General features: G+C 47.6%; 1 protein-coding gene across 2 annotated transcripts; it reads right to left on the reverse strand.

Moving 5' to 3' along the window:
• Positions 1-9,344: 9,344 nt before the first annotated feature.
• On the reverse strand, positions 9,345-47,569 carry LOC119371790 (uncharacterized). Of its 2 annotated transcripts, none has more exons than XM_049419745.1 (5): positions 47,487-47,569; positions 22,423-22,527; positions 17,425-17,551; positions 12,768-12,933; positions 9,345-9,653 (listed from the first exon to the last, which is right to left on the reverse strand). In XM_049419745.1, the coding sequence occupies exons 1-5, from the start codon at positions 47,565-47,567 to the stop codon at positions 9,560-9,562; spliced, it is 573 nt and encodes a 190-aa protein (XP_049275702.1). In that variant the 5' UTR covers positions 47,568-47,569; the 3' UTR covers positions 9,345-9,559. The 2 variants fall into 2 exon arrangements, with proteins under 2 accessions (XP_049275702.1, XP_037498177.2); XM_037642249.2 differs by lacking the exon at positions 22,423-22,527 and adding an exon at positions 30,942-31,046.
• Positions 47,570-54,324: the final 6,755 nt, after the last annotated feature.

Below are 54,324 nucleotides of genomic sequence, written 5' to 3' on the forward strand. Positions count from 1 at the left end.
ACAGCGTGTATTGCTGTAGCTCTAGTTCTGATTTTCCGGCCACAAGTTCGGCCAAATAAACAGTTTCATCCTGCAAACGCCGACTGCTGTCTTCGTCAACGTCACGACCACGTGACATCTGGTGGAGGTGCTGCTTCTTCAATGATCCGGACGCCCCCGCCAAGCGCTGACCCAAGCCCAAGCCGCGAAGAGGACGGCAGCAAAGAAAACCCGGATCGTCGAACAAGCCGCAGGCAGAAGGGACTTCAGCCAGAGCACGGACTCCTTCCCGAACAAACCAGGCAGCCCCAGGTCACAACACCCACCGCAGCGACAATGACCGACCCCGTGCAGCCTGCGCCGATCCTGCTCCGGCAGCCCAAGGAGCCGCCAACCTTCCGCGGGTCGTCATTCGAAGACCCGGACACCTGGCTCGAGACTTTCGAAAGGGTCTCAACATTCAACAACTGGGACTCCGAGGACAAGCTGCGTCACGTTTACTTTTACCTTGAAGACGCAGCAAGGACCTGGTTCGAGAATCGGGAGTCCACTCTTCAAACTTGGGACGCCTTTCGAAGCGCTTTCCTGCAGACGTTTGCAAGCGTCGTTCGAAAGGAAAGGGCAGCAACCTTGCTGGAGACACGGGTTCAGCTCCCGAACGAAAGCGTGACCATCTTCGCGGAAGAAATGACACGGCTGTTCCGCCACGCTGACCCCAATATGCCTGAAGAGAAGAAGGTTCGTTTCCTCATGCGAGGAGTAAAGGAACAGCTCTTCGCTGGACTTATGAGGAATCCACCGAATACCATCCAGGAATTCGTCTCAGAAGCCACGACCATCGAGAAGACGCTCGAAATGCGCACCCGCCAATATAATCGCCGATAAATCCAAGACAGCCCCGCTGTTCATGCGCTCGGCTCCGACGACCTGCGCGAAACAATCCGAGCGATCGTGCGAGAGGAACTGCGCAAGCTGTTGCCCTCACCCCAGCCTCAAGTGGACTCCATCGCAGACGTCGTTCGAGAAGAAATCCAGCAATCGCTGGGCACCCTTGAACCGCCACAGCCTCAGCCGCAAGCCTTGAGCTACGCCGCTGCCGCCCGACGCTACGCTCCCCCGCCGCGTCCGCGTCAAGACACCGCATCGACGCAGTTCCGTCGCCAGACACCGCCGCAATCATCGACGCCCTACCGCCCACCTGGCGGCCAGCACTACACCCCGAGGAAGAGCGACGTTTGGCGCGCCCCTGACAACCGCCCGCTCTGCTACCACTGCGGGGAGGCCGGCCACACGTACCGCCGCTGCCAGTACCGACAGATGGGACTACGCGGATTCGCTATCAACGCGCCGCGCCCGTAGCCAGGCGAACGGCCGCGCGACATCAACGACTACCTCACCGGAACACAGTGGCAAGAACGACGACCTTCCCGCTCGCCGTCGCCCGGCCGCTACATGCCACCGCACCGCCGGCAGTACACTGGCCCAAACCGGGGTCGGTCGCCTAGCCCGTATCCGGAAAACTAAGGGCAGCAACCGATGGAGGTGCGGTTGCTGAACGACGAAACGTTGAAGATCCTCCGCCGTCGACGACGACGCCGCGACGAAGTTCCGAGCCCTCGCCGCACGCCGAACGACGTCCTGACGACGAAACTTTGCGACCCGTGGAAGCAGACCTGACGACGCAACGCCGAAGCAGCGGTGCAAACCGACGTAGCCGTGACCCGACGCCGCGACGTACACGCAACGCAAGACGGCGGACTAGCGACCTCGACGTACTATTCGACGGACACAACGTTACCGCTCTCGTCGACACTGGGGCCGACTATTCCGTCGTCAGTGGGTCATTCGCCGCGAAGTTGAAGAAAGTTAGGACTGCTTGGGAAGGTCCTGAAATCCGCACCGCTGGAGGCCATTTGATAACGCCGGCTGGAGTCTGCACAGCAAGAGTCAGCATCAGTGACCGAACCTATCCTGCGAGCTTTCTTATCCTGCAGCACTGTTCCAGGGACGTGATACTTGGGATGGACTTCCTAAGTGAACACGGTGCCGTAATAGACCTGAGATCTGAGTCAATAACACTAACCTCAGAAAAAGCGCTGCCGCCACACACGACGCCAGGAAAGCCCGTATTGAATGTGATAGAAGAGCACGTCACCATTCCGCCTCTCTCCAGCGTCATTATTTCCGTCGGCACCGAAGAACACGCAGACCTTGAAGGTGTCATCGAGGGCGATCAGCACCTACTTCTCAACCGTCAGATTTGCGTCGCAAGAGGCATAGCCGAGCTGCGTGATGGCAAAGCAAAGGTAGTGCTGACAAATTTCAGCCACGAATATAGGCACCTCAACATTGGTACGACGGTCGCCTACATCCACCGCCTGCTTCGACGAATCGACGAAACCAACCAGATTTCGACGTCAACCCGAGCCTCCCGAAGCACGAGCAAGACCAGCTAAAAACCCTGCTCCTGCAATTCAAGGACTGCTTCTCGTCGTCGTCAAGACATCGACAGACCCCAGTCGCGAAACATCGCATCATAACAGAAGAAAGTGCCCGACCAATCCGTCAGAGCCCGTACCGAGTTTCGACGCGAGAACGCGAGGCCGTCAAGAAACAGGTCGACGAAATGCTACGCGACGACATCATCCAGCCGTCCAAGAGTCCGTGGGCGTCACCTGTGGTGTTAGTGAGGAAGAAGGATGGAACCCTACGTTTTTGCGTCGACTATCGTCGCCTGAACAAGGTCACGAAGAAGGACGTGTACCCTCTCCCACGAATAGACGACGCCCTAGATCGACTCCACAACGCCAAGTACTTTTCGTCGATGGACCTCAAGACCGGCTACTGGCAAATCGAAGTCGACGAGAGAGACCGAGAAAAGACTGCCTTCATAACACCAGACGGCCTGTTCGAGTTCAAGGTCATGCCCTTTGGTCTTTGCTCGGCGCCCGCGACTTTCCAACGCGTTATGGATACAGTACTGGCCGGCTTGAAGTGGCAGACGTGCCTTGTGTACTTGGACGACGTCGTTGTGTTTTCCTCAAATTTCGACGAACACCTTCGACGCCTTGAAGCTGTACTTCAAGCAATCAAGACCTCCGGACTCACCCTGAAGCCTGAAAAGTGCCGCTTCGCGTACGAGGAGCTCTTGTATTTGGGTCACGTGATCAGCAAGAATGATGTTCGCCCGGACCCGCGGAAAACAGCTGCCATCGCTGCCTTCCCGCCACCCACCGATAAGAAGGCCGTACGCCGTTTTCTCGGCTTGTGCGCCTACTACAGACGCTTCGTCAAGGAATTTCACGAATAGCCCAGCCACTAACGCACCTGACGAAGACCGACGTGCCATTCAAGTGGGAAACGGCGCAAATCGAGGCATTTGAAGAACTTAAACGACGCCTTCAGATGCCTCCAATACTAGCGCATTTCGACGAAGACGCCGATACGGAAATCCACACCGACGCAAGCAGCCTAGGACTCGGCACCGTCCTCGTGCAGAAGACTGACGGGCTGGAGAGGGTCATCAGTTATGCTAGCCGGTCGCTATCAAAGGCAGAAATCAACTATTCCACAACGGAAAAGGAGTGCCTGGCCATCATCTGGGCTACATCGAAGTTTCGCCCCTACCTCTACGGCCGGCCCTCCAAAGTTGTGAGCGACCACCACGCCTTGTGTTGGCTAGCTAACTTGAAGGACCCTTCCGGTCGCCTCGCACGGTGGAGCCTACGACTGCAAGAATTCGACATTCACGTCGTTTACAAGTCCGGAAGAAAACACTCTGACGCCGACTGCCTGTCTCGTGCCCCCGTGGACCCGCCGCCGCAAGACGACCAGGATGATGACTGCTTCTTGGGAACCATAAGTGCCGACGACTTCGCTGAACAACAGCGATCCGACCCGGAACTCAGAGGCCTCATGGAATACCTCGAGGGCAAGAACGCCGTCGTTCCGAAAGTGTTCAAGCGAGCACTGGCGTCGTTTTTCTTACGCAACGGCGTTCTCCAAAAGAAGAACTTCTCGCCACGTCGAGCCAAGTACCTTCTCGTGGTGCCTCAAGAATTGCGACCAGAAGTCCTCGAGGCCCTGCACGACGACCCGACAGCAGGACACCTCGGTGTTTCCCGAACGCTGGCAAGAGTACAGGAAAAGTACTACTGGCCGCGCCTTGCCGCCGACGTCACTCGCTACGTAAGGACATGCCGAGACTGTCAGCGACGCAAGACACCGCCAACAAGACCAGCGGGCTTTCTTCAGCCGATCGAGCCACCTCGGCGACCGTTCCAGCAGATCGGGATGGACCTCCTGGGGCCGTTCCCAACGTCGACTAGCGGTAATAAGTGGATCGTCGTAGCTATCGACTACCTGACCCGCTACGCCGAAACAAGGGCCCTACCTAGAGGCAGTGCTGCCGAGGTAGCGAAGTTCTTTGTTGAAGACATCGTTCTGCGTCATGGCGCCCCAGAGGTCCTCATCACCGACAGAGGTACGGCGTTTACAGCGGAGCTAACTCAGGCGATCTTGAGGTACAGCCAGACAAGCCACCGCCGGACCACTGCCTACCACCCTCAAACCAATGGCCTCACCGAGCGGCTAAATAAGACCATCGCCGACATGCTGGCCATGTACGTTGACGTCGAGCACAAGACGTGGGATGCCATCCTTCCGTACGTGACCTTCGCATACAACACGGCCGTCCAAGAAACGACGCAGATGACGCCGTACAAGTTGGTCTACGGAAGGAGCCCGGCGACGACACTCGACGCCATGCTACCGAACGTCACCGACGAAGAAAACCTCGACGCCGCCGCTTACTTACAACGTGCCGAAGAAGCTCGACAGCTCGCCCGCCTGCGCATCAAGACCCAGCAGCACACCGACAGCCGTCGCTACAATCTTCGACGACGCTTCGTGGAGTACCAGCCCGGCGACCGTGTCTGGGTCTGGACGCCAATACGACGACGTCGACTGAGCGAGAAGCTTCTTCGACGATACTTCGGACCGTACAAGGTACTTCGACGTCTCGGCGCACTCGACTACGAGGTTGTCCCCGACGGCATCACGAACTCACAGAGGCGCCGAGCTCGACCCGAGGTCGTGCATGTGGTGCGCCTTAAACCGTACTATGCTCGTTAACGCACCTAAGGACTCTAATGTTTGTCTGCTTAGTTTTCGTTAAGTATTGCATGTATTCATGTTCTGTTTTTAAGCATCGGGACGATGCTTTTTCAGAGGGGGGCATTGCCACGTACAGCGGTGAGCACTGTTAGGGTGAACACGCGAGCGCGTGGCCGACGGCACTATCAGCGCCGCGTAACAGCCATCGTTGGAAACATTGCACATGCGCAGCATGTGCTTTGCGATACACTCTTTCCACCACGCGCACTGCGTCATAGGTATGCTTGTTGGGGATACGCTTGTGTGCGCGCGGTGGAAAGAGTATTTCGTAGAACGCATGATGCGCATGCGCAATGTTTCCACCGATGACCGTTACGCGGCGCCGACAGTGCCGTCGGCCACGCGCTCGCGTGTTCACCCTAAGAGTGCTCACCGCTGTACGTTTCTGATCACTTTTGCTGCATTCGCCCACAAAGGCTGTCGGCAACGCTCAGCGCAAACCGCGCCTCATTCTTCGAGAAGCTTCACGATTGTTGTAGATGATTTTGTTAAGATTGCGCGCAAGACGCGAACGCTCGAGCTCATTCTAGAGATTGCGCAACCACCAGCGATATCGCTGGAAAGTTCGATAGCGCCTGTATATAAGCCGGCGCGCTTGACCGCTTGTCAGTTGATCGACGGACGACGCCCTGTTCGCCGCTATCATTGTACAGCGTGCACTGCTGTAGTGCTAGTTCTGATTTTCCGGCCACAAGTTCGGCCAAATAAACAGTTTCATCCTGCAAACGCCGACTGCTGTCTTCGTTAACGTCACGACCACGTGACAATATGTAAGCGAACAATTTCAGTGGTGGTCTTCTCCTGATTTGTTTGTTTGTCTACGGCCTTGTGATGACTGAAATGTGTGGTCATCAACGGTGATGCTCCTTCAGATCAGCTGAAAGACGAAAAGAAAATTTAATTATCGTTCATTGATTGCGGTGGCCAAAATGTTCACTAAAGCAATAAAGGGAACCGAGCGTGGTAGGGGGAATTTTTTTCTTTTTTTGAGATTTGAAGGAGATTTCAGTACAGCTAACTATGTGTACTATTTTGTATACTGTTGTGACTGAGGGTCGGTGGCGACGCGGTGACTACGAGAATGGACGGGCGATGCGTTCTCGCACTACTCGAGCACCTGCATTCATCCAACAAACGAACTGCCCGCGACTGGAAGCGCCCCACAAAGGGAAGAGCATCGTACGAGCTCCGTTGGGCAACAGAGATACAATGAACTAACAGAGAGGCGTCAAAGTTGACGACATCATTACAAGGGCCACGTTAACATGGTTTGGTATGCTGCGGTGACGACCAGTCCTGTATGTTTTGTCGAGTCGCCGTAAACCTTTTCCTGCCCTTCTGGGGAGAGGCAGATGAACTTGCCCGAGTACCCTGCTGACCACACAAGCGTGTCGTTGACCGCAGGAACTTTGTTGTTTCAATGAGTGCAACGACCCTTCAGCGACAGTGTTATTGGCTGGTGCCATGGTGGGTGGTGTCGTGCAAGTGATTGGTTAAAATCGAGGAGGAGGAGCCAGCCTGAGGGGTTTTAACGACGGTGCCGAGTGAGTAAAAGGGCTCCGAGTCCTGGGTTAAAGGCTCATCAAGTTCGCTCGTCGCTGAATTCTAACCTTTTTACTATGTAATTAGGTGTACAAAAAGTAACAGTAAACATGTGTGTTTTCGTTTTCTCAACTTGCAAGCATCAGTTCCTCAACCCGGAGACTGTCACGCTACCAAACGGAGTCAGAGTACGACGCAGCCCTAACGTCGCAACAACTGGTTGCAATGGCGGGATGGATTTAAAAACCGGTCGCAACAATACTCTTTGAAGGTGATAAAACACCTCAAGAGTTGACCGCTTCCCAGACTCCGTAGTTACCTCATTACCCTGGAAAAAACAAAAGGTGGTAGTGATCCTCTATAGGGTGAGATAACAACCCTATGATGGACAACACATCACAAACACGTGAAATGCGCACATCAAGGCACTGCATGACTGCGTTAAAGGGGCCACATGACCCGCAGTTTTCGATCACAATCTGTGTTACGGAAGTACTTCCTGTGTTAGGTTGTGGTTCTGTTTTTCACAACTTGCAGGTTGTTTTAGTTTATTTGGAATGTCCGAGGCCTCATCTCAAGACACTGCGCAAAAGGACGAGACCGCTTGCAACCCATATTTATTAACAACACTAAAACGAGCACACGTAACACTAACCATGACAGAAAATCCAGCCCTACAGCTACAGCAGGGCCATTGAGAAAGGCATAAGCGACATGCTTCGTCCCTTAACACTCAGTTCATAGCGGACCGTTGGTCTCGGCGAGAAAGCAAGGATCCGACGAAGATCTCACAAACGTCGAGATTGAGGATGCCTTGGCACATAAGTCGATGATGTTGCCGTTGCCGTCGGAGTGGAGCAGCTCGATGGTCTGCTGTATCGGCGGCCTTCCCAGGCCGCCGATTGACGTTGAAGCCGAAGCGCCAACTCCGGAGATGTGTTCCGGCCGGGCAGCCGTGTCCGAGCTCGAGCCCGAAGCCCGACTGCTTGGACCTGTCCACGAGCACAGGAACGTTCTCCCAGCATCAACAGCAGCAGCAGCACACCAGAGACCCACGGCCAGTAACAGCAGGTACCCAGTAGGTCGCTCAGGTAGACGAAGGTAGACGCCGTGGCTCGGGTCCGAAACCCGACGGCGGAGGCGCGCGGGCCGTCTTCCTCGCTGCTTGTTTGTTTGTAGCCTGGGAAGTTTGGCTCATACCCACTCTGGGGGATTGACCAAGCAGCTTCACTGCTACTGCTGCTTCCCTTCCAGCTCGCTTCGCTCCTCTCTCTCCTCGTGCTTCCGAACCACCGTCGTGGTTTCCTCCAATTCGCGTTTCATTTGTTGGATGCGAAGCAGCTCTTTGACTAGCCTGTTTAACGCTGTCCCTCCGTCCGGACAAACGCGAGGCAATGCGCTTCCCTCGGCGCAGGTGTTGGAGCGGTGCCAAGTAGGTCACGCCGCAGCTGGGCGTTGACGTCACGCTCGCCTCGCTCCAACACCCTCTATTGCTCGCACGCTTCCCTCGCAGGTGCGCGCGTACGTCACTCTCTCCCTCACCCGCCGGAGCGCCCGCAGCTGCCGGCTCCAACGCCTGCTCGCCTCCCGTGTCCGCGTTTCAAACAAACGTTTGCACCAGTAAACGCTACACCGAGTTTCGCTTCAAACAAATCTTCCAGCGCTCACCGCAGCACCCACGTTAGCGCCGTTCAACCCGTGACGCCACCCGTGCGCACTGCTGCTGCTTCGCATCCCATCAGGTTTCCCTTCGGGGAGATGGTCCAATTTTTTTTATTTTTGCTTCTTCATGCCAGTGCCAGTTTCTTCTTTATCTTCCCCAGTCCTTTCACTGCATGCACTTTAAAATCCGCGCACTTCACCACAACCTGTGCGTTGGCAGATAAGCTGGCCAACTTTTGGCGCATTTGGTAGAGCACTCAATTTATAATTTAATATTTCTCTAAACACGCAAGTGGGGTGAGAATTGGGCATCACTGGTGCACTCGCGTAACGAGCATCTGCATTCCGGCGAACGATATTTTTCCGTGCTCAGCTGTGCGTGCAATCAAGCTATTTCAGCTTTCTTTAGCTTGACAATGAAACTTTGGTTGAAGACAATGGCACCGCTCCGTGCAGCACATGACGTCACGCACGCGGTGGCAAAATGGCGGTCGCCGGCAGTGGGAGAGGTTTACAGCCGGCGACATCTAGGGCTTATTTTGCGCTCAAATCTTTTTAGTTCATTATTCAGGCATAACAGGCCTTCTGTTTTTCGGCGAAAACCACCAATTGTTTGACCGTATCATGACCTCTTCAATTTCACTCCACGATAGCCGCCTCAATAAATCTCCAACTCTACATTGTAATAGTGACGTAATACAGACAGTGAAATATCGGCGCTTATTATACTCCCAAGTGAATATCTTTTATAGAAACTATGATCTGCAGATAGAATTATTAGTCTGCTACAGACAAAAATTGTGTCGAAGCCTAAAAAAATATTTCTGGAAAAGCAAACATCTTCAAAAGGAAACGGCGCTAAATAGACGGTAAAGGACACAGATAACGGCGCTGACTAATAATAAAATGTTTTATTTTTTTCACTCAACGGACAAGAATTGTGAAAGAAGAATAGAGGAAAGAGAATAAATTTACAAAAAGAGGAAAAAGTGAAAAAGAGGGGAAAAGGGGAAAAATTGAGAAAAGAGGAAGAAGAGGAACACTGCATGCAAAGCAAAAACATTAGAAAGGCACAGTTCAGTGTGCTACCGCTGGACGGAGAGAAATGCGCCAGGTCTACATTTTCAGCAGTCTTTCGATTGCCCAGAAGACAATCTTCTTGGCGAGGACGACGACATCGTCCAGGCACTCTGCGATGATCTCAGTCGTGGTTTTTTTCTCCTTGGTCTCCTTGTCGATCGTGCTGTGGTGGTGGAAATGCAATGTCACTTTCCGGTGATGGTCGGAGATCTTTGCTGAAAGACGAAAGGAATATTAATATTTATTCATTGATGTGGTGGCAAAACTGTTCACTAAAGCAATAAAGGAAACCGAGCATGGTAGGGGGAATTTTTTTTTCCGATGTGAAGGAGATTTCACTATAGCTAATTATGTGTACTATTTTGTATAATTTCTGAAGGCGATAAAACACCTCCAGAGTGGCACGATTCCCCGACTCCGTAGTTACCTCATTACCCTGGAAAGAACAAAAGTTGGTAGTGATCCTATACAGGGAGAGATGACAGCCCTATGATGGACGACACGTCACAAACGCGTGAAATGCGCACATCAACGCACTGCATAACTTCGTTAAAGGGGACACATGACCTCCAGTATTCGATCATAATCTGTGTTACGGAGGTAATACCTGCGCGTTGGCAAATAAGCTGGCTAGCCTTTAGCACATTTGGTCCCGCACTTAATTTATAATTGAATATTTTTATAAACACGCAAGTGGAGTGAGAATCGGGCAACACTGGTGTACTCGCGTAACGAGCTGCTTCCTGTGCGAGCGTCTGCGTTCCGGCGAGCGATATTATTCCGTGCTCAGCTGTGCGTGCAATCGGGCTATTTCAGCTTTCTTTAGCTCGACAAGCAGCACATGACGTCACGCACGCCGTGGCAAAATAGCGGTCGCCGACGGTGGAAGAAGTTTATAGCCGGGGACATCTAGGGCTTATTTTGCACTGAAATATTCTTTTACAGTTCAATATTAAGGCATAACAGGTCTTCTAGTTTTCGGCGAAAACCGCCAATTGTTTGGCCGTGTCACGGCCTCTTGAATTTCACTACAAGATAGCCGCCACAATAAATCTCCAACTATCATTAAAGTGTAATAGTGACGTAATACACTCAGTAAAATATCGGCGCTTATTATACTCTCAAGCGATCTTTTATGGGAACTATGATCTGCAGATAGTATTACACATCTGTTACACAGAACGGGCTGCAAATTATGTTCAAGAAAAAAAAATAATTCTGGAAAAGCAAATATCTTCCGAAGGAACGAGCGCTAAATAGACGGGAATAAGAAAGAATAGACATCACGGCGCTGACTAAAAAGAGTTTTAATCACTTGGAAAAAAAATTTGGCAGATCCCACGTACCGTGGGAATCGGTGTTATGCGAAGCATGCGCGGAATGGTGACCGTGGCGTAGTTTTTCACATTGAGCGAAGCGTTACGGAATGACGCTAGAGAAATATGGAAGTGGTACACACACTCATACGTTGAAGAGTGGCATATAAATTATATAACCAGTTGTTTACAGTTGCGAAACGATGCCAACAGCAGCATGGGTGTTACCAACACCGGACTCGGTAAGCTGCTATGTAGTGCTTATATTCTTCAATACCGGATAGCGCGAATCCGAACAGCACAAAGAAGAAACACATATGCACAGGACAGGCGTTACTCGCAACGAACCTTCATTCAAGAATGTTCCCCTTGATATAGAGGGTTTCACTGTTTACTAACACAGGCCCTGGACCGCTTCCGGTTTCCTGCGCTGGCGTAGGCTAGCAGGATTGGCGGGGAACAAAAGCCTTGGCGAGTAGCCCGTAGAGTTTCAACACTTTTCTCCCAGTGTCTAGCAAAATATTTGAATTAAATATTCTTCTAAGCTGCACACAACACTAAAATAGATAGTCTTTAACTATAAACGCCTTTCTTTTATGTGAAACTGGAAAAAGAGTGTTCCCTTACTCTAACAAATCTTAAAAAAAACGCTTTACGCTTCGGTGTTGCAGAATAATAAATGAGGTGACCGGAAGTTTCTTGGGGTACACCACGTGCTCCTGCTATCGCAATCTTGAAACCGTCTATACACACAGCCGAGTGGCACGCGCAGGCGCACTGCACGTACGTTACAGTCACAGTTGCAGTTGTTACAGTTGCGTTACAGTTGGTATACTTGTCCGAACGCACGCACGTTTCACGAACCCGTGTGTATGTGTAGAAGGGGCTCTTGACAGTTCTTGAACAAGGTCATCGTCACCGTGATCGGTGAGCACCAGCAGCTGTACCGGACTTGTTAATCGGATCCGTTCGTGATCGCGGCAACGAGGGGTCTAAGTGTAGTGAAGTGCGAGGTATAGCACAGCTGGTGGAAATCCCGGATGCCTCTTATAATGAAATGATCCATGATGACGTCTGTCCTGGACGTGGCAGCGAGGTTTCTTGATGCCCTGTCCACATTCAAGCCGTCTTTCACGCAATATAAAGACCAGGCGTTGTTGAGCCTTGATAAATGAGGAGAGGCCTGGTCCTCTCGGCAGATTTATTGTAGGAAGTAATTTTTAGTAATCAACGCGGTAAACGTTGCGGACCACGTGAACGAATGCATGGTAGTTGAGTGTCTTCCAGGGGTGTTATGTCTTCAGCTTCCTCACTTTCCTTGCGTCCGCCGCGGTGGTGTAGCGGTTACGGTGCTCGGCTGGTGACCTGGAGGTCGTGGGTTCGATCCCGGCCGCGACGGTCGCATTTCGATGGAGGCAGAATGCTAGATGCCCGTGTACTGTGCGATCTCGGTGCATGTTATAGAATACCAGGTGGTAAAAATTTCCGGAGCCACTCACTACGGCGTCTCTCATAATCATATCGTGGTGTTGAGACACAAAACCCCAACAATTATTATTATCACTTTCCTTGCATGTCAATGTGTGTGTTCTCGGTTACTGTGTTGGTTGACAGTTTGTATCACCTGTGGCACATACCCGCATAACATGAACTCTGGTAGGCGGGTATGTGCCACACGTAACTGAGAGAAAGGGTTTCACGACGTACGCGACAGGTATTTTGCGTTATTCATGTCATGACCAGTGAATCGTGTTCGTCATACACTGTTCCCCTGCTGTGCCAATTTTCGTATATTACAAGTTATGGAGACAACAAGGAGAGCGCCCAGACGTAGGCGGCTAGATTAGATTAGATAGATAGATAGATAGATAGATAGATAGATAGATAGACAGATAGACAGATAGATAGATAGATAGATAGATAGATAGATAGAAACGCCCAAAGTGCCTGAGGTTCGCTAAGAAATGCTTCGCATTTAAAATGATCATGCCGGACATGATGGTGCTTCCTTACAACAGCTTGTCCACCAGCCAGATGACTGCCTTCCTGGCAATCTCGAGAATGTCTTCAAGGCATTCCACCACCACCTCGGTGGTGGTCTTGGTGGTCTTGTCGTCGTTGACCGTCGTATGATGCTTGAAGTGTAAATGTATCTTCCTGTGGTGCTCGCTCACTTTAGCTGAAAGACGAAAATGAATTTCAATTATTCTTCATTGATTGTGGTGGCAAAAATGTTGACTGAAGCAATAACGCAAACCGAGCATGGTAGGGGGAATTTTAGGGGCGAAGCTCCTAAAGCCGTGGGTCTGTACATGCATGTCTTTCGTGGTACGTGACCGCCTAGTTCTATGAAGTGTACTTGCGAGGAACCCACTACGCTATAAATCATAATTTTAGGGGCAAAGGGCAATTGCGAGGAACCCACTACGCTATAAATAATCATAATTTAAGTGCACTTGCGAGGAACTCACTACGCTATACTTCCTAAAGCCGCGGGTCTGTACATGCATGTCTTTTGTGGTACGTGACCGCCTAGTTCTATGAAGTGCACTTGCGAGTCTTACCGAGTTGCGAGTTCTATGAAGTGCACTTGCGAGTCTTACGTCTTTCTTAATGATGTAATGCGCGAACTTTCACGGGAGAGTTACGGTTTTACCGATGATCTCCCCACTCGAGCTTCGCCCCACTCATCATCATTCATTCCGTGAATATGGCGTGATTTTTTTTTTTTGAGATTTGAAGGAGATTTCAGTACAGCTATGCGTGCTATTTTGTATACTCTGTGAAGGTGATAAACACCTTCAGACAGGCCCGTAGCCAGGAATTTTTCTCGGGTGGGGGAGGGGGGGGACTTTCTGAAAACCTTGACTATATGAGAAAAATACCTATTTTCATCATTTTTCGTAAAAGTACCTACTTAACCAAAATTTCGGGGTTGTGGGCCCTAGGGACCCCCCCCCCCTGGCTGCGGGTCTGCCTCCAGAGTTGCATGCTTCTCCAACTCCGTAGTTACCTCATTACCTTGGAGAAAACCAAAGGTGGTAGTGATCCTATACAGGGAGAGATGACAGCCCTATGATGGACAACACGTCTGCATTCGGGCGAGCGATATTATTCCGTGCTCAGCTGTGCGTGTAATCCGGCTATTTCAGCTTTCATTAGCTTGACAATGAAACTTTGGTCGAAGACGATGGCTCCGCTCAATGCAGCACATGACGTCACGCACGCCGTAGCAAAATGGCGGTCGCCGACGGTGGGAGAAGTTTATAGCCGGCGACATCCATGGCTTATTTTTCACTGAAATATTCTGCTACAGTTCATGATTAAGGCATAAGAGGTCTTCTATTTTTCGGCGAAAACCGTCAATTGTTTGACCGCGTCATGGCCTCTTGAATTTCACTACACGACAGCCACCACACAACGGGCTGCAAATTATGTCCAAGGCTAAAAAAAATCATTATCGAAAAGCAAACATCTTCGGAAGGAAACAGCACTAAATAGACGGGATTAAGAAAGGATACAGATCACGGTGCTGACTAATACCAAAATGCGTTTTATTCCTCCAGTCAGCATATACACACTTCAAGAAATGAACACCCTGCCTGTGCAGAAGCAATAAAAACGTTCAATTTGTCAGAACCCTCTCAAGGACGCCAGGTACTGTTTGTTCTCTTCTCCGGGATGACTGTCCAATGGGTGCTTGTGCCTTTTCAGTGGATATCACGAACATATATTCTTAGCTGCCTCACGAAGATGTGTGAATCGAAGTTAGCAATCGCTGCGATAGATAGATAGATAGGTCTTAAGTTTTAGAATGCATGTGGAATCACTGTAGACCGGTTTTTAGGGCTTTTAAAGTTTTATGTGCAGTCCGCCTTCATCAGCTTGGAGGATAAGCTTTTGAAAGAAGTCTGCATAGGCTCACGCATCCCACCTGTTCTCAATGACATTTTACTAGGGAGCTATGAAGCTCAGACGAACTAGCACGGTAAACGCGATGCCATACGTTAATTTTTTTTTTTCTTGCACTAATCCTCCTGACGTGCTCCCTGCCGATTGTAGTGTTCCTCTCGGAATTGAGTCCTTTTGAATTGACGACTGAGCATCCTTCAGGTAACAGTTTACGCTTCCTATACTTGGAACTCGCGTTCTCAAATACTTATGCACCTATAGGTCTGAAAAGAGCATCCCGTTTTCCACTGCGCACGAAGAATAAGATTGTTAAGCGCGTCATTGCGAGGGCTCGCGTCAAGGCGGGGCCTGCCTTGCACGGTAAACGTGATGACACGTTTGCCTTTCTGTGACCATCAAGTTGAAGTGTGTTTTCATTTTCAAGTAGAACGTCTAAAGTTTGCGCGTTTCCAAGCGACGCTTTTGACCAGCATCGCCAGAAGCCTCGTAACTGGCTTCAAAAACAAGCACTCAACAGCAGTTCACACTCGCAGTCAACCATAACAGTCATCCCTTATGTGTACAATAATAAAGTGCTCAGCATGCAGGCGTTAGGTTGTTGTTTACTGCCAGGAATAAGCTTGGAAGCCTGTGTCAGCTAGTAAATCTAGAGATGAAGAAAATATGCGGTAAAAAGCATCGGCAGAAGTGTGTTGACTTTTGTGACGGTGTTGTGTATAAGGATCATATGTCTTGCGGGCGTCATGTTTTACAAGAAAGTTGTAAAACAAATTAGAGATAGTCAACCGTCATTTCAATATTGTAATTGCGGTTGGCAGCTATCTTTTAAAGACTCGACTTTCCTGTCAGAATAAGATAGCGAACTCGCGCGTCTCATTTATGAAGCTTATCACATCCACAATAGCGGCGAGGCATGTGTAAGCCTCCCCGCGATTTCCGACCGCTGCAGCCGGGATCGAACCCGCGACCTTTGGGTAAGCAGTCGAGCGCCATAACCACTAGACCACCGCGGCGGACGAAAGGCGACACAGTCAAGAATGGAAGGCAAAGGGAGACGCACACGAGTGCCGAATGCCAACTTAAATAATTGGTTCCAACACATGTACAAGTACAGATAGTACAGACAAGTGCATGTACAATTACACACATATGTACAGATAGGTGAAAAAAAAATATTAAGCACGCGTCAGAGACACGTCACAAATTGGTAGGTCAACCGACAAATCCAAATTGGTAAACCGCTCGTGCGCGTGCCTCTTTGCCTTCCTTTCTTCACCCTGTCGCCTTTCTTTTGGCACTTGCACGCTCGCGCTGCAAACTCTTGAAAATGCTTATTGACAGCCGTAAAGAGACAACATTAACGCCCTATCGGCTTCCCACTTTCTTTTGCACTGTGGAACACCGAGTCAATGTAAGGGACACCAACGACACGCTCCTTACTACTGCATTCTGCAACTACGCTCGGACTTGAAAAAAAAAGGACTTATTTAAACGTTCACCAACCGTGGCTACAGCGACGCGACACCCACATGTCTAAAGGACGCGTAACCTGGGCGACAAAGCTGGCACTCATTTCGTCCTCACGTGATTGTTTCATTCCTCGACCAAATTAGGCGATTGCAGAATGGATCTTCGAGCACGTGAAACGGGACCTCCATTTTCGAGGACCCTATTCACGTGCTTTAAAGGAAACATACAACATCTCATTTTCGACGTATCCATTGTACAATCAAATTTTATCAGATATGTCCGACTATTCAGATTACCGGAAGTACGCCGATTCTCCACGACATGGGCAAAATTTAACCATGTTTTTTTTTTCATCCACTTCTAGTTCTATCTCACATTGCTGTGTAGAAATGAAATTGTCACAGCGCCGCCAAAATATCCGAGCCACCACTCTGAAATGATATCACGTAGGATGACATCACAGTAGAAGGTGCTGATTATAGCTTCATCTGCCGCACTACGTTTAAAGAAGTATTAAAAATTCACCAGCAGAATGCCACGACCAATGAGCCATTGCACAAGCCGAGCCTAGTGCCTTGATATTTCCTTTATGAAGCACCAGTGTTCCCTTGTGGCACGCGTGCACATTTTCCAAGCGACATCTGAAAGCTATAGCAATAATTCGTGTAGCTTGAGGTAAGTGGATGCACAAACGTAACATATCGACGCTTTCTTATGAACCCGCATGATGAGAATCCCGCCTCTCAAAACCGTTGGAAAAAACATTAATTTAGTATGTATCGTTTCGGACATTTCCGTCATTGTGTGCGCATATATGTTCATTCAGGATCTTGTCGTTCTCGCACTAGAACTACACGTCGAACCGCGAGTTCAAAATTATACCCGGTGTTCAAAATTAAAATTCAATACTCGGAAGAACGTGAAAATCACCAGTTTTTTATCATTAGTTTTAATATACATATATATACTAAACCGGGTTATAAAAAGCTGGTGATTTTCACGTTCTTCATTGAATTTTAACAAAACCATAATGCTTTCATTTTGAACACACGGTGTAATATATATATATATATATATATATATATATATATATATATATATATATATATATATATATATATATATGTCTGGTCCACCAGACGGAACGTTAGTGAAAATATACAGTGCCAAACCAACGAAAGTCGTAAATTCTTTCTTCATTCCTCTATATATGTACGTATTTTGTTGCAGTACTGACCTGGCACACATTCTCTTGCACCAAAATGCTAACACGAGTAACGTCTCTCACCGGGCTGCCGGGCGACTTCCTTGTGCGCTCCCTGACAAGACTGGGCATTTTCGAGGAAGTCGGCCGTCTTGTTACTCTCTTCAAAGGAGATGCTGAATGATGTATCACTGAGTCTGGTCGCGGTCATCTGCAATTTGAGGATTCCCTTTACATCTCTACCGTCTTACGACAGTGCATCCCCCTAAAGCTAGCTCAACAGACAATAACACAGCAATACTCGACAATACATTATCAAACGACAAAACACTACCCGGGCTGTTTCATTCCTCAACCAAATTAGGCGATTGCAGATTGGATCGAGCAGTGAAAATAATAAAGAACAGCACTGGTGGCACACGGTCGGTGACTGTTCTCAGTCTGCCAGTCTAGTTGGGCAAAATAAACTTCTGTTACAATTTTGTAGGAAAGCCCTTCTAAAAATACTTGCTCTTCATGTACGTGCAGTTTATATATTCTGTATTATATTCAAGACAAGAAGCTGTTGGCATGCAGTGCTACTGGAATTTATGGCAGCACAAAGAGAAATGGCAGTGGCTGTTTTGTTTTCGAAGCTCAGCTGTAAAAAGAATTACCCCGCACAAAATTCAGTGGTGATGGACTGTACCAACGAACACATTGGTTTTATGTTAGTAGTTCTCAAACGGGGATCCGCGGAAGCCATGGGTTTGGCGCAATTTCTGGGGGTCGACAAAATGCATCCTCGCAAAGAATAACGCGTTTTTCGGAGGCACACAATGTCGCGCGACAGCGGCCCTTCCTGGTTTGTTGTATGCTTCAATGCAAAAAACTTTAGCGTTGCAGAGGAGCTGACATGGTCCCTGTTCTCCATGACATGGCTGTGGTTTCCTAAGACATATGCACGCGACCGTGCTTTTTCCAGGTTAAGATACTTGAGGATCAAGCACAGAACAACGAACAGGTTGAAGGCGGCAGCAGACCGCACACCCTATTGACAAGCTGTTGAGATCGAATCGGTGCGGCCATTTAGTTTGACCATTCTTTGCCAGGGAGAAATAAGAGGCACATATTTCACGCCGCATGTCGAGGTAACTTTTGATCCCTCCCATTTTCTATCACTGCAAGGGGTCCCTCATCACTTCCACCACTCCACAAGAGGTCCCCAAAACATCCATGGCTGAGAACCACCGCCCTAAGTGATCATAGGAAATTGTTTGGCGGGCACGTAGTACCTGCGCGTAGGGCTCTGTGGGCGCCTCGCTTTCCTCTCATTCCGCCGCGTGCACCGGCTGCTTAGTAATGAGCGCTCCACACGACCCTCATTTTAAGGCACAGGTCGGCAAACTCACTCATGAGTCGACTCGCCTAGACTCACTCACAATTCGATTGAGCAGTGAGTCTGTATCCGAGAGAGTCCGGCTGCGTTATATGTTGGCGAGTTGAGTCCGAGTCCCAGTGAGTCCGGCTGAAGAATCGTTTGGCGAGCGCGAGTACGAGTGAGCCCACTAAACTTTTGGTTAGTCTGAGTCCGAGTGAGTCCTAAGCGAAAATATATTTCTTGAGCAAGTATGAGTGATCTCCGTTTATTTTAACGACCTGTGCTTTAAGGTGCACCAGAAAAATGTACGTACATGCTGTGCGGAAGCTAAGGAAAAAATGCAGCCTGTTCTTTACGAATGTGGAGACAAAGAACACAAATGTTTTCTGTAGGAACGAAGATTTAATTGAAGTAGGCGAGGCATTAGGCAAAACTGAAAGATAATAAACGCCAGGCCTGTGCAGAATGCACAAACAGAAAGCTGGAGGAGCTGCCTTTGTAGAGATCATTCTAAACTCTCTGGGGCGACTACTGCAAGAACTATTGGAAGGTGCTCACTACGCCATAATCGTAATTTTGATGAGTAGGGAAGTACTCTTCATGCCATTACCTCTCACTCTGCAGAGAGACGAGATACCCAGTACGCGCCTGTAAAGCATGTGCACTTTGTCGATGCTGTGGCTGACGACAACGAAGAAAATTGGCTGAGCCCTTTGCAATGGGCTGCAAGCTTTAAAGTACGCACTCGTTACGCAGTCGGAAATATTTTGACCCCTGCTCTTTTCTCTATATTACGTCTGCTAACATGATTCCTTTCACGACATGACGCCTGTATAGGATCTTCTTGCAAACGAGCTGCAAGCAAAGGCGCGGCTTTGCGGTAGAGAACTGGACTGCTACGCAGAACGCCTGGGCTCGGATCCCATTTGTACCCCGTTTTTTTTTCTTATTGTGCACGCTGGCAGTTACGGACATCAGCGGCGGCAAAAAATAATTACGCAACCAAAAGCGGCTGTTGTGATCCCGTAAATGTTCCCGCTGTAAAAATGGTATTTTGTAGCATTAGCTACACTAGCCTAGCCGCACCCGATTTCACGTGGAGCGTCATGAGCCGTGCTGCGCATGCGCGAGGATCAGTGATGTCACACTGCTGGGTCACCGGAGCTGAATTCTCACGCGCTATCCGACACCGCCACCCGGGGCTCGCCGCTGCTGGTCTGTGCGTTCGAGCGGTGTGGCGTCGTAGGCGCGGAAGACATGCTGGCGCCGGCGCGCGCGCAGACTCCGCCACCGCCTCTGGTCTGCACCGAATTAGAGAGGAGTGACGTCGTAGACAAAGTGGCGCCGGCGCGCGTGCAGCTATTCGCCTTCGCTGTGCAGTCGCCGTCTGACACTGCGCTTGAGCCGCTTGATAGCGCCTCTGACTGGCGCTTGCAGGTGGGTAACGCCGCGGAGAAGGATAGCGCAAATGCTGCTCGACGGCGCAGAAGAGCCGAGAAGCCTATCTCATCGGATCCCGAAGGAGTTGCCTGGCAATTAGCTGTTCAGCGGACGAAGAATGAACAGAAGGCTAATAATCCTAGACAATCTGGAAAGCTAAGAATAATCAGCTGAACCTTTGCTAACGCTACGTATATCCTGGGATAGCAAAGCTAAGCCACTGCAATTTTTTTTCGAGCTTGGTGGCGCACAAGTCACAGCCCTGTTATATACGGCACTTTCATAGCATCCGTCATCAATGCACGGCGGTGCTTGCTTCACTCTCTCCTATCACTCCTCCGTGCAACAAACGCTAGGGGTAGGCCCATTTATTACGCCTAAGTGAATATTAGCGTCTTTGTTACTAAATGCGAAGCATTTCTTAGCGATCCTGTGGCACCTTTGAGCGTTTCTATCTACATATCTATCTCTCTATCTAGCCGCCAACGTCTGGGTGCTCTGATCGCCTCCTCAAGTTGGTGTATACCAAAATTGGCATGGGAGGGTAAGGGGATTTGTCGAATATGACTGTCAAGTCATGACATGAATAACGCTAAAATCCTGTCGCGTACGTCATTAAACCCTTTCCTCCAGGCATCGCATGAAACCGATTCCCAGAACGCGTGGGATCTGCGATTTTTTTTGCAGATACGGTATTTAAGATTTCTGATATTCTGTTTAGTTAGCGACTTCCTTTGTCTTTCGTAGGCTGGTGTGGCATATACCCGTTTACCACGGGCCGCGGTGTACGGGTATGCGCCACAGTTTATAGCTACCCAGGAACGGCGAGAACAGACATTGGTAATTTAAATACGACGGCGTTAAGAAAAAGTGATACCGGCAGCGTTGACCAGACGAATGGAAAGGATAAAAATTACGATACCAGCAGGAATCGAACCCAAGCATTCTGCGTGGCAATCAGGTATTCTACCACAGAGCCACGCCAGATCTATGAACTGGTTTGGAAAAACAGCTTATGCAGGCGTAATGTCGGTGCAACATTGCATTTGTACTCCTATGATTCACGAAGCTATATTGAAGCATTGCTCGACCACGGAGGAATAAATTAATGTAAGTTACTAGTGATATTCACACAATTGTTCTGTAAAGTGCACTTAGTTTCGATAATACTGGCGTATGCACCCGACCGTGAGGGCTGACGTTACGCTTTAAACGCCAGTGTTGTCGACGTGCCTGGTAAGTCCACGATGTGCACACAGCTACTGCACTTACAAAAACACGTCGATGCACCTCGTAACGCTTGGCTGAAAGCCATAAAATACAGCATAGAAGTAGAAGTACTCACTGACTGCATCGCATGAAACAGATTCCCACAACGCGTGGGATATGCGAATTTTTTTTTTTTTTTGCAGATACGGTATTTAAAATATTTCTGATAGTCTGTTTAGTTAGCGACTTCGTTTGTCTTTCGTAGGCTGGTTAGTAACTGCGTAAGGAGGTATTAGAAAATATTGCCTTGCATCGTCATGGTAACTGGCACTCTTATACGCATCCAACCTCTTTCGCCTTAATTTAATCGAAACGCGTGCTCAGCATGAGAGCCGACACAACCAAGATATAGATAAAGTATTCAACTGTTGAAGCTCTGCATGCTAGGTCGGCTTTTTTAATGCAGTAAATCAATATAAATGTCCTGTTGGTAAAGTTCAATTAGTACTTCCTGCGGGAAACTTGCTTAGAATGCCCACGAAGGCCATGGAGTATAGCACGTCGAAGGGTTTTCATCAATATTTCTCTAAAACGGCATGGCTGTATTGTACATGGGCATGTTTTCGCACTGCATGCGATGTGTTCAGAGGGAGCACATTCTTTAGAGCACATTTGCGGACTTCACGCGAAATATTTTTGTGTTTCCATTTAATGCTCAGATATGGCAGTCGATGCAAGTCTGTCGGCCCACGAGGGATGTTGAGATTCGTGTGAAGTAACCTTTTACCTCCCCACAACTGTATTTCTCGTTTGGTCAAAATAGTTTTCCTAAGACACACGTTAAATATTGTTTATTTTTTACCATTACTGGAGTCTGACCAAATTTCTGAAGCAATAAAAATTTCACTTATGGCGTACTTAAGTAGTAGGGCTTCCACGCGGCGCAGGGCATTTCTGGAAGGAGCGATAGAAGAGTTACGTGGACTTCACACGAAAGCGATTGCCCTGAACGACAGAAAGAGCTGCCGTGGAAAGGGCGTGTACCTTTTACAAAGTGGGTCGAGTGCACTTACACCGGTCTTGGCCGACTCGCGGGTGATTTTGTCCACCTTGTCATGGTCGTGCTCGACCTTCCCGTCGACGAAATGCGAGAAGTGAAGGAGCTTTCTGGCGTCCATCTGGAACGAAAGCAACAACATACTCAACATCGAACACGAGCACACCATTCTCCTCGGATGCCCATGCTTTGCAATACAGCACCGTTTTCCTAATGGCACGCGCCCTCCTCTATTTCAAGACAGTGCTCGGGCAGTGCAGTCTATTTGGGGCAATGTCAAGTGCAATTCAGAAGAAATGTGCCGTAGTGCTGACCACCCGACCATAGCTACGGTTCTGAAGCACGTTTCTCGCTGTCACCAAGACAGGAATTTCACTTTATCCTATCTTCTTTTTCTTTTACTTTGGTGAATTGTGAAAGCGGGAAGGGGGCGTCGATGGGAAACTGGTCGTTTTGGCAGCGTTCAATTCTGTTTTTCTCTAGTCCATATCTGATTCTACGCAACGAACGCGACAACGTCTTTGAGTGCTTTCTTGAAGGCCTCTCTAAGGACCAACCCATTGCAGCTTAACACGTGCTCTTCTGTTCGGATGTCTCATTTTTTACAGACATCATGCCGTCCCTTCAGAAGCTAAAATGCTTTTAACGGAATCGGATAACATCTGTCATCCCCTTTCAAGCGCCTACACCCTTCTTTCATCTACAATGTCCCTCTGCTTTAGTCTGCTTCCCGTCTAGCTGAGTAGTCACGTGACGCTGAGTAGTCCGGTCTAGCTGAGTAGTTACGTCACGTGACGTAAGTCGCATGAAAACATCACGTGACATCGTAGCTTGGTCAAAGGTGGCCCGATCACGGAGGCAATGCAAAACCAGGTGAGGTGCCCGAGATCTCGGAGGCACTGCAAAACCACGTTAGGTGCAGAAAGCTTTTGGAGGGTGTCGGGGCGGGATCAATACATTGACTATAACTTGTTACGGTTATTGGCTTCTTTTTCGTTTCTTAAAACTCGCTTCTGTGGCTAAGCACACTCAGAGAATGTAACCCGAGATGTCAAGGAAATTAAGAGACAATTGACAGTAAACGTAAATATTAGTCCGCCACCGCATTTGCATTGTAGCGCAAGTTGTATAGTTTTTCGAAATGAAGAGAACATAAAAGAGGGCCCCATGCAGAAAACAAGTCGATGAGACCATGTGCACAAACCTCATCGCCGCGACAATTTGGTATAAGCAAGATCTCCCGGATTTTGTTCCCGGAAATGTGTGTATCCGAGTCTTGTATTCGCAAAGCATCTCGGTGGCCACACTTTTCTTTGTGTTTGTTGAATCCTGCGCGGTGGTGCTACAAATATTTGTGTTCACTCTCAAATTTATTTCATTTAAGCGCGGGTCTTTTGAGTGGGAAAAGTGGCATTCCACCTTCGTACCACTTTGGTGCAGCCGCACACACAATATTGCAAGCCGCAAGTGGCTCTACCTTCTTTTGACATCACTTTCAAAGCGCTGGCGGCGCAGGCGGTCTGAGCACTCCCCCCGGTTCTAGTACACTCAAACGCGGGCCATGGAAATGCGGTCGCCGCTTTCGGGATTTGATCCCGCGACCTTCGGGTCAGCAGTTGAGCACCTCAACCACTAGACCACCGTGGCGGGTAACAACTTTCAAGGCAAAGGTATAAAATAATACCAAGCAAAGGAGAACACGGCGCTCAAACGATCTCGTCGCCACGCAATTCATATTGTTTGACATCTCGGCGTGATCTTACTCTTCTGCCACGCAAAATTTATCTCTTAACGCGATTCCTCAGCAGACATGACGCCTGTATAGGGTGTTTTTGCGAAAAGGTTTCAGGCGCCGGCGTGTCTCTGTCGGACGGAGTATCTGCCATGCATGGTGCTCTAATTCGATTCCCACGCGAACACAGTTTCTTTTTTTCACATTTTGCGCGACAGTTGCAACGGACGCCGGAGGCGGCGGACAACTATGCCACCAAAGTCGGCATTGTCAAGCCTGGCCGTACGCAGGTAGATCGCTGAAAGACCAGGGTTGTGTACTCCACTGTACATGTATGTACAGTACATGTACAGTACATATACAATTACAGACATATGTACAGATAGGTGAAAAAAATATCAAGTACTTGTCAGAGACACGTCACAAATCGGTAGTTCACCGATAAATCCAAATTGGTAAACTGCTCGTGCGCGTGCCTCTTTGCCTTCCTTTCTTCACCGTGTCGCCTTTCTTTTGGCACTTGCATGCTCGCGCTGCAAACTCTTGAAAATGCTTATTGACAGCCGTAAAGAGGCAACATTAACGCCCTATCGGCTTCCCACTTTCTTTTGGCCTGTGAAACACCCAGAGAATGTAAGGGACACCAACGACACGCTTCTTACTACTGCTTTCTGCAACTACGCTCGGACTTGACAAAAAAAGGACTTATTTATACGTTCACCAACCGTGGCTACAGCAACGCGACGTTAACCCACATGTCTAAAGGACGCGTAACCTGGGCGACAAAGCTGGTACTCATTTCGTGCTCACGCGACTTCGAGCATGTAAAGTGGGACCTCCATTTACGAAGACCGAGTTGACGACCACTTCTAGTTGTATCTCACACTGCTGAGTAGAAAAAATTGGCACAGCGCCACCAAAATATCCGGGCCACCACACTGATATGAAATCAGGTGGGATGACATCACAGTAGGAGGGGCTGATTATAGCTTCCCCTGCCACACTACGTTTAAAGAAGTGTTGGAAATTCACCAGCAGAATGCCACGAACAATGTGCCATTGCACAAGCCGAGCTTAGTGCCTTGGTATTTCCTTTATGAAGCACCAGTGTGCCCTTGTGGCACGCGTGCACATTTTCCAAGCGACATCTGAAAGCTATAGAAATAATTCGTGTAGCTTGAGGTAAGAGAATGCACAAACGTAACATATCGACGCTTTCTTATGAACCCGCTTGAAAAGAGGCCCGCCTCGCAAAACCGTCGGAAAAAACATTAGTATTTATCGTTTCAGACATTTCCGTCATTGTGTGCGCATATATGTTCATTCAGGATCCTGTCGTTCTCGTGCGCGAACTACACGTCGAACCACGAGTTCAAAAGTATACCCCGTGTTCAAAATTAAAATTCAATACTGGGAAGAACGTGAAAATCGCATGTTTAGTTTTAATATATATTAAACCGGGTGAAAAAAAGCTGGTGATTTTCACGTTCTTCATTGAATTTTAACAAAACCATAAGGCTTTCATTTTGAACAGCCGGTATAATATATATATATATATATCTATATATGTAAATATTAAGTCTGGTCCACCAGACGAAACGTTAGTGAAAGTATACAGTGCCAAACCAACGAAAGTCGTAAATTCTTTCTTCATTCCTCTATATATGTACGTATTTTGTTGCAGTACTGACCTGGCACACATTCTCTTGCACCAAAATGCTAACACGAGTAACGTCTCTTACCCGGCTGCCGCGCGGCCTCACTATGCGCTCCCTGGCACGACTGTGCGTTCTCCAGGTAGTCGGCCGTCTTCGTTCCCTCATCAAAGGAGATGCTGAACGATGAATCGTTGATTCTAGTGGCTGTCATCTGGAATTTGAGGATTCCCTTTACATCTCTACCGTCTTAAGACAGTGAATCTCCCGATAGCGAGCTCAACAGAAAATACCACAGCAATACTCGACAATACATTATCAAACGACAAAACACTACCCGGGCTGTTTCATTCCTCAACCAAATTAGGCGATTGCAGAATGGATCGAGCAGAGAAAATAATAAAGAACAGCACTGGTGGCACATTGTCGGTGACTGTTCTCAGTCTGCCAGTCTATTTGGGCAAAATAAACTTCTGTTACAATTTTGTAGGACAGCCCTTATAAAAAATACTTGCTCTTCATGTACGTGCAGTTTATATATTCTGTATTATATTCATTACAAGAAGCTGTTGGCATGCAGTGCTGCTGGAATTCTATGGCTGCACAAAGAGAAATGGCCATGGCTGTGTCGTTTTCGAAGCTCAGCTGTAAAAAGAATTACCCCGCACAAAATTCAGTGGTGATGGACTGTACGAACGAACACATTGGTTTGCTTTATGTTAGTAGTTCTCAAATGGGGATCCGCGGAAGCCATGGGGTCCGCGCAATTTCTGGGAGTCGACAAAATGCACCCTCGCAAAGAATAACGCGTTTTTTGGAGGCCCACAATGTCTCGCGACAGCGGCCCTTCCTGGTTTGTTGTATGCTTCAACGCATAAAACTTTGCGTTGCAGTGGAGCTGACATGGTTTCTGTTCTCCATGACATGGCTGTGGTTTCCTAAGACATATGCACGCGACCGTGCTTTTTCCAGGTTAAGATACTTGAGGATCAAGCACAGAACAACGAACAGGTTGAAGGCGGCAGCAGACCGCACACCCTATTGACAAGCTGTTGAGATCAAATCGGTGCGGCCATTTAGTTTGACCATTCTTTGCCAGGGAGAAATAAGAGGCACATATTTCACGCCGCATGTCGAGGTAACTTTTTATCCCTCCCATTTTCTATCACTGCAAGGGGTCCCTCATCACTTCCACCACTCCACAAGAGGTCCCCAAAACATCCATGGCTGAGAACCACCGCCCTAAGTGGTCATAGGAAATTGTTTGGCGGGCACGTAGTACCTGCGCGTAGGGCTCTGTGGGCGCCTCGCTTTCCTCTCATTCCGCCGCGTGCACCGGCTGCTTAGTAATGACCGCTCCACACGACCCTCATTTTAAGGCACAGGTCGGCAAACTCACTCATGAGTCGACTCGCCTAGACTCACTCACAATTCGATTGAGCAGTGAGTGTATCCGAGAGAGTCCGGCTGCGTTATATGTTGGCGAGTCCGAGTCCCAGTGAGTCCGGCTGAAGAAACGTTTGGCGAGTGCGAGTACGAGTGAGCCCACTTCAGCAAACTTTTGGTTAGTCTGAGTCCGAGTGAGTCCTAAGCGAAAATATATTTCTTGAGCAAGTATGAGTGATCTCCGTTTATTTTAACGACCTGTGCTTTAAGGTGCACCAGAAAAATGTACGCACATGCTGTGGGGAAGCTAAGGAAAAAATGCAGCCTGTTCTGTACGAATGTGGAGAGAAAGAACAAATGTTTTCTATAGGAAGGACGATTTAATTGAAGTAGGCGAGGCATTAGGCAAAACTGAAAGATAATAAACGCCAGGCCTGTGCAGAATGCACAAACAGAAAGCTGGAGGAGCTGCCTTCGTAGAGATCATTCTAAACTCTCTGGGGCGATCACTGCAAGTACTATTGGAAGGTGCTCACTACGCCATAATCGTAATTTTGATGAGTAGGGAAGTACTCTTCATGCCATTACCTCTCACTCTGCAGAGAGACGAGATACCCAGTACGCGCCAAGTACTCTTCATGCCATTACCTCTCACTCTGCAGAGAGACGAGATACCCAGTACGCGCCTGTAAAGCATGTGCACTTTGTCGATGCTGTGGCTGACGACAACGAAGAATATTGGCTGAGCCCTTTGCAATGGTCTGCAAGCTTTAAAGTACGCACTCGTTACGCAGTCGGAATTATTTTGACCCCTGCTCTTTTCTCTATATTACGTCTGCTAACATGATTCCTTTCACGACATGACGCCTGTATAGGATCTTCTTGCAAACGAGCTGCAAGCAAAGGCGCGGCTTTGCGGTAGAGAACTGGACTGCTACGCAGAACGCCTGGGTTCGGATCCCATTTGTACCCCGTATTTTTTTTCTTATTGTGCACGCTGGCAGTTACGGACATCAGCGGCGGCAAAAAATAATTACGCAACCAAAAGCGGCTGTTGTGATCCCGTAAATGTTCCCGCTGTAAAAATGGTATTTTGTAGCATTAGCTACACTAGCCTAGCCGCACCCGATTTCACGTGGAGCGTCATGAGCCGTGCTGCGCATGCGCGAGGATCAGTGATGTCACACTGCTGGGTCACCGGAGCTGAATTCTCACGCGCTATCCGACACCGCCACCCGGGGCTCGCCGCTGCTGGTCTGTGCGTTCGAGCGGTGTGGCGTCGTAGGCGCGGAAGACATGCTGGCGCCGGCGCGCGCGCAGACTCCGCCACCGCCTCTGGTCTGCACCGAATTAGAGAGGAGTGACGTCGTAGACAAAGTGGCGCCGGCGCGCGTGCAGCTATTCGCCTTCGCTGTGCAGTCGCCGTCTGACACTGCGCTTGAGCCGCTTGATAGCGCCTCTGACTGGCGCTTGCAGGTGGGTAACGCCGCGGAGAAGGATAGCGCAAATGCTGCTCGACGGCGCAGAAGAGCCGAGAAGCCTATCTCATCGGATCCCGAAGGAGTTGCCTGGCAATTAGCTGTTCAGCGGACGAAGAATGAACAGAAGGCTAATAATCCTAGACAATCTGGAAAGCTAAGAATAATCAGCTGAACCTTTGCTAACGCTACGTATATCCTGGGATAGCAAAGCTAAGCCACTGCAATTTTTTTTCGAGCTTGGTGGCGCACAAGTCACAGCCCTGTTATATACGGCACTTTCATAGCATCCGTCATCAATGCACGGCGGTGCTTGCTTCACTCTCTCCTATCACTCCTCCGTGCAACAAACGCTAGGGGTAGGCCCATTTATTACGCCTAAGTGAATATTAGCGTCTTTGTTACTAAATGCGAAGCATTTCTTAGCGATCCTGTGGCACCTTTGAGCGTTTCTATCTACATATCTATCTCTCTATCTAGCCGCCAACGTCTGGGTGCTCTGATCGCCTCCTCAAGTTGGTGTATACCAAAATTGGCATGGGAGGGTAAGGGGATTTGTCGAATATGACTGTCAAGTCATGACATGAATAACGCTAAAATCCTGTCGCGTACGTCATTAAACCCTTTCCTCCAGGCATCGCATGAAACCGATTCCCAGAACGCGTGGGATCTGCGATTTTTTTTGCAGATACGGTATTTAAGATTTCTGATATTCTGTTTAGTTAGCGACTTCCTTTGTCTTTCGTAGGCTGGTGTGGCATATACCCGTTTACCACGGGCCGCGGTGTACGGGTATGCGCCACAGTTTATAGCTACCCAGGAACGGCGAGAACAGACATTGGTAATTTAAATACGACGGCGTTAAGAAAAAGTGATATCGGCAGCGTTGACCAGACGAATGGAAAGGATAAAAATTACGATACCAGCAGGAATCGAACCCAAGCATTCTGCGTGGCAATCAGGTATTCTACCACAGAGCCACGCCAGATCTATGAACTGGTTTGGAAAAACAGCTTATGCAGGCGTAATGTCGGTGCAACATTGCATTTGTACTCCTATGATTCACGAAGCTATATTGAAGCATTGCTCGACCACGGAGGAATAAATTAATGTAAGTTACTAGTGATATTCACACAATTGTTCTGTAAAGTGCACTTAGTTTCGATAATACTGGCGTATGCACCCGACCGTGAGGGCTGACGTTACGCTTTAAACGCCAGTGTTGTCGACGTGCCTGGTAAGTCCACGATGTGCACACAGCTACTGCACTTACAAAAACACGTCGATGCACCTCGTAACGCTTGGCTGAAAGCCATAAAATACAGCATAGAAGTAGAAGTACTCACTGACTGCATCGCATGAAACAGATTCCCACAACGCGTGGGATATGCGAATTTTTTTTTTTTTTTTGCAGATACGGTATTTAAAATATTTCTGATAGTCTGTTTAGTTAGCGACTTCGTTTGTCTTTCGTAGGCTGGTTAGTAACTGCGTAAGGAGGTATTAGAAAATATTGCCTTGCATCGTCATGGTAACTGGCACTCTTATACGCATCCAACCTCTTTCGCCTTAATTTAATCGAAACGCGTGCTCAGCATGAGAGCCGACACAACCAAGATATAGATAAAGTATTCAACTGTTGAAGCTCTGCATGCTAGGTCGGCTTTTTTAATGCAGTAAATCAATATAAATGTCCTGTTGGTAAAGTTCAATTAGTACTTCCTGCGGGAAACTTGCTTAGAATGCCCACGAAGGCCATGGAGTATAGCACGTCGAAGGGTTTTCATCAATATTTCTCTAAAACGGCATGGCTGTATTGTACATGGGCATGTTTTCGCACTGCATGCGATGTGTTCAGAGGGAGCACATTCTTTAGAGCACATTTGCGGACTTCACGCGAAATATTTTTGTGTTTCCATTTAATGCTCAGATATGGCAGTCGATGCAAGTCTGTCGGCCCACGAGGGATGTTGAGATTCGTGTGAAGTAACCTTTTACCTCCCCACAACTGTATTTCTCGTTTGGTCAAAATAGTTTTCCTAAGACACACGTTAAATATTGTTTATTTTTTACCATTACTGGAGTCTGACCAAATTTCTGAAGCAATAAAAATTTCACTTATGGCGTACTTAAGTAGTAGGGCTTCCACGCGGCGCAGGGCATTTCTGGAAGGAGCGATAGAAGAGTTACGTGGACTTCACACGAAAGCGATTGCCCTGAACGACAGAAAGAGCTGCCGTGGAAAGGGCGTGTACCTTTTACAAAGTGGGTCGAGTGCACTTACACCGGTCTTGGCCGACTCGCGGGTGATTTTGTCCACCTTGTCATGGTCGTGCTCGACCTTCCCGTCGACGAAATGCGAGAAGTGAAGGAGCTTTCTGGCGTCCATCTGGAACGAAAGCAACAACATACTCAACATCGAACACGAGCACACCATTCTCCTCGGATGCCCATGCTTTGCAATACAGCACCGTTTTCCTAATGGCACGCGCCCTCCTCTATTTCAAGACAGTGCTCGGGCAGTGCAGTCTATTTGGGGCAATGTCAAGTGCAATTCAGAAGAAATGTGCCGTAGTGCTGACCACCCGACCATAGCTACGGTTCTGAAGCACGTTTCTCGCTGTCACCAAGACAGGAATTTCACTTTATCCTATCTTCTTTTTCTTTTACTTTGGTGAATTGTGAAAGCGGGAAGGGGGCGTCGATGGGAAACTGGTCGTTTTGGCAGCGTTCAATTCTGTTTTTCTCTAGTCCATATCTGATTCTACGCAACGAACGCGACAACGTCTTTGAGTGCTTTCTTGAAGGCCTCTCTAAGGACCAACCCATTGCAGCTTAACACGTGCTCTTCTGTTCGGATGTCTCATTTTTTACAGACATCATGCCGTCCCTTCAGAAGCTAAAATGCTTTTAACGGAATCGGATAACATCTGTCATCCCCTTTCAAGCGCCTACACCCTTCTTTCATCTACAATGTCCCTCTGCTTTAGTCTGCTTCCCGTCTAGCTGAGTAGTCACGTGACGCTGAGTAGTCCGGTCTAGCTGAGTAGTTACGTCACGTGACGTAAGTCGCATGAAAACATCACGTGACATCGTAGCTTGGTCAAAGGTGGCCCGATCACGGAGGCAATGCAAAACCAGGTGAGGTGCCCGAGATCTCGGAGGCACTGCAAAACCACGTTAGGTGCAGAAAGCTTTTGGAGGGTGTCGGGGCGGGATCAATACATTGACTATAACTTGTTACGGTTATTGGCTTCTTTTTCGTTTCTTAAAACTCGCTTCTGTGGCTAAGCACACTCAGAGAATGTAACCCGAGATGTCAAGGAAATTAAGAGACAATTGACAGTAAACGTAAATATTAGTCCGCCACCGCATTTGCATTGTAGCGCAAGTTGTATAGTTTTTTCGAAATGAAGAGAACATAAAAGAGGGCCCCATGCAGAAAACAAGTCGATGAGACCATGTGCACAAACCTCATCGCCGCGACAATTTGGTATAAGCAAGATCTCCCGGATTTTGTTCCCGGAAATGTGTGTATCCGAGTCTTGTATTCGCAAAGCATCTCGGTGGCCACACTTTTCTTTGTGTTTGTTGAATCCTGCGCGGTGGTGCTACAAATATTTGTGTTCACTCTCAAATTTATTTCATTTAAGCGCGGGTCTTTTGAGTGGGAAAAGTGGCATTCCACCTTCGTACCACTTTGGTGCAGCCGCACACACAATATTGCAAGCCGCAAGTGGCTCTACCTTCTTTTGACATCACTTTCAAAGCGCTGGCGGCGCAGGCGGTCTGAGCACTCCCCCCGGTTCTAGTACACTCAAACGCGGGCCATGGAAATGCGGTCGCCGCTTTCGGGATTTGATCCCGCGACCTTCGGGTCAGCAGTTGAGCACCTCAACCACTAGACCACCGTGGCGGGTAACAACTTTCAAGGCAAAGGTATAAAATAATACCAAGCAAAGGAGAACACGGCGCTCAAACGATCTCGTCGCCACGCAATTCATATTGTTTGACATCTCGGCGTGATCTTACTCTTCTGCCACGCAAAATTTATCTCTTAACGCGATTCCTCAGCAGACATGACGCCTGTATAGGGTGTTTTTGCGAAAAGGTTTCAGGCGCCGGCGTGTCTCTGTCGGACGGAGTATCTGCCATGCATGGTGCTCTAATTCGATTCCCACGCGAACACAGTTTCTTTTTTTCACATTTTGCGCGACAGTTGCAACGGACGCCGGAGGCGGCGGACAACTATGCCACCAAAGTCGGCATTGTCAAGCCTGGCCGTACGCAGGTAGATCGCTGAAAGACCAGGGTTGTGTACTCCACTGTACATGTATGTACAGTACATGTACAGTACATATACAATTACAGACATATGTACAGATAGGTGAAAAAAATATCAAGTACTTGTCAGAGACACGTCACAAATCGGTAGTTCACCGATAAATCCAAATTGGTAAACTGCTCGTGCGCGTGCCTCTTTGCCTTCCTTTCTTCACCGTGTCGCCTTTCTTTTGGCACTTGCATGCTCGCGCTGCAAACTCTTGAAAATGCTTATTGACAGCCGTAAAGAGGCAACATTAACGCCCTATCGGCTTCCCACTTTCTTTTGGCCTGTGAAACACCCAGAGAATGTAAGGGACACCAACGACACGCTTCTTACTACTGCTTTCTGCAACTACGCTCGGACTTGACAAAAAAGGACTTATTTATACGTTCACCAACCGTGGCTACAGCAACGCGACGTTAACCCACATGTCTAAAGGACGCGTAACCTGGGCGACAAAGCTGGTACTCATTTCGTGCTCACGCGACTTCGAGCATGTAAAGTGGGACCTCCATTTACGAAGACCGAGTTGACGACCACTTCTAGTTGTATCTCACACTGCTGAGTAGAAAAAATTGGCACAGCGCCACCAAAATATCCGGGCCACCACACTGATATGAAATCAGGTGGGATGACATCACAGTAGGAGGGGCTGATTATAGCTTCCCCTGCCACACTACGTTTAAAGAAGTGTTGGAAATTCACCAGCAGAATGCCACGAACAATGTGCCATTGCACAAGCCGAGCTTAGTGCCTTGGTATTTCCTTTATGAAGCACCAGTGTGCCCTTGTGGCACGCGTGCACATTTTCCAAGCGACATCTGAAAGCTATAGAAATAATTCGTGTAGCTTGAGGTAAGAGAATGCACAAACGTAACATATCGACGCTTTCTTATGAACCCGCTTGAAAAGAGGCCCGCCTCGCAAAACCGTCGGAAAAAACATTAGTATTTATCGTTTCAGACATTTCCGTCATTGTGTGCGCATATATGTTCATTCAGGATCCTGTCGTTCTCGTGCGCGAACTACACGTCGAACCACGAGTTCAAAAGTATACCCCGTGTTCAAAATTAAAATTCAATACTGGGAAGAACGTGAAAATCGCATGTTTAGTTTTAATATATATTAAACCGGGTGAAAAAAAGCTGGTGATTTTCACGTTCTTCATTGAATTTTAACAAAACCATAAGGCTTTCATTTTGAACAGCCGGTATAATATATATATATATATATATCTATATATGTAAATATTAAGTCTGGTCCACCAGACGAAACGTTAGTGAAAGTATACAGTGCCAAACCAACGAAAGTCGTAAATTCTTTCTTCATTCCTCTATATATGTACGTATTTTGTTGCAGTACTGACCTGGCACACATTCTCTTGCACCAAAATGCTAACACGAGTAACGTCTCTTACCCGGCTGCCGCGCGGCCTCACTATGCGCTCCCTGGCACGACTGTGCGTTCTCCAGGTAGTCGGCCGTCTTCGTTCCCTCATCAAAGGAGATGCTGAACGATGAATCGTTGATTCTAGTGGCTGTCATCTGGAATTTGAGGATTCCCTTTACATCTCTACCGTCTTAAGACAGTGAATCTCCCGATAGCGAGCTCAACAGAAAATACCACAGCAATACTCGACAATACATTATCAAACGACAAAACACTACCCGGGCTGTTTCATTCCTCAACCAAATTAGGCGATTGCAGAATGGATCGAGCAGAGAAAATAATAAAGAACAGCACTGGTGGCACATTGTCGGTGACTGTTCTCAGTCTGCCAGTCTATTTGGGCAAAATAAACTTCTGTTACAATTTTGTAGGACAGCCCTTATAAAAAATACTTGCTCTTCATGTACGTGCAGTTTATATATTCTGTATTATATTCATTACAAGAAGCTGTTGGCATGCAGTGCTGCTGGAATTCTATGGCTGCACAAAGAGAAATGGCCATGGCTGTGTCGTTTTCGAAGCTCAGCTGTAAAAAGAATTACCCCGCACAAAATTCAGTGGTGATGGACTGTACGAACGAACACATTGGTTTGCTTTATGTTAGTAGTTCTCAAATGGGGATCCGCGGAAGCCATGGGGTCCGCGCAATTTCTGGGAGTCGACAAAATGCACCCTCGCAAAGAATAACGCGTTTTTTGGAGGCCCACAATGTCTCGCGACAGCGGCCCTTCCTGGTTTGTTGTATGCTTCAACGCATAAAACTTTGCGTTGCAGTGGAGCTGACATGGTTTCTGTTCTCCATGACATGGCTGTGGTTTTCTAAGACATATGCACGCGACCGTGCTTTCCAGGTTTAGATACTCGAGAATCAAGCACAAAGCAACAAACAGGTTGAATGCCGCAGCAGCACACCTTATTGACAAGCTGTTGAGATCGAATCGGTGCGGCCATTTAGTTTGACCATTCTTTGCCAGGGAGAAATAAGAGGCACATATTTCACGCCGCATGTAGAGGTACATTTTGATTCCTCCCTCTTATGTCTCACTGCAAGGGGTCACTCATAGCTTCCACCAATCCACAAGAGGCCCCCAAAACATCCATGGCTGAGAAACACCGCCCTAAGTGGCCATAGGAAATTGTTTGGCGGGCACGTAGTGCCTGCGTGTAGGGCTCTGTGTGCGCCTCGCTTTCCTCTCATTCCGCCGCGTGCACCGGCTTTCTAGTAATGAGCGCTCCACACGACCCTCATTTTAAGGCGCAGGTCGGCATACTCACTCATGAGTCGACTCGCCTAGACTCACTCACAATCCGATTGAGCATTGAGTCTCTACCAGAGAGAGTCCGGCTGCGTTACATGTTGGCGAGTTGGTGAGTCCCGAGTCTCAGTGAGTCCGGCTGAGGAAACGTTAGGCGAGTGCGAGTACGAGTGAGCCCACTTCAGCAAACTTTTGATTAGTCTGAGTCCGAGTGAGTCCTAAGCGAAAATATATTTATTGAGCAAGTATGAGTGATCTCCGTTTATTTTAACGACTTCTGCTTTAAGGTGCACCAGAAAAATGTACGTACATGCTGTGGGGAAGCTAAGGAAAAAATGCAGCCTGTTCTATACGAATGTGGAGAGAAAGAACAAATGTTTTCTATAGGAAGGATGATTTAATTGAAGTAGGCGAGGCAAAACTGAAAGATAATAAACGCCAGGCTGTGCAGAATGCAGAAACAGAAAGCTGGAGGAGCTGCCTTTGTAGAGATCATTCTAACTCTCTGGGGCGACTACTGCAAGAACTATTGGAAGGTGCTCACTACGCCATAATCATAGTTTTGATGAGCAGGGAAGTACCCTTTATGCCATTACCTCTCAGTCTGCAGAGAGACGAGATACCCAGTATGCGCCTGTAAAGCATGTGCACTTTGTCGATGCTGTGGCTGACGACAAGAAAGAATATTGCTGAGCCCTTTGCAATGGGCGGCAATCTTTAAAGTACGCACTCGTTACGCAGTCGGAAATATTTTGACCCCTGCTCTTTTCTCTATATTACGTCTGCTAACATGATTCCTTTCACGACATGACGCCTGTATAGGGTCTTCTTGCAAACGAGCTGCAAGCAAAGGCGCGGCTTTGCGGTGGAGAAGTGGACTGCTACGCAGAGTGCCTGGGTTCGAATCCCGTTTGTACCCCGTTTTTTTTTCTTATTGTGCACGCTAGCAGTTACGGACATCGGCGGCGCCGACAAATAATTACGCCACCAAAAGCGGCTTTTGTGATCCCGTAAATGTTCCCGCTGTAAAAATCGTATTTTGTAGCGCTAGCTACACTAGCCTAGCCGCAGCCGATTCGCGTGGAGCGTCATGAGCCGTGCTGCGCATAAGCGAGGATCGGTGATGTCACACTGCTGGGTCACCGGAGCTGAATTCTCACGCGCTATCCGACACCGCCGCCCGGGGCTCGCCGCTGCTGGTCTGTGCGTTCGAGCGGTGTGGCGTCGTAGGCGCGGAAGACATGCTGGCGCCGGCGCGCGCGCAGCTATGAATAATCAGCTAAGAAAAAGCTAAGAATAATCAGCTGAACCTTTGCTAACGCTACGTATATCCTGGCATAGCGGAGCTAAGCCACTGCAATTTTTTTTTTTCGAGCTTGGTGGCGGACAAGTCACAGCCCTGTTATATAGGACACTTTCATAGCATCCGCTATCAATGCACGGCGGTGCTTGCTTCACCCTCTCCTATCACTCCTCCGTGCAACAAACGCTAGGGGGTAGGCCCATTTAGGACGCCTAAGTGAACATTAGCGTCTTTGTTTTTAAATGCGAAGGATTTCATAGCGATCTTTTGGCACCTTTGAGCGTTTCTATCTACATATCTATCTATCTATCTAGCCGCCAACGTCTGGGTGCTCTGATCGCCTCCTCAAGTTGGTGTACACCAAATTGGCATGGGAGGGTAAGGGGATTTATCGAATACGACTGTCGAGTCATGACATGAATAACGCGAAAATCCTGTCGCGTACGTCATTAAACACTTTCCTCCAGACACGTGTGGCATATACCCGTTTACCACGGGCCGCGGTGTACGGGTATGAGCCTCAGGTGATTGACAGTTTATAGCTCACTGACTGCATCGCATGAAACCGATTCCCACAACGCGTGGGATCTGCGATTTTTTAATTTTTTTTTGCAGATACGGTATTTAAAAGATTTCTGATATTCTGTTTAGTTAGCGACTTCCTTTGTTTTTCGTAGGCTGGTTAATAACTGCTAAGGAGGTATGAATAACGTGAAATAAGGTCCAGAGCATGGCTGAATTGCATCAGCTTTCGGGCAGCCATCTGGAACGAAAGCAACGAGAAACTCAACATCGAACACGATCACACCAATCTCCTCGGATAACCACGGTTTGCAATACAGCAACGTATTGCCTTGAATCGCCATGGTACCTGGCACTCTTATACGCATCCAACCTCTTTCGCCTTAATTTAATCGAAACGCTTGCTCAGCATGAGAGCTGGCACAACCAAGATATCAACTGTTCAACTGTTAAAGAAGCTCTGCACGCTAGGTCGGCTTTTTGAATGCAGTAAATCAATAGAAATGTCCTGTTGGTAAAGTTCAATTAGTACTTCGTGCCGTAAACTTGCTTAGAATGCCCACGAAAACCATGGAGTATAACACGTCGAAGGGCTTTCATCAACATTTCGCTAAAACGGCACGGCTGTATTGTACATGGGCATGTCTTCGCACTGCATGCGATGTGTTCACAGGGAGAGATTCTTTAGGGCACATTTGCGGACTTCACGCCAAATATTTTTGTGTTTCCATTTAATGCTCAGATATGGCAGCCGATGCAAGTCACCCACAAGAGATGTTGAGATTCGTGAATCTGAAGTAACCTCTTACATCGCCACAACTGTATTTCTCGTTTGATCAAAATTATTTTCTGGAGACACTTTAAAGTTTGTTTGTTTTTTACCGTTACTGGAGTTTATTTTCTTCTGATTAAATTTCTGAAGCAATGAAAATTTCAGTTATGGGGTACTTAATTAGTTGGGCTTGCACGCGGTGCAGGGCATTTCTGGAAGGAGCGATAGAAGAATTACGTGGACTTCACTCGAAAGCGATTGCCCTGAACGATAGAAAGAGCTGCTGTAGAAAGGGCGTGTACCTTTTGCAAAGTGGGTCGAGTGCACTTACGCCTGTTTTTCCGGACTACCGGCTTAGCTTCTCGATCTTGTCCGCGTCGTGTTCGAGGTACCGGTCAAGGGCATGGCGGAACTCCACTGGCTTACGGTTAGCCATCTGGAACGAAAGCAACAGCAAACTTAACATCGAACAAAAACACACCAATCTCCTCGGATAACCACGGTTTGCAATACAGCAACGTTTTCCTAATGGCACGCGCACTCCTCTATTTCACGGCGGTGCTCGGGCAGAGCAGCCAATAAATTTGGGCATTGACAAGTGCAATTCAGAAGAAATGTGCCGTAGCGCATTGACAGGGGAGCTTTGACAGCGTTGAATGTTGTTTTTCTCTAGTCCATATCTGGTTCGACGCAACCACTGCGACAACGTCTTTGACTGCTTACTTGAACGCCTCTCTAAGGACCAACCCACTGCAGCAAAACACGTGCTCTTCCGTTCGCATCTATCATTATTTTTACATACCTTATGCCGCCCCTCCAGAAGTTAAAAATTTTTGGTTTCAACGGAATCGGATAACATCTGTCATCCCCTTTCCAGCGCCTCAACCCTTCTTTCATCTACAATGTCCCTCCGTTTTAGTCTGCTTCCGGTCTAGCTGAGGAATGCACTCCTCTCGCTGTAAAAAAAAAAAAAAAAAAGAAAGCTTTATCGCTTGCATTTCCTTTTTTCACCAGCCATTTCGTATCTTCTCTCCTTTGTTTCGTTTCTCTTTAGTTTTCTACCTCAATGATCGCAGTCACCTTCTGGTGTTTTGCTCAAGGCGAAAGCCTTAAAACCTCATGAAACGCGAAATTTGACTGTCGGCGACGGCGTCTCCCGGCGCCGGGAACTAGTGATTCTAAATCACCATGACGTGACGACGTCACCATATGACGTGCCGATGGCGTGCCGATAAAGTACTTCAAAGCCAGCGTATAGCAACTGTAATATATTATTCTAGTGCACTACACTTAGAGTGAACTAGAATATTGTAGTACACTCTACTACAGTAGGAAAGGTCCCGCTCGAATTGGGCCCTGGCGATACATGTGAGCCTCGCTACGCTCATCACTGGAAAAAACGCAGCGATCCGCGGTTTACTCCATGTATCAGGCAAGACCAAACAGAAAACCGTCAAAGTACACACAACGGTGCGAGTTGCAATAACTACAAGGTAGTTTTCCTGCACAACACACATTTCTTCACAATAGCGATTCGTCCCGTCCTTCATACAAATATTGCACGCAATGTAGCGTTTCACGTGTTTGTCCATGGCTCGAGTTTCCCGCGTGTCTGGCCATAGCCACATACATGAAACGCTGCACTGCACGTTACAATTGTAGCTATACTCAATCTCACAAGCTGGTTGCAGCGCTTTGGAAGCTACGAGGCTGCTTAAGAACAAGAACCCCTCACGACGTATTCATCCGCGCCGCGTCGTCTGCTCGGCGTCCCCTAGAGTTCCTGTATATGCAACCTTGAGGTAGCAGAGTTGCGCATCTGTCTTCCAAACGCCGCTAGCAACCATGCATTGCGGAGAAGCTGCCGCTTGGAACAATTTCTGTATTTCTCTGCGCCGCCGCTGCAGCCAATTGGATTGACACCAGACATGGTCAGTCAAATGATCACCGGTCTTCGACACACCAATTATGTCGATCGGCGACACGGTAGGCATGTCGCCTGCAAAAACGGAGAGCGGCTTCGCCGCATAGCTGTGGTTGCAAGACCTGTGCTAGAGTCACTGGAAAATTTCAGAGTACCGCAAAGGTAGGCTGCACGCGGGCAACATTGAGCGGCGGCGGCCATTTCCCTTTCGGACCGTCCGGCGCGTTGGTAGCGTGTGTTGAGAAGTGACCGATCTTTTCGCCTTGATGCCGTGTTACGCTCGGCGTAACTTCAATATGTGTGTGTGTGTTTCTTCAAAAGGATGTCAGAAGTGATTTCGAGTCATCGATAGTCATGAATCGACTGCGCGGTAAGCGGTGTAGCTAATGAAACGTGCGGTGAATGTTGCCATGTGCTCGCGAACTCTCTTCGTGGCTTCATCGGTCTCTTTTCGTTTCACCGCCGGGTGTGTTCGCAAGGTCCGGAGCTGTATAGTTGCATTAGCGTAATGACCGTGCGAGATGCCATTTACTTCGACGCTTGGTGAATGTTGACTGTTCGCGCTAGCTTTGCAGTCGGTGTTCAGGTTCACTTCATAGCGCATTCGAGAACATTATCGAACATCGAGAACGTTCAGCATTGCGTCCTTCGAGTGATCGCTGACGCATACCTTACTTGCGCACCATGCCTGCTGTTCAGCTGGGTGTTATCTGTAATAGAAGTGGTGTGTGTACGGTAAGTGGAAGTTGTGCGTGAAGTATTTGTCTCAGTTCGGTACGCCAGCAGCCGAACGCACGGGCGTATCGGTGTGCGGTAGGTAAGGTGCATCTTATTTTGTGAATACGTTGTCATTTCCTAACAGATAGGTAGAAAATAGGCCATCGAAAATGATTGACGTCACTACTTAGTTGTTTCATTTCCTATTTTTTGTCTCCTTAATATTCCCAACGTTGCAGTGCATTTGCAAATATTTTGCTGTGTTCCGACAGTTTTTTTTTGCGTTGCCAGCGCGTAAACAGCAGGGGTTCGGTTTCTGCACTGCTTTTAATTTCAACTTTTTTTTATTAATGCACTCTTGTTAAAACTTCCTCGGCGCAGTGGTTCGTGTTATTTTGATCAGAAATAGCACATCCCGAAACTTTTTAACGCGCATGCTGCTGCAACAGAGTATGTATATAGATCTGGGGCTCGCATGAAATCAATTTCCTCAATGCGTGGTAGCATAAGCCGATTTTTCTTTTTTTTTGCTATGACCATTTCTCACCCACTAAACAGTATTGTAAGGGAACGATCGGCGCAACGCAGCATTAGCAACATTTTTTAAAAATAAAATGCGCTTAATAACATTGCCTGGTACCAAGTTTATCAACAGAGTTCCACGCTTCAGTTTTGCGCAGTGGCAAATGATCATTCAAGGTACGTATGCAGTAAACACTTATTATATTAAGTCTTCGATTTCGCTCTCGTGCGCGACACGCTTATAACTCGAAATGCATGCACAATCTGTCCAACAGGTCGCGATATAAACAGCCGAGCAAATAGAAAGGTATGTAGTATGTAGTTTTCAATATCGCTGAACATAGCGAACAGAAAAGGTGAAGTATCCTGCTGCATGAGAGCATTTCCAGCAAAGTTTGTGTAGTTCACTACGGAAAGGAGTGTTCTTCGAGATGGGCGAATTCATTCCACGGCCAACTATGCAGCCATGTACAGCGACGCTCATTGACGTTAATGTTTCCCTCACTGAATGCAAAAATATACGAAATTCCCGGAGTAGCTCACCAGCAACGTTCGGTTACTGGTGAGCTACTCTCTGGCATCTGCATGACGCGTTTAAAAAAGCGACGAAGTACTTCTAGGGACCGTGGTACTGCTAAATGTCCGGCCGCGCTCTGCATTTAACGCGCCTGCACCCAAAGCGCTTGGAAGGGATATGGCGGCGAGAGGTCACGTGATACGAGTAAGCCAATCGCGTCGGCGGCGGCGCGCGGAAAACAGATGCGATACTCTGAAGTTTTTTCTAGTGACTCTAACCTATGCAACGCGTCAGCGCCCCCGCGTTGGGCGAGTAGAGCGAGCCGGCTCGCAAGCAACCAACGCTCGTAGCGTTGGAGAGCAACACAAGAGCCTCCCCCCCCCCCCCCAAAAAAAAAACAACAACAACAACAACAAAAAAACCACGCGCTGGGAGAGTAAAGCGAGCAGCAAGCGCGAGTTCGGATCGAAGCGGGCGATCGCGTCTGCACGGGCGCTGCCAAGTTGGTTCACCACCACAATTATTGGCAGTTACCGGTACAATATTTAAACGCCTATGGCGTACATGTGAATCGTGATTAGCGTATCGCGTATTGCTGTGACGCAGTACGTTCAAAATAAACGCAGTTGTTTTAACGTTCTCCCACTATAATGCAATTACAAACAGAACTCCGTTCTCCTCCGCAAGCATGTGGTTCGCTTACACCTCGTAGCTTCCAGCCTGCTGCAACCAGCTTGTGAGATGGAGTATAAATGGACGAGGCGCACCGCCACTGTGCATTGTTTTTGTATTGCACGAAAGCTACTATGTAAGGCTGTGCAACTCCTCTATTTTCGCGAGCACTTCTCAGCAATATTGCGCCGCGTTGCTTCAGCGTCTCCTGCAGCTCTACTGCGCTATTCCTACTCGCCTAGGTGTCGCGGAGTGGGGAGGGGGGCACGCATGCTCCGACGCAACCACGGAGCGTTTATGAGGGAAAAAGAAAGGGACCGTTGGCGTTCCGACGTTGCCGAACCACGACTTGGCATTCAGTAACGAAGACCCGACGAACACGCGAAGGAAGTGGGCGATGATGAACTGCGGCCGCTATACTGGAACGCTTCTTGCGTTCTAGTGCGGCCGTTCTAATCTTGCCGAAAGAAACGACCTGTCCATGTATCCTGCGCAATTCAGTTGCGAATAAGAATAGTTTCTTCGTCCTTTAAAACCAAATTGTCCCTGTCGTCGTCAGTGCCCTCTAACATACATACCGCGCTATCAACAACAAAATGGTAAACGCAGCCATTATCTTACGCGTCATCCACCATAGAGTTTCCTTACTTACTAGAGGAAACTCTGGCACTAGCGTCTATAGGAGCTGCAACGCATGGCGCTTCAGCCAGCATGGGAATGATGGGTAGTATACGGATTTGTCTAAACTTCGTTCTTTCGGCTCCGCTTGGCTCCGCGTCGCCTGCATCCGCTTTGTCGCAAAACGTAGTTCAGCAAAAATCACCAGTTCCACTTCACCACTTTAATCTTTTTAGGCTCACCAGTTCAAATAAGGACACGAAGTTCGCAACCATTCATTTTTTTTATCCGAAAGAAAACCAAAACACAGCAATAAACAAAGCCACAAGTGCGTTCGAAGCCCGCAAGTACGAAGCCCTGTCACGCCGGGCTAGCTAGTGACGAGGCGGAGGCTGCGCCGGTTTGTGCGCAGTGTGTCGCCACAGTGTGTTTCACGACGTTCTTTCTCTGCACAGCGGCGCGTATCTTACCTAGCTTATTGCCAGAAAAAAATCAGAACTGCGATGTGGGCGAGTTGGTTGATGTTTAGTATAACGACTGGAATGCAACTCTGCTCTATATAACCACGTCAAGTCGCGACGAATCTGGTCTCTAAAGATAATGTTTCATCTACGTGTTCGAGTCAAAATTACGCCGATATGATTCTAACTGAAGACGGTGCAAACGAAAGTACGTGCATTACTTAGCCCTAAATTGTCCTGTCTCAATACATGAGTACCATGAATTTTTAAGAGTTTGCAGCGCGAGCATGCAAGTGCCAAGAGAAAGAAAGGCGACACAATAAAGACAGGAAGGCAAAGAAAGACGCACACGAGTGCCGAATGCCAACTTACATAATTGGTCCCAACACAACACATGTACAAGTATATGTACAGATAGGTGAAAAAAAAATTAAGCACGCGTCAGAGACATGTCACAAAACGGTAGGTCAACCGATAAATCCAAATTGGTAAACTGCTCGTGCGCGTGCCTCCTTGCCTTCCTTTCTTCACCGTGTCTTCTTTCTTTTTGGCACTTGCATGCTCGCGCTGCAAACTCCTGAAAATGCTTATTGGCAGCTGTAAGGAGACAACATTAACGCCCTATCGGCTTCCCACTTTCTTTTGGCCTGTGAAACACCCAGTGAATGTAAGAGACACCAACGACACGCTTGTTAATACTGCTTTCTGCAACTACGCTAGGACTTAGACAAAAAAGGACTTCTTTAAACGTTCACCAACAGTATTTGTTGACGTCATCATGACGTCATCATGACGTCACAGATCGCCAAAATATGTAGTGTCATTATGACGTCACATAACGTGACGTCACATGATGACGTATTCAACGTCATTCTCGCGGGACCTCCATTTTCGAGGACCCTGTTCAAGTGGTTAAAAGCAACCATACAATATTTTATTTCCGACGTATCCATTGTACAGTGAAATTTTATCAGAACGTACTTCCCCATTAGAAGTTTTATATTCTCTACTTAACATATATCCGACTATTAAAGGGACAATAAAGAGCAAAACGATTTTTCTTATATTAGTACTCTTTCACGATACCAAAAACACCACTTTTGCTGCGAGAAGGCGCTTAGTAAGCGAGAAAACGCGCAAAAAGAAAATGTGGGTGGCGACGCCCCATGGAAAATTTCCGCACCATTCGCCGTGACGTCACGGTTCCTAATTGGTAAAAGTGAAATGCATTGTCCTCTGAGGGGGCCATAGACTTAACATGGTAATTTTGTTCAGCTAATGGCGCCGAAATACGATAACTACACCTTGAAATCCGTAAAGTCACGCGGGGAGATTACGGCTCGAAATTTAAAAATGAAACTTTGAACTTGATTTTCTCCTCCATTGATAAACCTATGATGGCGAAATTAACGACAGCACAAGTTCTCAGAGCACAATTTAGCGATGTAAACCGATTCATTTTTTTTCTCCGTAGTTTATCTGTAATATTATTGCAAGTACGCCGATTCACCACGACACGGGCAAAAGTTAACCATGTTTTTTTTCCAACCCCTCCAAGTTCTCTACGCATTCCCAAGTAAAGCGGTTTGGAAACCTGATCGCACATTGCTGCGTAGAAATAAAATTGTCACAGCGCCACCAAAATATCCGAGCCAACACACTGAAATAAAATCAGGTGGGATGACATCACAGTAGAAGGTGCTGATTACAGCTTCACCTGCCACACTACGTTTAAAGAAGTATTGGAAATTCACCAGCAGAGTGCCACGAACACTGGGCCATTGCACAAGCCTAACCTAGTCTCTCGGTATTTCCTTTATGAAGCACCCGCGTTCCCTTGTGGCACACGTGCACATTTTCCATACGACATCCGAAAGCTATAGCAATAATTCGTGTTGCTTGAGGTAAGAGAATGCACAATTGTAACGCATCGACGCTTTCTTATGAACTCGCGTGAAGAGAGGCCCGCCTCTCAAAACCTTTGGAAAAAATAAATTAGGGTTTATCGTTTCAGACATTTTCATCATTGTGTATGCATATATGTTCAGGATCCTGTCGTTCTCGCGCCTGAACTCCACGGCGAACCGGAAATAATTTGCCGCAGCTCATAGGACACTGAAGCGACTAATTAACAAAAACCTCGTTAACTACCTTGAGGGTAGTTCTTTGTATTACGAAGTTGTAGTTCATTCGAATATATGGCATATATGTTTTTCCTAGAAATCGTGAAAGTGGCACGCAATTAGAAATATTCACGTCATCGAATTTTAAGGTTACCGAAACTGATCGCGCGGCGCGAAATAAAAGCGACCACTACGTTACGTCAGAACGCAACTTGAAGGGACAAGGAAGTGACGAAAATTCGAACTGCGCATCGCGGCCGTATCTTTTCGTCAAAAGCGGCAAGTCATCTCAGCTGCACTAGCGAATCACCTTACCTTTGCGTGTGGTGTTTAGAGCTTATCTGTTTCTTTCGAGCTACGCGCAAAAAAAAAGAAAAAGAAAAGAAAAACGTGATATCAACTTTTTCTTTGAATGTGAAGCGTAAAACTCGGGGGCAAGCGTTTCGGCGATTCTCGCAGACGGGCGAAATTGTTTTTCGCGCCTGTTTGTAGTTTAACAAAAAAAAAAAACATATGCACCACACATAGCACGCGCACAATAAGCTGTTTACTCGTGTATTTCAGTACGATTGCCAATTCTCAAGAGATTCTGCTCCGGCGCTCCTCGATTTGAATTTCGTCACTCTCTCGTCACGGGTAGTTCCGGTCAGACGTAACAGAGTGGTTGCGTAAAATCGATGGTCAGTACCTCTAATTATGTGCGACTTTCCCGATTTATAAAAAACTAATTATGCCATAAATTTGCATGCACTACAACTGGCTAATATAAACAACTACCTTCATGTCAATAAATAAAAAGTTAATTAACAAGTTTTGATACTTAGTCACATCACTAACGTTAGCTGTGGTAACATCCTATTATATAGGATGTTACCACAGCTCCTATTATATAGGATGTTACTACAGCTAATATATTGTCACGGGGTCGTGACGTCGACAAAGACAGCAGTCGTCGTGTTCAAGCTGTAACTCTTTATTTGGCCGAACTTGTGGCCGGGAAATGAAAACTCAAGCTACATCAATACACGCTGTACACCGATATTGGCGAACAGGGCATCGGTCGTCGATAAACTGACAAGCGGTGAAGCGCGTCGGCATTTATACACGTCCCGTAGAATATTCCAGAGTTACCGCTAGTTATCGCGCAAGCTCTAGAATAAGCTCGATTGTTCGCGTCTAGCGCGCAATCTTAACAAAACGATCTACAACAATCGCGAAGCTTCTCGAACAAGGGGCGCGGTTTGCGCTGAGCGTTGCTGACAGTCTCTGGGCGAAAACCGAGTAAGAAACGCACGTGGCTATTTTATACATTATATATATATATATATATATATATATATATATATATATATATATATATATATATATGTATATATATATATATATATATATATATATATATATATATAATGTATAAAATAGCCACGTGCGTTTCTTACTCGGTTTTCGCCATATATATATATATATATATATATATATATATATATATATATATATATATATATATATATATATATATATATATACACACACTTTTGACAATGAGAACTGAAACAAACTGCGTTTGTGATTTGTTGTAGGCGTACTGGCACACATGCTCACATGCTCTCTTACATCAAAATGCTAACACGAGTAACGTGTCTTACCTGGTTGCCGTTCCGCCACATGGTGGGCGTTGTTGCATGACTGAGTTGCATTCTTGAAGAAGGTGGCGGTCTTGTCACCATCCTCGAGCCTCGAGAGAAGGACATGTTGTTGATCCTGCTCGCGGTCATCTGCAATTTGAGGATTCCCTTTACATCTCTACCGTCTTACGACAGTGCATCCCCCTATAGCTAGCTCAGCAGAAGATAACACAGCAATACTCGACAATACATTATCAAACGACAAAACACTACCCGGGCTGTTTCATTCCTCGACCAAGTTGGCCGATTGCAGAATGGAACGAGCAGTGAAAATAATAAATAACAGCACTGGTGGCACATTGTCGGTGACTGTTCTCAGTCTGCCAGTCTAGTTCGGCAAAATAAACTTGCTACAATTTTGTAGGACAGCCCTTATAAAAAAGTTCGTCTTAATTAACGTGCAGTTTATATACTCTATTATATTCATCGCAAGGAGCTGTTGGCATGCAGTGCTACTGGAATTTTATGACAGCACACAGAAATGGCCATGGCTGTATAGTTTTCGAAGCTCAGCTGTAAAAAGGAACTGATTACCCCGCACGCTATTAATTCAGTGGTGATAGATTGTACGAACGAACACATTGGTTTGCCTTATGTCAGTAGTTCTCAAATAGGGATCCGCGGAAGCCATAGGGTCCGCGCAATTTCTGGGAGTCGACAAAATGCATCCTCGCAAAGAATACCGCGTTTTTTGGAGGCCCACAATGTCTCGCGACAGCGGCCCTTCCTGGTTTGTTGTATGCTTCAACGCATAAAACTTTTGCGTTGCAGTGGAGCTGACATGGTTCCTGTTCTCCATGACATGGCTGTGGTTTTCTACGACATATGCACGCGACCGTGCTTTCCAGGTTTAGATACTCGAGGATCAAGCACAGAGCAAGAAACAGGTTGAATGCGGCAGCAGACCGCACAACTTATTTGACTAGCTGTTGAGATCGAATCGGTGCGGCCATTTCGAATGACTATTCTTTGCCAGGGAGAAATAAGAGGCACACATTTCATGCTGCATGTCGAGTTAATTTCTGATATCTCCCCCTTTCTTTCCCACTTCCACCAGTCCACAAGAGGACGCCAAAACATCCATGGCTGAGAACCACCGCCCTATGTGGTGATAGGAAATTGTTTCGCGGTTACGTAGTACCTGCGCGTAGGGCTCTGTCTGCGCCTCACTTTCCTCTCGTTCCGCCGCGTGCACCGGCTCCGTGGTAATGAGCACTCCACTGGGCCCTCATTTTTAGGCACAGGTAGGCAAACTCACTCATGAGTCGACTCGCCTAGACTCACTCACAATCCGACTGAATCGCGAGTCTCTATCTGAGTGAGTCCGGCTGCGTTATATTTTGGTGAGTCTCAGTCCCAGTGAGTCAGGCTGAGGAAACGTTTGGCGAGTGCGAGTACGAGTGAGCCCACTTCAGCAAAATTTTGGTTAGTCTGAGTCCGAGTGAGTCCTAAGCGAAAATATATTTCTTGAGCGAGTCTGAGTGATCTCCGTTTAACGACCTATGCTTTAAAGTGCAGCAGAAAAATGTACGTATATGCTGTGGGGAAGCTAAGGAAAAGAGGCAGCATGTTCTATACGAATGTGGAGAGAAGGAACAAATAACTAAAGGGGGAAATAAGGTGACACTGCCGTAAGACGCAGAAAAATCAGCCACGAATTTTTTTTTCGATAGGAAGAACGATTTCACTGAATTAGGCGAAGCATTAGGCAAAATTCAAAGATAAGAAACGCCAAGCCTGTGCAGAACGCAGAGACAGTGAACGCTGGAGGAGCTGCCTTCGTAGAGATCATTCTAAACTCTCTCGGGCGACTACTGCAAGAACTATTGGAAGGTGCTCACTACGCCATAATCATAGTTTTGATGAGCAGGGAAGTACCCTGTATGCCATTACCTCTCACTCTGCAGAGAGACGAGATACCCAGTACGCGCCTATAAAGCATGTGCACTTTGTTGATGCTGTGGCTGACGACAACGAAGAATTCTAACTGCGCCCTTTGCAATGGGCGGCAAGCTTTAAATTACGCACTCGTTGCGCAGTTCGAATTATGTGACCCTTGTTCTTTACTCTATATTACAGCTGTTAACATGGTTCCTTTCACCACATGACGCCTGTATAGGACTTTCTTGCAAACGAGCTGCAAGCTAAGGCGCGGCTTTGCTGTAGATTACTGGACTGCTTAGCAGAGCGCCTGGGTTCGAATCCCGTTTGTGCCCCGTCCTTTCTTTTTCTTATTGTGCACGCTAGCAGTTACGGATACCGGCGGCGGCGACAAAATTACGCCACCAAAGCGGCTGTTGTTGTGAACACATAAGAGTTCCCACTGTACTTTTTTTTTTCGAATTTGGTGGCGCACAAGCCGCAGCCCGTTTATATAGGGCACGTTCATAGCATCCGTTGTCAATTCACGGCGGTGCTTGCTTCACCCTCTCCTTGCCCTCCTCCGTGCAACAAACGCTAGGGGTAGGCCCATTTAGGACGCCTAAGTAAATACGTATTACGTAATTTTTTTTTGCAGATGCGCTTTTTAAAAGACTTCTGATATTCTGTTTAGTTCGCGACTTCCTTTGTGTTTCCTAGGCTGGTTAATAAATGCACAAGGAGGTATTAGAAAATGTTGCCTTGAATTGCCATGATAACCGTTATCATGGTATAAGAGTGCCAGTGGCACTCTTATACGTATCCAACCTCTTTCACCTTGATTTTATCGATACGCGTGCTCAGCATGAAAGCTGACACAACATAGATATCTATAAGTATTCAACTGTTAAAGAAGCTCGGCACGCCAGGTCGCCTTTTTGAATGCAGTAAATCAATAGAAATGTCCTGTTAGTTAATCCTCTTTGTAATGAGTTCACTAAGTTCAAATCGGTACTGCCTGCGGGAAACTTGCTTAGAGTGCGTAAGGGGACACTGGAGTGTAGGGCGCCGAAGGCCTTTCATCAACATTTCGCTAGGAAGGCATGGCTGTATTCTACATACATGGGCATACTTCCGCTCTGCGTGCGAGGTGTTCCCAGGGAGCGATTCTTTAGAGCACATTTGAGGACTTCACGCTGGATATTTTTGTGTCTCCATTTAATGCTCAGATGTGGCAGCCGATGCAAGTCTGTCGACCCACGAGAGACGTTGAGATTCGTGTGAAGTAACCTTTTACCTCGCCACAACTGTCTATTTCGCGTTTGGTCAAAATAATTTTCTGGAGACAAGTTCGTTTTTTACCATTACTGAAGTCTGACCAAATTTCTCAAGCAATAAAAAAATTCAGTTATGGGGTACTTAAGTAGTTGGGCTTCCACGCGGCGCAGGGCATTTCTGGCAGGAGCGATACAAGAATTACGTCGACTTGACACGAAAGCGATCGCCCTGAACGACAGAAAGGGCTGCTTTGGAAAGGGCGTGCACCTTTTACAAAGTGGGTCGAGTGCACTTACCCCAGTTTTGGCAGATTCGCGGCTGATCTTGTCGACCTTGTCTTGATCGTGCTGCACTTTCCCGTCCATGTAGTGCGAGAAGTGCATTAACTTCCGGGAATGCACCTGGAACGAAAGCAACAACAAACTCAACATCGAACACGAGCACACCAATCTCCTCGTATACCCATGCTTTGCAATACAGCGACGTTTTCCTAATGACACGCGCCCTTCTGTATTTCAAGGCAGTGCTCGGGCAGTGCAGTCAATTATTTGAGGCAATTACAAGTGCAATTCAGAAGAAATGTGCCGTAGTGATGACCACCCGACCGCAGCTACGGTTCTGAAGCACGTCTCTCCCTATCACCGAGACAGGAATTTCACTTTCCCGTCTCTTTTTTTCTTTTACTTTTGGAGAATTGTGAAAGCGGGAAGGGGGCGTCGGTGGGAAGGTGGTCGCTTTGGCAGCGCTGAATGCTTTTTTTCGCTGGTCAAAATCTGTTTCGACGCAACAACTGCGACAACGTCTTTCACTGCTTACTTGAAGGCCTGTCTAGGACTAACCCATTGCAGCTTAACATGCCACCCCTACAGAAGCTAAAATGCTTTGAACGGAATCGGATAACATCTGTCATCCCCTTTCAAGCGCCTACACCCTTCTTTCATCTACAATGTCCCTCTGTTTTAGTGTGCTTCCGGTCTAGCTGAGGAGTACACTCCTCTCACCGTAAAAAAAAAAAACTTTACCGCTTGCATTTGTTTTTGTAACCAGCCATTTCGTATCTTCTCTCTTATCGTTTGTTCCATTTCAGTTTCATTTTCTAACTCGATGATCCTAGTCACCTAGCAGGCAGCCTACGCATCTATAGATGGTGTTCTTTTTTAAAGGCGAAAGCCTTAAATGCCTCATCAAACGCGAAATTTGACCGTCAGCGTCCCGCGGCGCCGGGGACGAGTGATGCAAAAAAATCACCATCACGTGACGACGTCACCATATGACGTGCCGATGGCGTCACTGATCACAAAAATTTGTGACGTCACTATGGCGTCACGTGACGTAACGTCACGTGATGACATCACGTGACATCGTAGCTTGGTCAAAGGTGGTCCGATCACGGAGGCCATGCAAAACCAGGTGAGGTGCCCGAGATCTTGGGGGCAGTGCAAATCCACGTTATGTGCAGAAGCATTTGAAGGGAAATGGAAGATGGCTTTCGCCTTCGAGTCGTCTTCAGTGAATGCATAAGGGACCCTGCGAGTTTGTTCTATAAATTCTTACGGTTATGTTTCTTAAAACTCGCTTCTCTTGCTACGCACTGTCATTAATGTTAACGCGAGATGTCAAGGAAATTAAGACATTTGACAGTGATTGTAAATAGTAGTCCCGCCCCTGCATTTGCCTTGTAACGCAAGCTGTATTGTTCTTCGAAATGAAGAGCACATAAAACAGGGCCCCATGTAGAAAAAATAAACACGAAGAGCGTGTGCACAAGCCTCATCCTCGCGACGATTTGTTATAAGCAAGATCTCTCGGAGTTTGCGCAAGGAAAGGTGTGTATACGTGTCTTGTATTAGCAAAAAATCCCGGAGGCCACACTTTTCTTTGTTTTTGTTGAATCCTGTGTGGTGGCGCCAGGAATATTTGTGTTGACTTTCAAATTTGTTTCATTTGAGCCCGGGTCTATTCCAGTGGGAAGAGTGGCACTCCAACTCTGCACCACTTTGGTGCAGCCCCACGCAGCTCTTGAGAGACCACAGTATTGCAAGCCGCAACTGGCTCTACCTTCCTTTGGCTTCACTTTCAAAGCACTGGCAGCGCAGGCGTTCCGAGCACTTTCCAGGGTTCTGGTACAACATAACGCGGGCCAAGGAAATGCGGTCGCGCGGCAGTGATTCGATCCCGCTACCTTGAGGTCAGCAGTCGAGCACCTCAAGCACTAAACCACCGTGGCGGGTGACAACTTTCTAATCGAAGGTACAAAATAACACCAAGCAAAAGAGAACACGGCGCTCAAACGATCTTACCGTCAACCAACCGCATCGCACCTGGATGGAACGGTGCACGACTGTCGCATGCTGAACGAGAAAACCCTCGACCCTTCATACCTGGTATGTGCCATGGAGGACGTAATGAACATTGTCATTAGAGAAGGATTCGTCCATTCATTCATGGATCCGTTGATTTATCCGCGTTGAGCATTGAGAGAGCATTTGTCACGAGGCAAAAGTGCCAAAATGTTCATTGGACAGCGTTCACCGCTCCAAATGGAAAAAGAGTCATAACTTCTGACAGGCTCTTTAAACGATATAAGGAGCACGTGTCGCGCGCTAGGCGGGCTGCCTTTGAAACTTGACCTACGTACGAGAATAATGCACAGGAAGCAGCCAGACAGACGGAAGATCCAGTCGAGCAAGCTTGGAAGAGTTGGGATACATGGCTTAAAAAAAAACGCCAGGCCTGTGCGGAAAGCGCAGCACAGTCACAGCGAAAGCTGGAAGAGCGGCATTTCGAGAGCTGGTTCTAAGCTCCCTTGCGGCTACTAATACAAGTACACTAGCAAGGTACCCACTACGCCCTAAATCATAACTTTTGTGAAGTTGGGAAGCACCCACTACGCCATTACTCGTCATTCTGCGGAGAAGGGAGCTAGCTGCTACACATCTGTGAGGCAGTATGTACACTTTGTTGATGCGGTGGCTGCATCATGAAAAATAATGGCTGATCCCTTTGCAATGGGTTGCAAGCTTTAAACGACCCACTAGTTACGAAACCCGCAATGTGTGACGCCCGGTCGTATTTCACTCTCGCACCACGCTATATAACATACGTTAACGTTAGAATGAGAGAGAGGGAAATAACTTTATTGAGACCCTGAGTAAATGGATTATGGGGGCCCTACGGGCTTCCTCGCAACCAATAGGAGTGCACTAGCGAGTTACCCACTACGCTTTAAATCATTAAAATTATTGTAATGTAGGGAAGCAGTCACTATGCCATTTTTGGTCATTCTGCGGAGAACCGTGGTACCCGATAAACACCTGTAAGGCATTATGTGCACTTTGTTGATGCTGGAGCCCTTTGTAATGGGTTGCAAGTATTCAACAACCCATTCGTTGCGCAATTCGCAAGCCATAGAAAGTATAAGGGACGTTATTCGGAACAACTGTAGCATAAATATGAAGAAACTAAAGCGGATGAAAAGATAACTTGCCGCCGACAGGGACCGAACCTGCAATTTTCGAATACCGCGTCCGATGCCCCACCACTTGAGCTACGGTGGTGGCCATCCTCTCGTCCACTTTATCTCTTATATCTGTACATTTAAACATTGGAGTGTTAAATCAGCGCCACTTGTCGTTATGACGGCGAGTCTAAAGCACTTTTT

The sequence above is a fragment of the Rhipicephalus sanguineus genome, chromosome 10 (genome assembly GCF_013339695.2).
Source record: "Rhipicephalus sanguineus isolate Rsan-2018 chromosome 10, BIME_Rsan_1.4, whole genome shotgun sequence".
Lineage (NCBI taxonomy): Eukaryota > Metazoa > Arthropoda > Arachnida > Ixodida > Ixodidae > Rhipicephalus > Rhipicephalus sanguineus.

Coding starts and splice junctions, on each gene's coding strand:
- LOC119371790 (XM_049419745.1), bottom strand. CDS start 47,567: ATGGTGACAAGACCGCCACCTTCTTCAAGAATGCAACTCAGTCATGCA. Junction 12,934..17,424: donor GGAAGTCGCCCGGCAGCCCG/GTGAGAGACGTT, acceptor TTCGTCTTTCAG/CTAAAGTGAGCGAGCACCAC. Junction 9,654..12,767: donor TGGCTGGTGGACAAGCTGTT/GTAAGGAAGCAC, acceptor TTCGTCTTTCAG/CAAAGATCTCCGACCATCAC.